General features: G+C 43.5%; 1 protein-coding gene across 3 annotated transcripts; it reads left to right on the forward strand.

The window, feature by feature from the left end:
• The first annotated feature begins 10,532 nt into the window (after positions 1-10,532).
• Positions 10,533-49,423, forward strand: ELOVL5 (ELOVL fatty acid elongase 5). 3 transcript variants are annotated; one of them, XM_030489895.1, is made up of 9 exons: positions 10,568-10,641; positions 12,461-12,466; positions 32,885-32,950; positions 34,834-35,021; positions 41,502-41,579; positions 42,208-42,379; positions 43,858-43,982; positions 45,881-46,015; positions 47,485-49,423. In XM_030489895.1, the coding sequence occupies exons 3-9, from the start codon at positions 32,893-32,895 to the stop codon at positions 47,614-47,616; spliced, it is 888 nt and encodes a 295-aa protein (XP_030345755.1). In that variant the 5' UTR covers positions 10,568-10,641; positions 12,461-12,466; positions 32,885-32,892; the 3' UTR covers positions 47,617-49,423. The 3 variants fall into 3 exon arrangements, with proteins under 3 accessions (XP_030345753.1, XP_030345755.1, XP_030345754.1); XM_030489893.1 differs by lacking the exon at positions 12,461-12,466 and having other exon boundaries at positions 10,533-10,641; XM_030489894.1 differs by lacking the exons at positions 10,568-10,641; positions 12,461-12,466 and adding an exon at positions 32,538-32,622.
• Positions 49,424-71,534: the final 22,111 nt, after the last annotated feature.

Raw genomic sequence — 71,534 nt, forward strand, 5'->3', positions numbered from 1 at the left:
ACACTTGGAACAAGCGGTTGCAGAAAGTCACTGGTGAAGTAGTGGACCAGGCCTTTGACGGCAGCCAGACTAAGCTGACTGTGGCACTATAGCCTGAAAACAGATGTCACAGGCACTGTTAAGGGCAGTAAGTGCAAGGCTTTCCAAAGAACACCCCATCTTCTCAGGGAGAAAGGGCTCAGCAAAAAGCAAAAGAGAGATCAGATAGGCCAAGATATTGCAAGGAGCAACTCCAGAGCTATAACCCTATAGTCCCTTATTCCAGTCCCTTCTTAGTCTTTCAGATACCAGGACATCCATATCAGTTGCTAGTTTTCAAGGGAAAGGGACCCATCTTACTCACCTGTGGTCTGGTAGATGCATTCTGGGGTTTACCAGGAACGAAAATTCTACACATGCAGTCCATCAGGTGAAAACTGAGTTTAAATAGCCAAGCTTCATTTTCCTAGAAGCTTCTGCCCCCAGTTCAAGTTAAAACAGGATCTAGACAATAGATGAAGGTCTTCACTGTGTCCTACCCAGACAGGTTGTTGGCACAGTTCTGTATGTGTGCTATTAGGTGTGGGATGCTCTACTGTGATCATGAATTGGGGATGCATATTTTATAAAGCTAATGTTATGCAAATATTTCATTTAGGGAGCATAAGCTTCCCCTGCTAATTCATGACAAAATACATGCTGCGTATTGTAGAGTACAACGGTGCAGTAAGGAACACTGATTAATGTACATATTAAACAGATGAACTAGTCTGTAGTGCTAAAAGACACAGAGCAGAGTTCAAAGCTTTTCAGTGCCTGTGTGGCCTGGCCTGCCACTCCTGGGGACAGTTATCCTTTAAAGTCTGGGCACTGGGAATGCTAAGCCTTCTTGTCAAAGCAGTGCTCCACATGAAATCAGTTTTTGAGTTGTCTGGCAGAGGATAGGGTTGAGGAAAGGGCAGGGGAAAGGCAAGTGCTATATCTTGAAATAAAACGCAAGACCCAAGCGTAACCAACCTATCTGTTGGAAGCAAAAGAGCAGTTAATAATCCTGACTGCAGGTCACAGCCCACAGGAGCTCTTTGCAATGGGGCAGGACCTCACTGCAGCAAGCACAGTGCATACACAGTTGAGGAAGAGAAGTGCCTTTCTACTCAGGCACTTGCAGGGCCAACATGCATAACTGCTTCAATGTCAGAAACCAGCCAGCTTTTATTAACTGAAACCCACTTTCTCACTTTCCTTTAAAGAAGACAACTCTCCACTATCAAAAGAGGGAGTTAGGCTCAGTTAGTCTGCAATTCTGATCTTAATGGGCTTCACGCTGTTCCATTATTAGACAAGCCTTAACCATGTGGGTGGAAGCAGAAAGCCTGCCAAGAGCTAGGAGATAAATAAGAAACTATGTGAAGAATGGGGATTTCTGATGAGAGCCTCTGATGATGAATCCCGTGCTACTATGATCATGAGAACAGGGCCAGAAGTCTCAGCTCTGAGCTGCCTTTCTTCTGCTGTCAGTGCTCTCACTGCAGGGCTGGAGCAAAATGTGATGGTTATAAAAAGCGACATGATCAATGATCCATACAAGGGATGTTACAAGGCAACTACCTTGTCAAAATGATATGAGGAGGAACGATTATAGCAAAAAGCAAATAGGCCTTGGTGATGCTTTTTTTTTCCTCATAAAAGTAGGTTGAAGAATCCAAGACACATCAAAGTTGACAGTTTATTCAGTTTGGCAGTGGTTCAAAGCTAAAACCTCTTGTCCGTGCTGTGTAGAGCTCGCACACGCTGTCTACAAGAGGTGAGGGATGAGGAGCACAGGTGCCTCACGCGGAACAAAGGAGTGAACTGATAATTCTCCTCGAGTTTCAGAGGATGCTCTGTGCAGCCCCCAACACACAAAATAAACATGTTCAGTGAGAAAACTGCTGAACTGAAATAAAAAAACCCTGACACTTAAGGCTGGCAGGTGGTATAAAGGAATTATTTAAAAAAATACACTCCATTGAGCCCCTGGTATAAAATAAAAAGATAAAAAGAGCTGTTTACAAAGACTATCCATGCATTTAAATCCACGCAAAAAGCTCTGTTCAAGTGAAAGGTGAGGAGGGTGTGAGGACACCGCCTATGCTGGAACTAAAGCTTCAAAGCTGTTTTTCTCAGCGACAATTGCATCCAGAATTTAGCACGTTTCAGCAGCAAGTAGGAGCTCAGACAATTTTTAACTTGTCTAATTATAGCATGTTGGTAGCGATACTATAGTTATGAGAACAGAGGCACTCTCGTATATATGCCTAGAAGAACTTCTGCTGCCAAGGAGAGGTGTTAGCAACAATAAGTGTCCCCAGTATACACCAAGCTAATTTAGCTCTTGTTAAAATATATGTAAGGGCTCAGACACCTAAGTGGTCCCTGCAGCTGAACAAGTCCCCGTGCAGGAGCTGTAGCTAAAAGCTCTCAGTCCCCAGCAGAAGCAAAGCAAGCTAGCTTCGATCTGCAAAGATTTAGGCTGATCTACTTGATTTCTCATTTCCAGCAGGAAGTAAGAGCACAAACAATTTTGTGGTTGAAGTGATGTGGTAACTCATTAAACAGCAGTAACTTGGCCTTTCTGAGTTCCAGCTGTTTTGTCCTGATACAGAGAAGCCATCCTGGAGATGAAAGGGTCCTGGGACATCCCACAGCAGCCATTCCCACACAGAGGCCGGAGGCAGCAGTGAATAAGCCACAGCGACTTTCAATTTTAGAAAAACTCAGTGCATAAAATTACTCCAACAATAAACTAAAACCAGCTCCTATTCCAACCGTACTAAATCTCTTCCTTTTAAATGAGAAAAAGACAATTACGAGAATACAGAACTCTTCAAATTTTATTAGATAAAAACTTCGTATTTAAAGTTATCAAGTAATAACAGTACAGCTATTAGACATTGATACAGCCAAACCAGAAAATAGATCGTGTTCAGAAAGACTCTTTTATCACAGAAATCACTGAAAAGATAAAACTTAAGTGCAAGAGTCAAAACTGTAACAGGATGCAAAAGGAGAAAGTTGCCTCATTTAAAATGGAGTTATGTGAGAGAAAGCCAGGGACTGGGTCTCATAACTTCAGTATTTTCACAAAAGTGGCTGCTCACAGGTGTAGATGTACTAGCCTGCTACTCAGGAAAGCAGCCAACGCAACCCACATCACCTCACCAGCACACTGCAGCTAAGTAAATGGATATTGATGTGAGAGGCTAGTACATAGTTTCTGATAATAGTGTAATCATGCCATCCTCCTACACCTTTTCAAATAAACCAATAAATGCAAGAAACCCTAATGGTTGTTAGTGAGGCTGTTCAAGTACTAAAGTGAGAATTTGTGTCAAAGGACTGGAAACAAAGATTGCAGCAGACAAATTAATAAGTTTTCGCAGACTGCAGCTTGGAAATGTTGTAAGTGCAAAAAATATAATGTAAGCAGGAAGTTGGAATTAAGGATAGAGACCAAATTCTGTAGCAGAGGCACAGGAGAAGTGGTCATCAAAATAGGTGTAAGGCTTAAAGAAAAACTGTAAAACTAAAAGACAGGACTGCAAATACAAATGCATTTGTTGATAAAAGAAGAGACTTTGGATAAATGTCACATCAGCAGCATGAAAAAAAAATATTTTTGGAAGCAAACCCAAGTATATTAAAATACTGCTTTCACACTGAAGTCATAAGCAGCCACTTGCTATTTTTAATTGTTGTTATTGTTGGTATGTCTTTGGTTAAAAGACTTCTGAGGGAGGCAATGTGTTCAAAAAGAAATTAGGGAGACTGACCAGGGCATTGTTTCTGATAAAATTCATTTTCAAAAGTGTACATCAGGCTTGTTTCTTTGAACAACAGTACTGTGCCCCCAGAGACAGCAGCCTCCGCCCAAAGTAAGAGCTCCTTTACCAGGACCTCCCCATGACCTCCTGTGGACTTTAACACAAGGCCTTGGTTGGCAGTTGCACTCTCAACCTATACACTTGGGACATGGTGACCTATGTGGCTGGGGATGTTCATTTTAGCTGCTAACCTTGCACCGCAGGAATAGTTTAGTATCTTTGGCTATGCCCAGGAAAATCTCACTGTGACTAGGGATGTGGGAATGGATTTGATCATCTTTAAGACCTTTGCTTAATTATGATGAGGCCTCTCTGGAGAGCTACCAGAACTGTACGCAGTCTTCCCTTAGAGCTCTTTGGGTCATTATCAGACTTACTCCAGGCGGGTGCAACATTTCTATACATTTCTTCCGTCTCCTAAATATTTGAGGTCCACTCAGCATGCACACAGTAGGAAAGATCCCCTGCCCTGAATTTACAATGTAAGTGGTCAAAACAAAGAGTGAGGGAGTGAGAGATGAATATCCACCATTACTTATCCCAGTGTCTACCTATATACACTATCGTTCACAGCTGGGAAAAAATGCATTCCTAAGAGAATAAAAGCCACACTACCTCTCCTTCCCAGGGAAAACCAAACAATTCTTCATCTAACAAGAAGCAAGCTTATGCTTAAATATCCCCTACACAAAAACTGACCTGGATTGGTGGCTTTTCCTCTCAAGAAGGCTGCAGAGACCACAGGGCAAAGGCAGGTTCTGCCTACCCAGTTGAGAGCTGGAGCAATCCTAGGAAATGGGAATGGATATCTGAACATTTTATATCAGGCAGTAAGTTTACTCTCACCTTAGGTCTTTGAGCAATCAAGAGACAGCACATTGGGAAGAAGATAGGCAGGGGAGGGCTCAGTGTTGTGTACGGAGGCTTTAGTATCATGCAGCCAGGAAGGGAGGCTTTGGGTGATCACAGTGATCCCGCAGTAAAACAGACTGTTAAAATCATATGCAATAGTTTTAACTCAGGACAAATATCCAGGTATAATGATTTTCTCAAAACACAGGAAAGATCTTCTGTGAACACTTAAGACTGAAAGAGGAAAGGAGCTATAGTGGGGTTTGAGTTCTCTGTAGGGGAACAGCCTCCTCAAAAACATGACTGCAGTAATGACTTAACAGCTATCCCAACTATCAGGTAAGAGTTAGTGCCATGAAGTTCAACAACAAGGCAATTTGAATAGGTTAAATACTTCAAAAATTCCAATGTGGAATGACAACCATTCAGATTAATGTACAAGTTTTCAGATAAAATTTACAGAAATACTTTCCCTCATCTCCTCTTTTGCATTGAGACAACACGATTTACTATTTTCTTTAAGCAGTGAGACAATGTTTTCTCTCAACAACAGGATTCTCAAACAGTATACACTGGCTGTGATTAAAGAGAAAGGGATAAGAAGCACGGCACATGAAGAAGGATCACAAATGCTGCCCTTAACGGCTCCTCCAAAACAGAACATCTAATATTCTTAATGGAAATACAGTGTTGTACTCCTACCAGTTCCATTATACTGAGTAACGTGAAAGGTCCAAACCCCAGTCCCATAAGTTCTGCGGTAAAGCAGAAAATTGGTGACAGGCTGATGTTTATGATGTTGTTTTGGAAGAACGAACGTTGTTTTGAAGGATTAGATGTTGTAATCCATACAGTAAGTCAACAAAAAGGCACCATAACAGGAACAAGCAAAGAGCAGGCATCCAATTGCTAATGCAAAATAATGCAGTTTATACTTTATTCACCCCTCTGTGATTACCATTAGCTCTTCTAAAATCACTCTGCAGCAGCAGAAGCTGCTTGCTAGATGAAGTGACATTACACTTCACCCCTTGAAGAGCTTCTACTCTTAACTGCAGATGTGCCCAGAGCGTGAGGGGAATACCTAAAAGCAGGCAGGGAAGGAGTGAGCGAAGCTGGCCCCCAGGAGCATTCTGGGGTGGCAGCAGAGGCGGTGGAGCAGAGGAATACCAGGGAGATCCTTGCATCCTGCTCCCTCCCTTGCACACTGCAACCGTCAGCAAAAGCCCCATATAGCCTAAGGTGGGTCATGCCTTAGCAGACACTGGGTTTGCCCCAGAGAGAGAGGTATTCTTTGAGAGCAGGGCTGTAAACAAGACACTCCTGATTGTCAGTTCTACTGTAGACCCTGGCAAAGAGGAGACAGACTGAGTGAGGAGGACACATGGGCACCACCCACATGGGTTGAGTGAATATCTCTTCCTCTGGGTTAAGCGACCACTTTCTTCATGCCCATTTTCTAACTACCTGCTCCTTTACTACTTGCTCATCAGAAATACCTTTGAATTCTCCATGTGTCTCCTATTAGCAGCCCCAGCAGCTCCAATGACAGCTGTCCAGCAGTGCCATAGGAGCCAACCAGTGAGTATATAGTGGCAAGATTCATGGGGCTTGTTATTTTCTCAACTCAGGGCAATTACAGCTTTAGCAGCCAAAACAAATAGCACATATCCTAAGTAACCGAGGTAAGCAGCACTGACAAGGGTGGGCTTAAATCAAATTTTCTCTCGGACAACGAGCAGCATGATGAGAGAGAAAAACATATTAACACCAATGGTAGAGAAAACCTCCTAATTATTTGACCTATTTGGCAAGAAACAAAATATTTTGCCCTTGGAGGACACTATTTGGGGTAAACCTCGCTCTTAAAATGTACGGCAATTTTGGTGAGTTGGTGCAGGTCTTCAGTCCTGTTTAATTATTTGCCTACAGGACTGCACAATGCAGGGAGACATAAGAAGGGGAAGAGGAAATGCAAAAAAGTAACGGCTGTTAATGTAAAAAGCATGAAATTGGATTAGAAACATAGTTAGGGAAAAAAACCTGCCTCCACTCTAGCCTGTGAGAATTTTGCCCTCAATGGCAGAGAGCAAAAAGCACCCTCAAAAGTTAACGCCAGTTTGTGCGGCAATCATACCTCAGAACGGTCAGTTAGCATGTTCACACCAGTTTTGTGCTGGAATCTCAAAATCGCAGCTTCATCCAGCCACTTGCTTCTGAGACCTGCCAAGTACAAAATTGTGAAGAAAACGTCAGCTGGAAGTCTTTTCTACGAAGATCAAGCTCTTAAAAGTTAAACAAAGTTGTACAAGCAGCATGAAGCATTTGTGGTTTGCACAACAGAAGAAAACACTGTATTCCGAAGAGATAGATGCTGAAATTTCAAGCCTGATACTTTAGTCCAGTGTCTGATTTAAAGAGAACAGTAATCGCATCCTACTTATCTCTCTGACAAAGAACGTGGAGCTGCTGCAGTCAGCCTGGAGGGAAGCCAAGGCAAACCCAGGCAGAAATGAAAATTCCTGTTAAGATGACTGAGTGGCAAACGAGGGTTATTTATTCTAATCAATTTGTTAATTTACTTCTGGAAAAACTGGACTAATTTATTTCTAATCAAAACAAGGACCTATTCATTACCGTGTCTATAATGAGTCGCTACTAAATAGGCATAGCTAGGATTTCTAATAGATTTCTGAAAAAGAAGACAGACTTGGTATCTTGCCCTCTCAAAAGAAGACCATTCAGAAGAAGACTCGTTTCCCTGCAACACACACTTCTATCACTTTATCCAGGCTAATTTCAAACACCACATTGATGGACCTTCTACTCCGAACTCTTTTGCCTTCCCAGTGCTGTAGCCCTCACTGATTCTTCACTCTATTTTCAGTTGTTCCAGCTGTTCTCTTCCTACCTGTACTCTCAAACACTAACATCTATTTAACTTCTTCCTTTTGCTTATCACTGATTTAGTGAGGATAATGGTACCTACTGAGGCCTCTTGCCACCTCTGTTACTGCTAGCTGGGCTGGGTCACGTAGGACTTGGCTTTCCACAGTGCTCAGATTCTGCCTCTTCTCTCTCTTAAAGCAGGATTACAGTAGCCATGAGACACAGGTAAAAATTACATGCAAAGTATAATTTACCTTAAATCTGCCCTAGCAATCGTTCTGTTTTAAATCCCTAATAATGTTTCATTGGTCCTTCTCTGAACTCCAGCCTCATTGATCCCACTCCTATAATGAGGTCTCTGAAGCCCATCCTGAGCAAATATACCAGCAGCAATTTCATCATGGCTTGGTGGAAAGATCAATGTCAATGTCTTCACTCCTGGCAAACTTGCAGGTGCTCCAAGAGGGCAGGTACAATGCTGAGGCTCAGTACATCTGCAGCCCAGAATGACACTGGCCAGCCCCTACCCCTTGTTAAATGCCAAACCTTTAGTGCCAGAACATCTGTCATTTTTTGCTTAGTTCTCCAAAATAGTTAATTCTGAAATTACGGTTCCCACAGTGTGGCGTTGCTCTTGTTCTCTGACTGATAGCAGCATGAGCACTTCGGAGAGGCCATGAGAGGGAAGAACTAGCAACTCAGCAGGCGGGCAGGAAGTCTCACGCTGGAGCCAGGCTGGCAAAGCCCAAGTGTCCCCCAGCTTCATCCTTTCCTCATCAGCAGCTGTGTCCCTCTTCTTCAGTGCCAGCTGCTCAACACCCTGGACGTGCAGAGCCTCATTAAAGCCCACCACCAAGCAAGAAAATCAAGTGGAGGGAGCCAAAGTGGGTGCATGCCAGCCTCTGGCAGGCTTGGGACACAGCGCGGGTACCAGGCAGCAGCACATCCTCTCCTACTCTGGATGCTGCTAGCTTCCCTGCTACCACCTGCCTCTCCACATACACTCCCTACACCCCACTCCATCCCTTTTTGCATCTTAAGTTGCAAATGGTTCTTACTTTTTATTTTTAAACCACCAGATTGAGTCTTAATTATTTAAGCGTCTTCCAGATTTAGAAAGCTGTTTTGGCTGTGAAAGTAACACTCGGTGCAATCATCTCTCATCAATAAACCATGGAAACAAATGTGTACACCCGCTGGAAAGCAACTTTATTTAAAGCACATTGAAAAGTCACGTTCGGATTTACAGATGTGAAAAAGTCTACCACTGCTCACGTTTCAATGAGCTCAGGAGATTTTAGCTCAAGTGAGAAAAAACAGGACTTGTGCCTTGTTCCACTAATTCTGCTAGGAGCAATGTTGCCTGACTCCCCTCTAACAAGAAGGGATGCCTCGGAAACATCCAAAACATAAACTTGGGCAAAGGGCCTTCAGAAAGGAGAGTTGTGCTGGCTTTTGGGGTTTTTTTCCAAAGTGTTAAAGCACATAGGCAAAGACAGCTGTGAGTGCTCATACCTTACTGAAAACTGCTACAAAGCCTCAAATCACGCACTCAAAAGTCATACAGGGGTTTGGTCCTTTGAAGAGAAAGGGAAATGGAGGCTTGGGCTTTAAAATGTAAAAACCCCACAACCCAAACCAAAAAGCATTCCTATTAACATCTTACTCCAATAAAGAAGTAATATTAAACAAAAAACCACAGCATAGCCTTGAGGTCTACTTTGGAGAAAGATTTTTTTCTTGTCCCAGTGAGAGCTTATGTGAGATCGTTTCTGACCCACTGGGCAAACACGCTGCAATATTGTGTAGCCATGTGTGGCCCAGCATTACCACTGGGGACTGTTTGCACACTGAGCTTCAACCAGGTGAGGTGAGGTTGCAACACACTGCTTCAGCTGAATGGCCATGGACATGGGACCAGCGTTTTCCTACCCAGGAGAAGCTGCCGGATGCTGAGTTGGCATGGTTAGCCTTGATGGCTTCACCTTCTATAGCTGCAGAAGAGGCTCTGGGAAACTCTTGTAACTTGAACATTCTAAAATTGCTAACTGCTTCCTGTGGAGTGAGGACACTTGATCTTTAATAAACCCCATGCAAATTGCTGCTTGACTTCTCTCCTTTGCAACGCAAAGCTGCTCTTTATTTATGTAACATTTTCATTTAATTAGCAAAGAGATGGAACAAACTCTTAGGGGGGGAAAAAAATAAAAGGTCATCTTCCATCATGAGAGAGTATGTGAGAGAGGGAAAGAAACAAACTGCTTTCTCCCCATTGGCCATACCAACACCAAAGCACCCTCACTATTGCTTCATTAGGACCTCTCAGAGGTAATGAGGGGTCTGGAGCATTCAAAGGGGACTTTTCTCCCTCTGTTGAGCATCCTGGCCATTGGAGAGGAGCCAAAGAGGATGCTTTGAGATTCCTTCTTCGGACACCTGACACTGTGGGGACAGGCTCAGCATAGGCATCTAAATCACTCAAAAAACCAGGGGGTTTATTCTATGACTGAGTTAAAATCCTGCATATTTCCTGCAACCAGAGCTTATATTCAGAATGTTACAATGTCATGAAGCCCATTACTCAAAACACAGGAGGAAACAGACCAACCACTTTTGCCTGTGACCCTTAAATTTAGTCCTGCGGCTCATCTCATTACGATAGTCTTTAATTACACGATCCCATATTGTTTTTCACCGGAGCCTCCAGCTTCCATCGCCTGGGCAGGGACGGGCAACCCCCACACAACCGACAGCCGCTCAACGGGTCCCTTCACACGTGGCTGCGGGGCTGCTCCTTCGGGATGCGACCAGGACCCCGCGACCGGAGCCCCCCGCGGGCCTGTCCCCGCTCCACGATTGGCCCTGGGCGGCCGTGACGTCACAGCGCCCCCCTCCGCCGCCGCCCGTTAGCCCCCCGCACCACTCTGACGTCACGGTCAGCCCACGGCCAGCTCGGGGGTGGAGCCCCCGCCCGCCCCCGGCCCCGCCCCGGCCCCGCGGCGCCGCAGCGTGACAGAGCCGGCCGGTGCCCGCCCGCCGCCCTCCGCCGCCGCCGCAGGTAGGGTCGCGGATCCCGAGTGGGACGGGAGTAGAGCTGGAGGAGATGGAGGGGAGGGTACCGGATGGGGGCTGCGAGGCGCGCAGTAAGCGCGGTGGCGGCGCTGCCGGCCCTCCCGCCGCCCCGGTTCTCCCTCCGTCCCCCCGACCGGACGGCCGGTCTGAGGGAGGGAGGGAAAACCGGGGCGGCGGGAGGGCCGGGAGTTTCGCCGGTAGCGTCTTTCCCCGGTGCAGTTAGTTAAAAGCATGATGCAATCCCGTATTGCCATGGCTACTGCATCCCTGCGCGGCCGCGGCTCCTTCCGCCGTGGCGGGGAACGGAGTCGGGACGAATAATACCGGCAGGAAGGGGGATAACCCGGCCTTCCCCCCCCCCCCGGCTGCGTTTGACGGCGAGGAAACGGCCGTACGCTGCCTCCCCGGGGAGGGCTCAGCGCTGCTACGGCTCCAAACCACACAGGCCTGACGCGGTTTGTCCCCCGCCGTGTGGGGATCCCGGGAATGGGGCTGGGCGGCAGCGGGAGGGCCCGGGGCGAAGGCGGCGGCGGCGGCTCCCCCGGCTCCGTCTCCCCCGGCTCCTTGCTCACCGGCCCTGACAGCGTTACCGGGTTGGAAATGGAGCCGCTGGAAGGGTTAATTCCCGGGTTGGTCTGTGGGACAGGGCGGACGCCACGTTAAACTAGTGCCGTGATGTGCAGCGCATCTGAAAGGTGCCCAGCCGTTTTAAGATCTGAATGTTTAAAAAGTACGAGCATTAGGGAAGAAGTAGAAAAGGAAGGGCATGTGGTAGAAATGTGCCACTATGTCAGATGCGTGTGCAGGGACTTTTCTTAAAAACTTTATGACTTTGCTTTTATCTCTTCCATCTCCTGGAAACTCTTGGGCATCCGCAGCATTAGAAGCTGGCAATGCTGTGCAGAGTATTGTCTCGGGCAATTTAAGTGTTTTCTCCTTCCCCGCCTGCGCTGGCCGCTTTTCTGCCCTCATCTCTCCCCTCCCGCTTCCCAGGGATGTAGCAGCTAAGGATCCGACTCTGGAGAGACCTTTCCGGCACCGATCTGTGCTCTGAACCTGCAGACAAAAGAGCAGTTTGGCAGACCTGGGGAGGAATAGTAACACCTTGGCTTGCTCAGAAAGAAGGGCTCCTGGCAGACAGCAAAGAGGCGTCTCTCCCTCCAGCAGCTGGCTGTGCTGCCTGCGCAGTGTCCCAGCCATGGTTGAACGGCAGTGCCCTGAACGGCTGATTTGTATTCTCACAGTGTTTTGGGTGATCTCGGGTGATGTGGGATTCAGTACCACAGCGAAAAATGTGAGCAAAGCACTCAGCCGGCTGCTAGCGATGGTGAGGGAAAACAAGGCAGGGGCATAGCTGCAGTTAGGATGCTTCCTTCCTGTCAGGAAGTCTCCGAAACCGCTCTGTGTAAATGGAAACACGCCCTGCAGCTGAAACCAGAGGAGGGCAAGCGTGCAGGCGTCTCCCGTGGTGGCACAGCCTTTGGCTGGAGTTTTGGGCCAGGCTGCTTCCAGGGTGAGGTTATCTCTGAGAGCAGCTCTCTGCCAGGACCTGGCATGGCCGCAGACCTGCCGTAAACGGTTGGCTGAAGTTATCACTGGTGGCCCTGGCTGGGTGGAGGGTTTTGTAGCTGTGAAGTTTTATAGATGTGGGCTAGCGGTGCGGCCTCTTCTCTGCTGTTAGAAACCACCATAGCTAGAGATAAAAACACTGGTGTGTCCTCACCACTGCTAAAGGAAGTCGAAGCTGCATCAGGGAGAGTAAGCCCGTGCACTCATGGTTATCCGATGCTGTTTAGCAACAAAAGCTGGAGGTTCTTATGAAAATATTCATGTATTTCAAGTGCAGTAGACGTAGTCTGTTTTCAGAACAGCGAGTAGCCAAGGCTTTTACTCTGCCTGGAGGGAGCTGCACTTGCATGCACAGAATGAGGCTTTCCGTTGGAAACTTGTGGTGCCTGGAGATGGCTGGGATCAGCTGAGTGGAGATCCCTTTCCAGCTTTATGTGAACTAAGGAGCAAACAAAAGGGACCACTGTGCTGAGTTTGCTGAAGCGAAGAGTGGGTTTGCCCTCGTGCCAGCTGACATGGGTCAAGGACGCTAAAAGACTTGCCAGAATTTTGCTGGATCTTACTGAATTTCTTACAAGGTACATGTTACATATGTAATGCCTGCTGGAAGTCCATAGGGACTTCTTTGTGGTTTTTATCCATAAGTAGCTAAGTGAATTTATCGTTAGTCTCCTGTATTTTAGCATTCAAATACAACCAGAGAGCGCAGCAGTGAAATTAACAGGAAACGTAGCTTTGTCTTGCAAGCTGGGAAAGGGTCTGGCTGTCAGTCTGTTTGCCTCGCTGTGCTTTCTGAAAAGCAACTGCACTTTGTGTGGTTTAGTAACCTTTTCATACCAGCAGCTGATCAAATGAAGTGGCTTTGACTAAAACTCGTGCATATTTGGTACATAAATATAGCATCATTAGGGATACTTAGTTTATTTAGACTTTTTACAAGGGAATGTAGGGATAGGACAAGGGGGAATGGCTTTAAACTGGAAGAGAGTAGATTTAGATTAGATGTCAGGAAGAAATTCTTCACTATGAGGGTGGTGAGGCCCTGGCACAGGTTGCCCAGGGAAGCTGTGGCTGCCCCATCCCTGGCAGTGTTCAAGGCCAGGTTGGATGGGTCTTTGAGCAACCTCGTCTAGTGGAAGATGTCCCTGCTCATGGCAGGGGGGTGGAACTAGATGATTTTAAGGTCCCTTCCAACCCAAACCATTTAATGATTCCATGATTCTATGATTCTGTGTACTGTCTAGCCAGTCTATGAGTATACCTATTGCAGTATTTTTAGTAAGTTGATGTTGTCTTTACTTTCTCAGCAAGTATTCCCTCTCGTTGCATTCCTTGCTTTCAGTGCACCCAGAGTTGAAATAAAATATTTTGAATTCTAAGGTCTAATCTCCTCTTTCTCTGCTGACCTTCATTTTGTGTTGTTTACAAGAGGAATTAACTTAAAGAAGATAAGATTAATGAACAAAACAAAAACCTAGATTGGAAATAATGCCCTAAATCCGTTAGGCCTCTCTGGCAGCACCTTTAATTGCTCATTCTTTCATGACTTGCTGGGAGCAGATTTTTGAAATATGTTTGAGGATTCAGATCTTTGGAATGATGGTGGAATTAGCAGTGTTACAGGATTTCAGGCTGATGTGGTGCTCAAGCCCAGCAGCCACACATGGAAAGGCCAGCAGTGAGAGCGATCCAGAGCTGCCCCTTGGGAAGAATATTCCCAAAGGGAATGTAAGTGACATTCAGTTGGTAATTGGTTAAACACTCTCAAGTACTGAGCTGACCTCATTCCTTTACCTTCCTCATTTTTGGGGCAGCAAACATTGCAACATCAAAAGCTTCTGTTCCGGCTGAGGTCAGAAAAAAAAACACCCATACAGAGCAAGGTGGTGGTGCTTACAAGGTTACAGTGCTCACCTCTGCCTGTCTTCTAGTGGTCTCAGCAGTCATCATTCCATGGCGCAGACAAAATGAGTCTCCCAATTAACACCATCTGGGACAAATATTGGAGAGAGAAACAGCAATTCCACTTGGTCCCATGTTAAAACAGCATCGTGCCTCTGTGTCCTGTTGCCTCTCTGACCCTCTTGGAGCCAGTGCTAAAAGAATGTCACCTTCAGCGTTCGTCCTTGCTCCTGCCTTCTGCTGCCCAACAAGCAGGGCAAGAGTGGTGTGGTGGAGCAAGGCAGCAGCTGGGTGAGAGGGTCTGCTCAGTGGTATTTTGGGCGTTGCCGTGCCACCAGCATGGGAGGTGGCTTAGGCAGTGTTCTGCTCACTGTCTGGCCAGGGGTTCCTGCTGTGCCGGGAAGAAGCCAGAGCTCCCATGCACAGAGTCATCTCCTGGGGTGGGTCATGCTATAGAGATTCCTTCTGACTGGGAAGGCCTTTGGGAGCAAATGCACTCTTGGAGGCATGTTTGTTGTTTGTTGTTTGTTTTATTCCAGACATGAAGGGAAGGGTTTGTTCTCTGACTTCAAAGGCAGGGCTGGGATGCCCTTTCACTGCTGAGGAGCAGAGCCACAAATACCTCTACCTATTATTTCTTGGCTTTTTTTTACTCCCATGAGTGGCATGCTGCCTTGAGATGGGTCACAAGCAAACTGTTGCCTGTTCAAAGCTACTAAAGCTCCGCTTAGATTTGGCAGCAACTCATATAGGTTGTGAAGGGATGTATAGGTGAGCTGCTGTTTGCTATAACCTCCCCTGCCTAAAACTGAGCAACTTGCTGATTTTGTGCTCTTAATCTATGTCCTCTTTCATCACCTCCTTTCATTGCCGTGTCTGAATTTAGTTGTATAGGGGTGAGATCTATAAAACTGTTTAAACATAGGAATGCTTTGGGGGCTATTGGCCTCAGCGCTTTGCAGTAATGCTTTTGTTTTCCTGTTTTTGCAACGTATGAAATTATGTTCTTCCAGGATGCAACATATGCGTTTGAAAGCTGTTTGACTATATAATAGACTTAAGAAATTGATGCTTACTGCATGCTAGTCAGGGCACACTTCTCTCTGTGCACCCAAATGCTTACAAAAGTGACGGTAATTCTTGTAATTTGTGGCTGTCTTGTTATATGCAGTATAGTTGCTAATTTGTTTTGTGATTCTTAAAAGATAGTAAAAATGCAGAAGATTCCTGTAATCCAAAGGGTTTATGTATGCTAGAATTGGAAACACTTTTTTCCTTGGATGGAAGATCACACACAAGGACAAATGATCAGTGAATTACTTAGAAGTTAGTGTGTTTAAAAACTTATCTGCAGTTCGAATTGCTTTGCTCTGGCCTTTTCTAAGGCTGCTTAAATTTGGTATTGCAGCAATACGGTTAAGAGGACATTGGTTAGGCTGACATCCCTGGGGTTCCTAAGTGCTGATTGGTAAAAGTGTTTTTTATCTGGGTTCCTGAGGGCACCATAGCCTGTTCCCTGTGTCTGGCAGGACAGCAGTTATGTTTCTGTTTGATAAAGGTATTGCAAACAACGATCTGGATTGATTTTTTTTTTTATTGACAAATCAAATAAATGTTGCTTCTAAGCCTGCAATGGAGATAACTCAGAGTTGCTGTGGACTCTGTATGCAGTGGCTTTCCCTAGATCTGTTTAATGAAATTAATCTCCTCAAATTTATTGCCTTGGTTTCTCTATTTGTGTTTTGGCATTTAGGACACATCATCCAACAGGGTAAATAAGAGCACAAGAGCAAACTTGTCCAAAGTATGTGGTCGGTAAATGCTTTCCTGGTGTGTTAGATGCGTTGGAGAATTATTTAATTTCCTTGATGAAATGGTTGACTCATGTAAAACACAAAGCATCAAGCATTTAGAAAGCACAATGGCAGTCTAATAAATTCCCTTACCAGGTGTAGAGATTTTACAGATGCATGCTGCTAACTGTAATTGTTACTTCTCCAAGAACAAATGAATCATGCTGCTTATGCTGAACATGATGCTGTGAATTAAGAGTTGGTCTCAGCATCCCTTTGCATCTGGGTATTTTGCATGTCCTTATTAAAGCATTGCCAACTGTAGAGGTTGTGCTTCATTAATGATAGCTTGTTGATGACCAACAGTATGCTGAGCAGGTAGAAATATAAACACCTTCCGTGAACATGTATATATGCTGAAGTTGTCTGTATTTAATTGATCTCCATGTCAAAGCTTCATAGTGAACATTTGCCTGCCAAGTGAGGTGCTTTGGGCGATGACTGAATACACTGAGTTGCACGAACAAAACTTGCTTGTGCAGATGTGTAACAAACGTGGAATAAACCTTTTTTCCTGCATTTTCACATTCTGCCCTACTCTTTGAGCCCCTAGTGTTTGAGACACTGGGTCAGCATTTTGGATACTGGCTGTTCCTCTTCTGTTGTCACTTGGAAGCGCTCCTCTCCCTCTGTGACCTTGAGAAAACTTTCTCCTCTTGCTGGCTGTCTCTGCTGTGACTCGAGGGTTGTTGCTTTCTTCCTATGCTGAAGTTCGGTCTCTCTGCTGTAAAACTTAGACTTGATTTCAAAAAGGCTGTGGTTTTGATTTCAGGTAATGCTCCAGCTTTTAAGGTGTATGCATGCTGATGGATGGTTCTATTGGTATTACGGTTCTTAAGGATGTTAGATGAAAACTAACACGTAATAATTTGCCAAATAATGTGGTTTAGCCTACTAAACCAAATACACCTCAAAGCATCTTATGGTTTTAGGCCATATGTTTAGCTAATTAAGTGCATAAGCACTTCTTTTTTCTTTTCCTTTTTTATTTTTCCCCCCTCCCCTTTATGCTGTTACAAACTTGCTGGGAAGCATTTCAGATTAAGGCAGCATTTCTGCTGTGCCCTTGTTGGGTAAGGAGCCCCTAGCAAATCCTAATTGCAGGAAAACACCTTCTTCCCTTAAATGCCGTATGGGTGTGGGCTTGGAGCAGATCCCAGCTTGGTGGAGGAGCTCCTCTGCCCCTGCTGAGGTAAAAACACAGCATCTGTATTCAGGTAGAGGTCTTGAAGATCTAATCCGGTCTTGAAGCTCTTAGAAATGAGCAAAAAAACCTTACTTGTGCACTTGCTACTACTTTATCAATTGTCAGCACAGTGGTCCAAATGTAGGGGTCTAGTTCTTCAGCTGGTTTGGTTTCATTCATAATGATGAAGATTTGGGAAACTATAGACCAATCTTTATAGGCTTCCCTTTAAATGTGATATTTCCATGCACGTAATTTAATCAGAAAGCTTCTGTTAACCTTTTCCTGAAGGATTCTCTCCTGCTCCTGGGTGGCTTTTAAAAATGCTGATGTTTTGAATTATTTTTAGAATTATCTCCTAGCCAAACAGTAGGGAGAACCTTTGACTTAAATATCAATAATTAAACCTTTAACCCATTAGGAGGTTGACATTCTCCAATGCTTACCATTGCCCTGCCCTTTAGAAAAAGAAACTCGAGAAACCTTTTTGCATGCTGAAGTTCAATTAGCATGTTAGTTTGGGTGCATGGCATGTGTGCTTACCAAAAAGCATCTACATGTTCAGTTCATTCACGTGGCTGCTCACATGCTTTGGAGCAAGACCTCATGTGGTAGCTGCAGGAAAATGCTGGTAGAGGCACAGGAATCTGGATTTGGCTTTGAAAGACACCATTATAGTTGTGCTTGCATTTTTATGTATATGCTTATGTGAGTTGCAGGGTAGCAGAATGTTTCCAGTTTGGTGACTCATTTCTCTTCTGCAGTACTGGCATGGAGAGGGTGCTCTTAGCTGATCACAGACCCTGTGAACTGGTGCAAGCTCTCAGCTGTTTGTCCTAAGTTAGGGTCATGTATTTATCCCTTGCATCATGTATTTGTCCCTCAGTTCACTGGTGTACAGTGGCCTTTTGGCATGTTCTTAAGCTTCACATTAGACTTGTGAACTTATTGCATGCATGAAGCCTCATTAATGGGGAAAATACCTTCGCTTGCAACGCAGTTCAGAACTGCCTTTTTTTCATTGGCATGTGATACAGTGACAGAAAATAAGCTGCTGCTCCAGCAGGCCTGGTTACTTATGGGTTTCTCTCTGCCTCCTTAACAGGCCTAAGCAGAAAAGCCTCTTGAGAAAGATTTGGGCAGGTTTTTTCATATTTTACTGAATTCTGACTTATGTGCCGCTCAGAAGGCACAGCTTACACAACAGTTGCCTCTGCAGCCTCTCATTTGCTCCAGCTACAGCAGAGGTGGCTGTGCTTGCCTGGCCCCAGCCACCCGACTAAGCTGTGGGCTGGGAAATAGCCTCTGCAAGAGGTTAAAACACAATGTAAGGGCTAGAGGAAAACACAGGTGTGAGGGAGCAATATAGGATGGCAGACCGACATTACATAGAGATGGTGGGAGACAGCACTAAGCCAGTCAGTAAGGAGTTACTGCATTTGGCAAGCCTTGTCCGCTCAATTAAAAATGGGGATTAAAAATAATAATAGTACAGGTAGTCATAGAAAGGCCATTGTATTTTAATGTAGATTGTTACCCTGCTAATGCAGGAGCTGCTGCTGCTGCCTCTACTTGCTTATAGGTAAAAATTGTGCATGGGCGTAAGCTATTTTTAGAGCCAATGGTGATGTTGGACCGCTTGTCATGAGAATTTAAATGGTTGTAGCTCTGTGTCCTGGTTGCAGCTGGGACAGAGTTAGTTTGCTTCCCATTAGCTGATACAGTGCTGTGGTTTTGATTTAGTATGAGAATAATGCTGATAACACACTGATGTTTTAGCTGTTGCTGAGCAGTGTTTACCCTGATCAAGGACTTTTCAGTCTCTCATGCTCTGCGGGTGAGGAGGAACACAAGAAGCCAGATGGGAGCATAGCCAGGACAGTTGACCCAAACTAGCCAAAGGGTACAGTGGGGATAAAAGGAAGACAAGGGAAAATGTGGGCCCCCTCTGGAAGGAAACGGGAGACCTGGCTACCAGGCACATGGAGAAGGCCAAGGTACTCAATGACTTTTTTGCCTCAGTTTTCACTGTCAAGAGCTCCAGCATCTCTGCCCCAGTTGCAGAAGGCGAAGGCAGGGACTGGGAGAGTGAAGAACCACCTACTGCAGGGGAAGATCGGGTTTGAGACCATCAAGTACACAAGTTCTTGGGACCTGACAGGATGCATCCATGGGTCCTGAGGGAACTGGTGGATGTAGCTGCCAAGCCATTATCTATCACATTTGAGAAATTGTGGCAGTCAGGTGAAGTTCCTGCTGACTGAAAAAGGGGAAATATAACCCCATTTTTAAAAGGGGGGGAAAAAAGAAGACCTGGGGAACTACAGACCAGTCAGTGTCATCTCGTTGCCTGGCAAGATCACAGAGCACATCCTTCCGGAAACTATAGTAGGGCTCATGGGTCCCCGTGGCAGGGGGCTTGAAACTAAATGATCTTTAAGGTCCCTTGAACCCAAACCATTCTGTGATTCTATGATATTTCATATCATAGAATGTCGTGCCCAGTATATAAACTGAGGGCAGTTGGCTGGGAGGGACTGATCGCTGCTCAGGTTGGGCTGGGCATCAGTCAGCAGGTAGTGAGCAATTGTGTTGTGCATCACTTGTCTCTCTTAGGTTTTATTCCTCTCTCTCTCTTTTTGTTAGCTCTCTTTATTATTATTATACTTTGTTTCCATTATTAAACTTTTCTTATCTCAATTCATGGGCTTTACCTTTTTCTGATTCTCCTCCCCATCCCATTGGGGTTGGGGCAGTGAGTGAGGGGCTGTGTGCTACTTAGTTGCCAGCTGGATTTAAACCACAATACTGTCCTCTGGTCTTGCAGCCTTCATCAGATTCCCAAGTAATTCTCCAGAGGACATATCCTGTCCTCCGCTTTTAGTTGACAGATTCCTGGAACCTCTTGACTTTCTTACCCTTTCTTCTGTCCTTTCAAAACCATCATCATCTCCCTTTGAAGCAAGCAAAAGCAGGCTGCAAGTCTGGCCATGCCTTGCAGAATGAAAATAACATCCTTTGGTACTTCTTTATATTGATTTCTTGTTCTATCACCACTAAGTGGTTGCATTAAAGTACAGGAAGGGACTGCTAATGTTTTCAGACATTTTTCTCTCATTTTTTTAAGTCTGTCTAATCGACTCGTTCTTTCTAAATTTGTTAGAGCTCGTTTAGATAAGATATTCAAATCTAAACTCTAGCTGAGCAGTTGCAGAGCTATCATGAATTTCCAGTTGTGCAGTCTTGAATACTTCTTGGTTTCACAAAATATGTCAGGCTCAAACGATGCACCAACAGGAGTGTCAGTTGCATGTAGTACAGTTCTGTTTTCTAAGTGTTTGTAGGGATTGACTTTGTGTCTTAAAATATACATTTAGGAAGCTGTTAAAATGCAGATTTGAGTCCTGAAGGACACGCTTGAGAGAACATGGGGATGTTGTCAGGTTTTAACAATCTTTTAAAGTGTACTAAAATGATCATCTCAGAGTGAATGCTTTGCATCCTTTAGTGCTGTGTTGCCTGTGAAGGAGAGATGGATGGCCTTGGGAGGAGATGACTGTCTTTCTTTGAATCTGCAGTGACAGAGACTCTTAGTTGCCAATTGCAGGCGTGAAGGAGATATTAGCAATGAAGTTAAGGGGGTTTCCACCCCTCTCCCCACTTTGTTTTTCCTTGCTGCTCCTTTTCTGACTTCCATATTTCTCTCTCTATCTATTTTAAAGGCTTTGTCTTTCAAAAGCTTATCCACCCAATGCCTTGGGAGGTTGTTTTGCAGAACAGAGGAGCAGGGCTGGAGTTTGGGCTGAATTGATGAAGAAGCGCTAATCGGCCATTGGCTCTGACACCTCCCTCCTTATAGCAGCATCACTCTGCTGAGACCCCTAGCAAATCCTCACCTAAGCTGTCAGTCATTAACGTGAGAGCAGAATGTTAACCAAATCTCTCTTTTTGTGTGTGTTTTGTGGGCTTTTGTTTTGTTTTTCCTTCCTCTTTTCCTCCACCAAGTACCAATTCCTGCATGAGACTCTGAACTTGAGCATTTAGCTTTGCTGGTCCAGAATAACGGGTCTATTTAAACCAAGAGTCCCTCCACTGCTGTTTGTTTTAGAGATGACACATCTGTGTGGGGGACTTGTATTCCAAGGAGATGAAAACTGTGAAAAATAACCTCCAACCACAGTAATTGTCTTTTGATATTTGAAAAATTGTTTTGTGAAAGAAGTTTCTTGCACAAAAGCATGTTTTGCTTTTAGCATGCAGTAAAAATAGAGCTGTGGTGGTGGCAAGATTCCAGAGGGGGGAACTTTAAGGGAGCTGCTAACATGAATAAGCAATTTCATTGCCTGAAGTATCATTCTGTATCCTGCACATTCTGTGCAAAATATATATGGAATAGGTGCACTCAGAATGTAAAAGTTTGGGTTTGTCTGCTGAGCAACTTTTAGTATATTGCTGTCCGTGTAATAGGTGTGCGCAGAGTTTTACAGTAGAGACTAAAGAGCTTGTCTTTTGTCCAGAGTTTAAAGAGTTGCTTTACAAGTGTGGCATATGAAACGCAACTTAATTCTTTCCTATCTTTCACTCCTGGCAGTATATGAGAGCTTATGAAATACACTAAAAAAAAAAAAAAGTTAGGTTTTCACTTTGCTATAAGCAGCATAGTAAAGGAGAAGGTTTAATTTTCCATTTGTAAATCACTTTCTAATTATCCAGCAATGTGTTTTTCTCATATGTTGAATTTAATTACAAGCTTTGGGCATCAAGTAAAAAATGTTTGTTATTATCAGAAAAATCAAACTGCCCATTGAAATTTAGTCTTAGGCTACTACGCTCAAGGTGTGTCTCAAATCACGGGTTGTTGGTAATCGTTTCTTACAGTATAACATGCTCTAAGGCAGAGAATTAAAAGGGATACTTCTGTTCTGTCTTCAAGGTTCTCAGCTGGCCAGCATGTAGTAAATGTTTTGTCATATTCACTGTCTATTTAGCTTTTTATTTCAACCTTTTCTGTGTATTTATTTTCATTAGCACTGTTTCTATAGGAATACTTCTGCTGTGTTTAGGTCAAATAAAACATTCAAATTGCCTTTATTTTGCAGAAATCTGTCATTGGTCTTGGTCTGTTGGGTCTCTCAATGGTTAGCATTCTCCTTGAGTCCTGCCCTCTTACGCCTGACCTGCCTTTAGACCATCATTAGTCCTGCAGTTTTCAGGACAGAACCATAGTAAAGTGTCTTAAAATTGGTCTCCATATTTTGAACAATAAAGGTGGGAAGGAGGGCTGTTGTTTGCTTTTTATAGTGTAGTAATCTGTCTGTAAGTTAGCTCCGCGTGACATATCCTGTATGGCCTTTTGTTATTTCACATTTTCTTTTTCTGCAATTTTCACTAGAACCGTTTCTCTATATGTGAAATGATGTGTGTGCCGTGCCTTTTGTTTTGGCTTTCTCTTAATAGCATTTTAGAATTCATCTTTTAAAATTCTGCATCTTTTTATCTACCTGTTTTATTTGCCTTTTTTTTTGCTATGGCTTCGTTTTCTTGCTGGGTGCAACGTGATGGTTTTTCTCAGCTGCAGTCAGGTAAGATCTCACTGTCACACGTGTGCCTGCCTTGTGCTGGTGGTACTTCTGCAGTAAATGAGGTGGTGGAGCAGACCCCTCTGAAAGCTGATCTTCTTGCTAGGTTGTTTTTTTGGTGGGGGCTTCCTCAATTTTTCCCTGCTTCCCTCCACTTAAACAGGGTGAGGCTAAGAAAGGAATGAAGGCGCCTCTTGCAGCAGTGTCAAATCTGTTCTTGGTTGCTCCTGGTCACCCCACACGCCTTGGGTATAGGTTTTATAGCTATGGACCTGGCAGAATGGAGCAGTGAGAGCAAGGATGGAGTGATGTGATGGCTGTCAGCCTGAGGGTTGCCGGTGGGCATGAGCTGGAACAGGCGTGAGCAGGAAAAATGCCTGTGTGGAGGGAGCTTATCTTTAGGAATGCAGAAGTTGCTGAAGACATTGTTTGAGAGAGACTTTGCACAAGCGGTGAGACAGAGGAGGCAAATCTGGTACCCGCTTCTCCAGGGGTCTGCTGCCATGCAGAGAATGGGATAGCTGCAGGGTCGGGGAGGATACTTACTGCCTGCTGCTTGTGTGGGTGTTGGTTTGTCCCTGTATTTACAGCAGATATACTATAGCAAATTACAATACTGACCCTGCCTTTGTTCTAGTGCTTTTGAAAGCATGAAGCAAATGCAGTAAACCTTTTGCACCTTGGCACTAGAGCTGGGGATTCAGTCTAGCTGTGTTCTTCCTTGAAACAGAGTTTAATGGCAGTGGGGTTTCCACTTCACCACGAGTTTGTTGCGTCTTACTGATAGAAGAGAGTGGTTAAATTTTGGAGGAAACTGACTTATTTTGCTGGAGTTCCCTGCCTGACTTCTGCAGGTACCTGAATTTTTTATAATATGAGCTTGTAGAAAACAGCTTGGCAGTTGCCGAATGTGTGGACAGTGTGCCTGGTTTTTCCTTCAGTAGTCTATTAAAGTTCATAGAAAGAGTCAGTGGTAACATCACACTAAGCTTTACCATTACAGTATTTCCTTTTATTTGACTAGTTGGTCTTTCTTCCCTTAAAAGAATAAAATGTAAGAAACTGTAGTGCTTGCTTCATGGAGCAGGGGCTTCTGATGAAGTAATAGTTAGGAAAGTGCTACCAACATCAAACTAAGGAAATGTAAAGGTAAACATGGTTTCTTTCCTAACTCCTCCAGGAGTTGGTCATCTTTTTTTGGGCCCTTGTTAGAGCAATGATTTTGTACCCTGAAACTTGCTGATTCTTGTCAAGGGTTGGTTTGGCACAGGTCTAGCGCAGGCAAGGATGTTCAGCTCCTCAGGACCCACCAGGCTTTTCAGCCCTGAGCTTCCCTAAGAGAACTGCCATCAGCTGCCTGCACGGTTTTGGGAACACTAAATTTACAGATATGCTAAGTGTTGTATAAGAAGGGAAAGGGGGGGAATAATCTGGCTGATGAATCTGTTAGAAATCTCCAGTGTCGTCAACTTCTGCCTCTATACTAGACATGCAGTTTTCAGTCTCAATATTCCTTGTCAGTTCTGGGCAGGAAGAAAACAAGGTCAAAATCTTGCTTTGCGTAGTGTTAACTCCTTTGTTATTTGGAGAGGAGATTAGATGTTCAAAGGCAGTTGCTTTTCTGAATGATGAGACTGTGATTTTTGTACCGTTTTGAAGGCAAAGGGTTTAACGGGGTTTTGTACTGAGCAGAACAATGCCATGGCATAAGAGTTGTACCTGGAGTAATTTTTTTTTCCTTCTTTTAATCCTCAGAATGGTAGGAAAAGGAAAATTTTTGGTACCTTCTTCTATTTAAAGCTAGACTGACTTTTTTTGTTAGTACTGTTTGCTTTGTATGGTCATACAATCTGGCATGGTGTTTAGCATCTTAAAATGAAGGCACCAAATATTGGTGCAGCTGCAGCCACACAGGATTAGCTCATGTCTCATGGGAGTACATCAGGAAAATAGAAGAGTTTTCAGATTGACTCCTCATAGTGAGCTGGTCGTATGACAAAACAGCAGCAAGGAAAGATGTGCTGTGCATTTGCAGTGTCAGGATGCATCTTTTCTTCCTTTAGGGTAAAAGTGTAGAAATTAACTTTTATTGAGGAATGTAACTAATTCAGTGTATTACATGTTTTTGTTTTTTTTTTTTTTTTTTGGTGCGTTAGGGCCCACCAGGGAATTTGGCTTCTCCCATAGCACTCCAGGTACTACCCCATGCTCATTTGAAATAAAAGTAAGCACTCGAATAAATACTTAACATACTTGCCTAAGGGTGACTTGATTGTGTGCTTTTTCATTGTGACCTAGTTTTCCAAACACAAGTGGTCCCCCAAAAGGTGTCATTTACCCATCTGAACACAGGGGTTGTAGCTACACATCTTAGCAGGACATCTCAGTTCAAGTTTTGGGTGTGTTGTTATCCCTGTACTAGTCAGATTTGCATGGTGTAGCATTGCCTTCATGACTGTCACCCTCAGCTTCCACGATCTTCCTCTTATTTCTCAGCTTTTTATTGGATCGCTGTGTCTAGTCAGCATGCGAGCCCCAGACAACCTTTTTATAGCTAAACTTGGTTTACTGGGTAGCTGCACTCAGCCATTTCTTGCTTTCACATGTGCAAGAGAATTGCAGATGCTTTTATGGGTCAGATAGCAAGCTAATAAATGCAAAGAAGATAACCATCAATTATAGATCTGTCCTGTGCTTTCAGTTTTGTTCTTGAGATGTCTCCTGGGTTCAGACCTCAGCAGGAGGTCTGAAAAAAGCAAGTTGAAGTTTAGTGTCTTGAAGCTGCACAGTACTCTTGAACTCTGCTGCTAGTGACAGTCATGCAAGAGTGGGCTTCTCTGTCCTTTGGACCTGTTGGCTGTGATCTCAGGAGCTGTTTTGTTGGAAAATACAGCCTTTTGACCAAGAAGACTCAATAAAATAGGCTTTGGGGTCTGAATCTTTATTTTCCTCTTGTGCAAGTAAATAGTTTGAGTGAAGTGCACAGAGATTATAGGAGTTCTTTTATTAAAGGGGAGGAGAGGAGTTTTTCAGACCTTCTTGCAGGTGGCACTTGAATGAGAGAAAAGAGACCAAGGATGAATGCTGAAGTCCTTGTGGCCCTCTGGACTTAGCTTTTGATTCTTTCATCTTCTCTCTCTTTAGCTTCCCAGGCTTCCTCTGGCTAACTTGCCATTGTGAGCTACAGCTAGCAATGTTTTCCCAACTGCAATACCAGCACAGCTTTTGAAAAAAGAGGGAGCTTCAGATTAATAGGCATCTGTTTATAGCTTTAATAAACATTCACATACTGCTTGGGGAGGAGAACTTTGGAGCAAAACTATACAGCAAATACTGTGCTTTGGCTTTCCTTCCAAAAAGGTCAACTTGTAGCTCTTGTGCCATGTACGTATTCTCCCTTTTTCCATCTAGTTTGCCACGGATCCTCTCTTCTGTTTCTTTCCCATTTTAAACAAACAAACCAACCAGTTCTTTACCCCCCAGCCTGGAGTTGTCTGTGCAGTGTCCTTGCACATTTATAGTTGTGTGCTATTACAACACAGCAGTTGAATAAACCTGCGCGCTTTGCCTTTTGTTCCTCCACGTTTTATTTCTGTAAATACTTTTGCAATCTGCACTTTATTACTCTAACAGTAGCGTGCTGTATGCTTACAGTGGCAAGGAAGTTTCCAGTATCACAGTGCTGAGGCATGGGCACAGAGTAACCCCTCCAACATTTTATTCCAGGGTAATGCGTGCTGTTGCAAAAAGCGTTTTACCGTAGTGCTGAGGGATGCCAGATCTGCTGCTGCTAAGGGGAGCTCTTCAGCATGAGACATCTTTATTTGTAGCTGGATGCATCCCTCTGGGATGGAGAGGTCGTGATGTACCATTTTCCTCCTGATTCATAGTACATTTGTGTGGTTGCTTCCAACTTGTTCTTCGTGCTTGGCCATACCCCTCAGTGTTTTCCCTCTGGCTGAAGTTATCCCATGGCACAGCAAGAGCTGTTGACAGTGAAGGGGATGAAATGCATGTGAATGTCTTAATCCCAGAACTCTCAGATCCTAGTTTAGGCTAGTTCTGATCTGCTGAAAATGTGAATAAAACTGCAGGGACCTATGATTTGTCTTAACTCACCTGTGTGTAGACTATTAGATTCTGGTTTAATGAGGTATTGGGTATTGAGCACATTTAGTTACTCCATTTTGCAGTATCCTTTCTTGTATTTGTTTCTGTAAAATGCTTTAATAACCACAACTGGGTTTATGTATGAAGGTAATCATTACTACAGGATTTGGAGGGAGTGGAATGACAGGAAAAGTAATGGCATGAAATCATGCCCTTGGTTAACTGGCCAAAGTCTTCCTCTACGCCCTGCATTTTCGCGTGCTTTGAAATACCATTGAAGTTAAACTGTTTGAGACTGGCTTCTCTCCTTTGTCCTGCATTTTTTACACTTCCCTGCGTTTTATACAAATCACTTCTTTCTAAACTTCCTTGCGCTGGTGCTGCTGGTGAGTGTGAAAGCTCAGCGCTGTGGGTCCTGATGAATCAGCAGCAGGCTGGAGGATTTGCCACTGATGCACGGTGGGCCAAAAATCTGCATCTCTTTGCTAGAGATACAGTCGCAAAATAAAGATTAAAAATAGTTTCCTGCATTTTAACAAAACTGAAGTGCAAAATTATGCCTCACCTGGCTTCCCATAAAATAAATGTACCTCCAATTTCAGATCAATATGGACTGTGGTTTATTCTAAACTTCTTTTATTGCTAATGCTAAGCATGCTTGGGACCTAAAAGGATATTCAAAAAGGGCAGTTAAGGGTTTAGGAATAGAAAGGAGAAACTGGGCAGCTTCGGAAAGTGGGCAGAAAATGATTGACAGCTTTGATTATTGCTGCTGTCTTCCAGTTCTCAAGCAGCTGAGCATTTTCAGTTCCAGTACTTTTATAAAAGCCAGTGCCAGCATGATCGTTGTGTTTTTGGAGAAGGGATAGTTTGTACTTTTGGAGGAGGGAAAAGAGGAGTCACCTCTGCAGTGGCAGGGACTGGGAAACATCACTTCGATGAGAAAACACAATTCAAGATTTCCGAAATCAAATGCCTAAAATTAGGCTTCGAAGTCCTAATTTAAGACCAGAGAAAGTGGCTGTTTTCCAAGAAGGCTCAGCAGCCAGGCCTGGCAGTGCATTCCTGTCAGAAGATAGCAATATTATTTAGATGCCTATTTTGGGGATTTTTTTGGAACTCGAGTTCAGGCACTTACATGTGAAAACTGGGATCTGTTGTTTCGGGGAGTACTTGAGCAGCAGGGTGAAAGCTGGAGGATCCTGCTGAAAGGGAGCAGGCTCCCCGTGCTTTGAGCTTTCAGCCTAAAATGTTTTGTTGCTGCTGTTTGGTTTGCTTAAAAAGGGTGGCGTGGGACAGGGAGCAAAACTTTGTATTTTTGTGCTTTATCTTTGCAACTGAAGTTACTCCAAGAAAAAACTCAAGAAACAACATAAAAATATGACCAAGAATTCTTAAATCACTTTTTGGCATAAACTCCCAGAATGTATTTTCTGTGGAAAGCATAGGAGAGAATTTCCTTTGAAGGGCGGGAGCTGGTAAAATACTTCAGTATTTAGTAGCCCTTTCCTCAGAGAGTAGTGCTGCACATCAGAAGAGCGGGTAATCACTGCTAGTAACCTGTAAGAAAAACCTTTATAAATAATTTCAACAAAAAAATAAATATACTGCAAGAAAAGCACATTTCTGTGTAGCCTTTGGCCTATATTTTTGGTTGCCACATCAAGGAGCACTGGGATCATCCACGCCTGGTCTGAGTGGCAGGGCAGAGCTCACTTGTTCGACCCAGACACAAGGGTGGCTATTGGAGTGTAGTGCATGTCCTGGCTCATAGTGCCAGAAGTGGACCAAGGATGCAGAATGTTCTGTGCATGTCCAAAATGACTCTGTCTGTCTAAATCCAGAGGACTTTTGAAAAAGTAGTATTTTAATGATGGGGCTCAATCTTGTTGGGGCAAGGTGCAAATTTAGCCTTCATTATATTTGTGTTGCAGAATTGGAAGTCCAGTTACTTTGTTTTGTTTAAAACATCAAATATGCCTTTTCCTGGATAAAATATTTGGACTTGAAGGAGTAAAGCATCTTTCTGGTTCTAAGCCTCAGTGCTTCCATACTCTGATCCAACTTGCCCTGGTGTTCAGAGGCCTTACTGCCCTGGTAAAATGTGGTAGCAGAAAGGATTATTTCTTTCCTGTCCAGGAAAGGCAGGTTAGGAAAAAAATAACTAGTGTATAGGGAGGTACCTGTTTTAAAAAGCAGCATGTGCCTTAATTAGGCCTTTCTGTAGGTACTGAGTAAGAGTATGGATATCATCTATCTGGACTTCTGTAAGACCTTTGGCATGGTCCCCCACAACATCCTTTCTCTAAATTGGAGAGATATGGATTTGATGAGTGGACTGTTCAGTGGATGAGGAATTGGTTGAATGGTTGCATCCAGAGGGTAGTGGTCAACAGCTCAATGTCCAGATGAAGATCAGTGACAAGTGGTGTCCCTCAGGGGTCCAATACTGTTTAATATCTTCATCAGTGAAAAAGACAGTGGGATCGAGTGCACCCTCAGCAAGTTTGCAGATAACACCAAGCTGAGTGGTGTGGTTGATACACCTGAGGGATGGGATGCCATCCAGAGGGACCTGGACAAACTCGGGAAGTAGACGATGTGAACCTCATAAGGTTCAACAAGGCCATGTGCAAAGTTCTGTACCTGGGTTGGGGCAATCCCCAGTATCAGTACAGGCTGGTGGTTGAAGGGATTGAGACGAGCCCTGCAGAGAAAGGACTTGGGGGTGCTTGTGAATGAAAAGCTGAGAGAGTTGGGGTTGTTCAGCCTGGAGAAGAGAAGGCTCTGGGGAGATGTTATTGCAGCCTTCCAGTACCTAAAGGGGCCTGATAAGAAAGATGGGGACAGACTTTTTAGTAGGGCACATAGTGACAGGACAAGGGGTGATGGTTTTAAACTAAAAGAGGGTAGATTTAGACTAGGTAGAAGGAAAAAATTTTTTACAATGAGGATGGTGGAACACTGGAACAGGTTGTCCAGAGAGGTGGTGGATGCCCTGTCCCTAGAAGCGTTCATGGTCAGGTCGCACGGGACCCTGAGAAACCTCATCTAGTTTAAGATGTCTCTGTTCATTGCAGGGGGGATTGGGCTAGGTGACCAATTAAAGGTCCCTTCCAGTCCAAAGTACTGTATGAATAATGTGCCTCACTGTGGGATGACTTCTAGGTAAAGGAGCATTGCTAGTGATCTGCTCGTGTATGTAGTCAGTTGCAGAATTTGCTTACTTTCAGTATTAGGAAACATGCTGATTACAGTGTTTCAAATGGGCACTCGTTTAATTTTTCAGGGAGTCGATGTTCCTCTGAATTGGGAAACTATTCTCATTAAAAAAGAACCCTTGTAGTTCCTGCCATTGAAGCAGTGTTTAATGTTGTGTGGCTGTTGGCAGGAGACTTGATGCATTTTCACATGACCCCTTCTGGAACAAAAGCATATTGTTTCCCTCTGTTTTTCTGTTACACAAATGAGTTCCTTTTGAAACAATTTCTTTTTCTGTAAATTCTGGAAATCGACACCAGGAGTAGTTCTTCCTTTGCTGTGCCTTTTATAATCTGCTGTCTGATAATGCTGGCACAAAAAGCTGCTTTGGGGTCACGACACGAAAAAGCTGAGACCTCTGCAGAAAGCCTCCTCCTCTTGGGGAGTGAGATTTTCTTCCAATTTTATGGAAGGGTTGAGCACGCAGTTTCATTTCTTGCTGTCTTTGCTTATAGCTATGCTGGGTTTGTTTCTGCTTTTTGAGTCGTTTCACTTACATATCTGCATGTTCAGTGTCCAGCAAACAGCAACATAGAGCAAGTCAGGTCTGAATTGAGTGTTTTTTTGATAATATTTTTGTATAAGGAACCTTTGTTTTTTGAAACAAACTCTCCCATCTGAAGTATTCCTCTGCAAAAAGGGGAGTTGAAGTCAGGCGCAGATACTGGGTGATTGGATAGTGCAGTGCTGTGTAACTAAGTCAATCAGTACTGGATCAAAGGAGCGACAGACAAATTGAGTAAGTGGGGATTTCAGGCAACAAAATGAATTATCTGCTGAGGAGTGCTTTTCCTGGCAATATTTAATAGCTGACAGATTTAAAAAAGGGGGAAGAGGGAAAACAAGCTTGCTTTGGATATCTTGCTTTCTCTTCCTTTGAAATTATATACTCATTTCTCACATTTTTCCTGATGTTCATGCTTCTGATAGCACAGCATAAGCTTCTCAGTTAAATTTCCTTATTCCTACGACACTGGTGTGCCAGGACTGTGGCCATTCATGCAAGTGCTTGCAGTCTGTGTGTGTCATAACTGGTGAGGTGATGTAATGCCAAAAATGCACCTTCTTGTCAAGTGTGTGCTTATTTGGGCTGGGCTTCTTCAGTTGGAAAATAAAAGTGGTATGAATCAGGACTGTGAAAGTCTTTTAGCACTCCTGGTTGTTTTAATCAAGCTATTTTGTTTGTGCCTGGTAACCAGATTCCAGGGAGGTTTCTGTGCTATTGTGTAGTCCAAAGCAGTACAAAGACTTTCTGCACACAGAGGGGAAAGTCCTCTTCAGCGTGTGTCCCTAAGAGCCCCCATGGGAAACAGTGAAATGGTGGGTTGGGGGTGCAGCCAGAATCCTCAGTGAGTGTGCCTGGAGCCCTGCAGTGGAAGGGATGTGGATTACATAGAAGACCGCACACTGTGAATGCGCATAGCCAAGCCTGTTGTATTTTCTTGGTTCCACGGGAAGTCAAAGCTCCCATGGGGGACAGGCAGCTTACAGTCCCGCTTTGGACCAGGACATCGTTTGCATCCTGCTTGGCTTTTCTTGCTGGCCTCGAAAGAAATGGAGGTGTCAGTTCCAGCTGACTAAAACCAGAGGACCTACTCTTCATCTTACTTGTGTAAATCGGAAATCTCCTAGAGGCAGGGTTTTCACACTTGAAGAGAGATGTCTCTGACTAGAACTGAAAAAAATAGAGATGAACTTTTCTGTTGTTAGCAACTACGTGTAAACTCATGTCATTGTTTCAGTTTGTGCTGTGGATATGTCAATAGCTTATGCGTTACTTAGGTTTTTTTCCAGTAACTAAAAATTGCTATTTTTATTAGTACTTATGGGGGGAAGGGATTTGAGGGGGTTTGTTTGGGGGTTTTCGTTGTTGTTCTTTTTCTTAATCAAGAAGAAAATTACTTCTTCTTCTCTTGAACAGCCTCATGGACAAGTGTCCCTGCTCATAGAAAATGTGGTTATTTCTTTCCTGCTTTAACCTCAGGGAGGGACAGCAACTTACGTACCACAGTACCTGTACCAGGTGCTACCAGTAATTACTGGCCATGTGAGGTGCTGACAGATGACATTTTAATCACTCTACTGTACTGATGTTGGATAAGTCTTATCTGGCGATGTCTTACTAGTAAGCAGTTTCTGGAACTGGAGATGCTCGTGCCATAAACTGCCATGTTTTCTCCCTTGCCTCTGCAGCCCTCTCTGTCATTCAGTGACTGCTGATCTCTTGGTTTTATGGGCTGTTAATCAAGAGCTGTGATCAGTCACCTCTCCATATAAGTGACAGCAGAGCCAGTTTTCACATTTTTCCCTTCCCTCCTCCTCCTCCTCGCCAGCTATTTGAGGCTCTTTGTTAAAAGAGCTTCTTAGTATTTATTTGAGAATTTCAATGTTGCTGGCTTTCTCAAGGTCCAACTGTCTTCCTCCTCCTCTTTCTCACTGCAGAGGGATCTTGCAAGATGCCATCCTGTATTTGCACTTACAAGATACAGAATTCAAAAGAACTTCAGGTTAATCTGAACTCATTATTTTAAGCTTCTGTGTATCTAGATCCATGACTAACTACTTCAGTGTGAAATACTGCTCTTTCACTAGTGGCTCTCTGAGATTAGAATAAGCTTTATGTACTTTATATGTGCTGGTAATGTCCAGTATGTCTGCTGCAATTTTTGCAGATTAGTATTTTCTTTGTTAACCCTAGCAGATGGTATTCAGATAATTATTTTTGTGAGCTGAAAAACTAACTTTCTCCTCCTCTTTTCATTTCAATAGGTTGAAAAATGGAACTTCTAGATAAAACAATCAATAGCTATCTTGATGTTTGGCTTGGACCCAGAGGTAAGATTTGACAAAAATTAAGTACATAAATAAAACTGATATTACAGTGCAGATACGAGAGCATAAGAAACAGCTTCCTTCTAACATCCTGATGTTGATAGGTGACTACTTTTTTTAGTATCTGCAGAGCAGCAAAATGTATTATTCTGTATACAGAAAAATGCCTGCTCAGTCCCTCTGGTCTTTCGACCTGAAGAACTGCTAATTTTTCAGGTATGACAATCATAGGTGCTGCTATTCTTACTGTCAGTTAAGTTCATATTGTTAGTCTTAGTGAATGACTTATCTCACTGAGATCTTTACCACCTTTTGTTAATTTAGATTTTAATAATAGCTTTATTTAAAAAAAAATCTTTTTCATTTGCATTTGATGGAATAAAAATACTCTTGCCTTAGGAAATAGAGCTGCTAAGGAATTTTTCACCAAAAAAATATGTAGATTTTTTAAAGCATTTCTTCTTTGAAACCATTCTTTCTAAAGAAACAATAGTTTCGGTAGGTTTTTCACTGGGAAGAAGTCTACAGCAGAGAAGAGAGAGGCAGTGGGGCCAGACAGGCAGTGGCCTCATGGTGGGGGCCTCCAGCTAGGGTAGGGATGGCCCTGTTCCACCTGGTCCTGGGGAATTAAATGTAAGCATCCCATATAGAGTGTGCATAGCAGTGCTGCTCAGTGGCATGTGTTTTTTTCCCCTCTGATGGCTACAGTAGCATCTTTTATACCTCTTTCTTTGTCCCATTAAAATTCTGGTGGTAGCGCCGCTTCCTCGCATGACATAGTCCACAGGAGGTGAAACAAGCCTCTGATCCTTCAAAATGTGTTTTCTGTTTGCTTTTAGTAGCTCGGTGCCCTTGTTCCCTCCCCCTTCTTCATACTAAGACTGTTTAAATTAGTTTGGATGTTCTGATATTACTTGCTGCATGTGCTGGCATATGGTCTGTATTTGCCATGTCTTAAAAATAATGAACCATAAAGGTGGCAAATCCAAACAATTCCCCAGCTTTCTTAACTACTTCCCAACCTACATTTTAAAGCCTCATTTCTTACATTCAGGATCCACATATGACTCCTTTAAAATTAAGTCAGGGCTGTGAATGCCAGCAATACTTGAATTGTTCATTTATCATTTGGTAAACTTGATTTCAGTCCTTTAGGCTGACTTTAGTGAGAGGAGTGAAATACTGTGCTGTTGCTGGGTATGGACAACACAGTTGTGGTTCAAAAGGATCGTGCACTTGTCCTCAGTGTTCCCCTGAAACCCTCTCATTTGGGGTGGTTTATGTGCTTTTCCTGAGCAGTCAACGTTGCCAAATGGACTGGTTTGTCAGACTGGACTGACTGCTCTGTGTTTCATTGCTCATACAAGGACTCCAAAACTTAATCCTTTTGAGTAGCACATACATAAATCTAATTGTGTTAGTATTGATTAGGAAATAATTGTCAGGATCATCCACTGATAAACACAAAGGTATCTGCTGCACTCTCAGCTTTGCTGGCTCCGTGAGGAAATAAGGTGTGTACTGTTGGGAAAGGTTGGTTCGAGAGAATAAGGGGGAGAGGGTTGTTAAAGCTTTTCTTTACAATCTAAGCTCGTCTGTTGTATTGAAGATGGATGACAATTCTGAATGGTAACAAGTATTTAAAAATAATAGCAGTAATAATTTAAGAATATTTTTGCTTTAGGAAGAGAATTCTGTCTGCTGTCTTTAACAACTGTATAACTAAAATCTTGTTTGTGACAGTTTGTTGTAGTTAGCAATGTAGCCCTTAAAAGGGCTTGCCGCTTTCCTTCATCTAGAAGCGTTTTGGGTACAGCTTTTTCTGGAGGCATTGAACTCTTCCCCTCTTGAAAATCTAAGTGTTCATATGTTTTTGTTTGTTTCAGACCCCAGAGTAAAAGGATGGCCTCTTCTGGAGAACTATACACCTACCTTCATCTTCTCAGTCTTGTACTTACTAATCGTATGGCTAGGACCAAAGTACATGCGGAATAAGCAACCCTTCTCGTGCAGGGGTATTCTAGTGGTCTACAACCTTGGACTTACGCTGCTTTCTCTGTATATGTTTTATGAGGTAGGAAAAAATGGGCTAGGTCGGGGTTATTTTGCAGTATCTGTTTTATTTATATTGGTTTATGTTGGAAATTATCTCTGAGGACAGTCGTCCTAAACCTGGGGAAACATCTGCAGAAATGTTGCAACTGTTCTTCAATGTCACTTCTCAGGGGAGAAAACCATAGTTTGAATGCTACCTCTAAGGATAGTATGAAACAAACCTTGGCTTAAACATCTATGCTACCCTTGGTTAGCAGTGTTTCAAATGCATTTCTCTTGCTCGATGTGCAAGTAAAGGCATCACTGATCTCTCAGCTTCAACCTGGCTATACTCCTTCAGTAACTCCTCCTTGCCTAGAAGTCATGCTCAATGTGATTGTGCTGGTGGATTGTACAAAGTACTTTGTAGCAAAAGTACAGCTTGATTTGAAGTGCGAGACATGTTTTATTTAAGTGTGTTTAATTGTGCACGCACTCCTCACATCTGTTTCTGTAGGCTTGCAATAGCTTCTTTTATGTCCTCTTAGTTTTGCTGAAACAATTGCATCAATGCCGTTGTGATTCATCTCTTAGAAGTTAAAATCTGAACATGCAAACATATTTCAAACTGAATTGGACTTTCTGTGGACTTTCTTTCTTAACAAAACAAAAATTTAGGCAATATGAAGTTTTTCACTTTTCATAGAGCACTTTAGTTGCTTTTACTCAGAATTGTATGGGTTTTATTAAAGTGAAAATGAAGAACTATAGCAGTGAAAATAAGAATGAAGTCAGAAAGTGATTGAGTGTGTGGCTTTAATGTACAGAATACTCTGGCTTGCTTTTAACCAAAAATGTTTCTCCTTGCTGTAAGGGGAGGTTTCACTTTCAACGCGTAATTACAAGCTAGAGGTAAAGCTATGAATATTTTATTATTTTTGGCATTTGCTTAGAAGTATAAGCAAGCTGTAATTTTCCTTCAAGTTTGTAGTTAATGCTATAGTGTTTTACAAGGTGACTGTTTAGATTAGTAGTGATTTAAGTTTAAAGTTAATTGTCTTGTGCATTGTTTAGTCAAAAATTACTGAGTTGGATTATTAAGCACTTTTGATATTCAATTCTTGGGGGGATGGGATTTTTGGATTCAGTAGGTACTTGGAAGAACTTGCATTCTTGATGTGCTTACTTTTCTAAGCTCCCTGTCCGGATGTTACAATCTAGAAAAATTTGTGTGTTGATCTGTTTAATTTGTCTAGAAATAGTGTTGCTGTGGACTTCATGTACAACATGTACACTATTTTATGAACATATTATTTATAATTATATAATAATCTGTTGTTTTAACCTCCAGTTACGTTATTGAGGGTTTACAAGTGTACTTCAGTTGTACTAAGTGTAGCTAAAACTCTCAGGGTAGCCAATCTTTTTCCCTTGAATACTTGGTATAGTACTCATAGTTTCCAAATGAAAATTACTGTAACATTCTGCCATGTTACAAAACCTGCTGATAAATTTAAATAATAGAAGAGATCTGATCTGTTGATCTTATAAATGCCTTTTTATTGCTAACGATGAACTGGTTGCCAAGAAGGGACTATTTATTGTATGCTGAATAAGTCCTCATACTTGTAACCTGCTGAATAACTTTGATTTTGTGAAGGAATGAGACAACTAAAATACAGTGAACATTAAGGCTCCCCCTTCCTATAGAGTAAAACACATCAAAGTGAATATCACTCTTACTGTAATGTTATCTATGTGGAAGTGTTCATCGGTATTGTAAATATACCTTCTCTTTTACAATGGGAATGCACAAAGCCACAGCATTATGAAGATTATTAAGCTCATGGTAGTTCCAACAAAATGTGTTTGACAGCACATACAAGCTAGACATGAGGGCAAGCAAAGCTCTGCAACAAGGAACTGACCCATAAAAATGCTGCCAAGCAGGGAGCCGTGCTGACAAAACACTGACATTAACACTGATGTTTGCAGGGAGAGAGCTCAAGGGCTAGGTGACAGGGAAAAAATTTGGCTTCCTGCACCTCCAGGTATATTCTCTAGCTGTAGTGCCTCCACAGTTACCTGTGCCTGTGCAAAGAGGTGGTACCCTCACTCAAATTACGTAAGTTGTGGAAATTGGGCTTTGATGGGGTAGCAATACATTAGTAGCACTCTATAGTACATGTACTCACTTTTAAGATAAAATGGTGAAGAGCAGCATTCAAAAAATAGATTTAACTCACTGTTGTCTTCCTCATTGTCACTATGAGTTTCAGCTGAATTAAACTTCTTTCAGTCCTACTCTGAGGAAAGTCATTAAACATCACCACTAATGAACTTGTTTAGTAGCCTGAATGAAAATAAGCTGGTTTAATAGCTTGTGTATGATAGACCTGAAAACCTGCTTTGGAGTTTTTCCTGAGTTACAGCTGTGGTGGTTCTGGTCATGATTCATAGCATCACAGCTCAGTTTAAGTTTTTTATGACCAAAACAAGATGTTAAAGTGAGGCATCCTCCAAACTAGGGTGAGAAAAATGACCTACTTGGTTTTCTGGCCTTTACATCTGAATGTTTGTAAGCAATAAGGGGGGGGAGGGGGGGGAGGGAGGAAATTTGCATTGTAGGATTTGTATAATTCTGGTTATTGTATACTTGCACCATTTGGTCTACTGATATAATATACTATAGCCTTATTTTAAAATCACTAGAAATCATATATGTCTTATGTGGAACTCCTGAGATAGTAGTTTCTGTTGGTACTTGCTATAAATTATTTGTGCATTTAATAACTGGCTGTGTTCTGGTACTAGCAGAACGGAGTAGTGGACTGTGCTTGTTCCAGACAATACAAAAAGCAAGGCAGACCTAAGGAACCAGGAGGACTTACATTCAAGAAAACTGCTCAGTGATGAAGGCTCACTTAGAGTGATGTCTTTCCTGTCATTTTCCTTCATCTGAAAAATTAATTCCCTCCCAAATCTGCCTGAGGAAAGTCTAAGGTTTTCCTGATGAGGGACGTGGTGTTCATGCTGTAGGAAAAGCACCCTAAGAGGCGCACCCTGTTCGGGAAGGAGGGGACTCGGTGAAGATCTGCCGTGGCATGTGAGCCCCAGGTGACAGCTCTCTGCCAAGGCTGCTCTTTCCTCTCCCTTTTCGTTCTCTACAGGTCCCAAAGCGTTTATCTCTCTCCTGAGGTGACTGTGTTCATGTAAAGATAAAGTTTCTTGTCTCTGCAGGCATTTGCCTTCTTTGATCAGAGATGTGAACTTCTGTTTCTTTTCACTCTAATCTAGTCCTGTTTTGAAGCTTGTGAACTCATCGCAGCGTGATGCAGCGCTGTGTCCCTTATCTGCCCCTCTCCAGCATGGCTCAGGCTTTGGTTTTATCGCAAGAAAACAAAATTCTCCCCAGTAACACCTCTCCCACGGCCCAGTCAGACTGGTGTTAGTGTGATGGTTTATTCTGGTACCAGAGTTGATAAGAACTGCACATGCCACAGCATTTTAAAGAATTCAGCAACGGAATTACAAAATGAGAGCAATATATTAAAAAGAAAAAAAAAAGTTAAATGCAGGGGAAGGAAGTACAAGTTGTTTGAGCACAACAGCAACTTTGAGCTGCAGGGCTTTCCTCTGAGCTGAGGAATTTAACATTGACTTTCAGCACCATTTTAATTGGCTTATGAAGGAGCTGTCTCTTCTTGTGTCGTTTAAAAATCACGTACTCTGTTGAAAGTGATTATAGTCAGCCTTTTCTGGACAGGTTAATTTCTCAAGACAAGATATGCCTGTGGTCGCACATCAGCAATGTCATTAAGCAAGCCTGGGCTCCTGCCAGCCTGGAGATGAAGGACTTCCTAGGGACAGTGGGCAGGGAAAAGTTGTCTCAAGGCTGGGGTGGCCAAGGAGCCGCCAGCCTGTTGCTGGGCAAGTTGAGACCTGCTGTACAGTAGCTATAAGGAGGAGTAAGAGACTCTGGGAGCAGACCACAATAAGCATGAGCAATGACTTAAATGAACTAACTGACAATTTATGACACCTCCATCTATTACTTTCTGGGTGGCACGTAAGCAGCTCCCTGCTGCTGTATGCTCAGCCTTGTGTGTAACAGAGCCATTTGGGAACCGTTTGTGGTCAGGTCTCAGAGTGGCCAGTTGCTTTGTTTTCTGGAGCCTTCCAGCATGTGCTGTAAGTATTGTGGGTGCAAGAAATAGTGGTGTCAGGCAAGGGAGCAGCTGGGTAACTCTGGAAAAGGATTATCTGTGTGTTGTATGTTGGACCAAGCAAGGTTGTGGGCAGCAGCAGCAGCTTGTGGACAGCAGTAGCAGCTTTTCACCATTTAGTTCCTTCTGGAAAGGGAGGGATTAAATTATTTTTGTAACTATACTAACTATTTATATGATGTTAAAAGATGTTACCATTTCCTACAAATGTTGCTTTGCTTCTATCATTTAAACCCCTGTGGCTGTGAGAATATAACAGCTTGTAGCATATTATTATATGTGCTTCTGGAAACAAAGAAGTATTCAGGTTTAGCTGAAGCTACCTGTTGCCACGCTCATGTCTTTGTCCTTCAGAGAGGTGGGATCCATCCAGACACCTTTGGTTGTGTTACACTTTATGTAGTGAACCTCTATTGCTTTCAGGGAAAGCTCTTTGTGTTTCACTATGCTAGTCTTTACTTGGGAGAGGTTTACAGACTGCAGCATCAGTGATGGATGCTGTTTGGGTTAATTACAATATGAACATTGTGATTATCCTTCTATCCTAATGCTTCCTTGAGCTATGAGAACTGTATGAAAACATCTGTAAGCTCTTAACAACATGATCACAGCACAATGTGGTCTTCTGTCTGGGGGACTGGCAGGCACTCGCAGAGCCACGCAGGCGTTCCCTCAGTGCTCCGAGAGCAGCTTGGTGCGGGGCTTGCCCCGGGATGTAGCTGGTCCATTAGCAGGGTACTGCTTTTAAACTAGTGTGCTTGGCACAGACATGCCTGCCTTAGGGCCGGGAGAGCGGTCCTCCCATGGCTGCATGCCCTTTTTGCTTGGATAAATTGCTTGGGTCAGCTGCTGATGTACACGGCTGCCCTGCTCTCACTGTGACAGGATGGTATTGACTTATCTCTAATGTACGAGGTAATTCCAGGTCTATATGTTATGATATAACTAGATGTCTTCCCCCCCCCCCCCCCCCCCCCCCCCCAAATACTGGCAATAATTCTATCTCAGAAGGTCAAAAAATAATGACCTAAGCTGACTGGGTATTTTAAAAGCTAATTTAGGGAGAAAATGAGGCATGAAAGAAATAACATTAGGAAAAAGTAGATCATTGAAGTGATAATCTTTATTGTACCTTTTAGAATCAGCTTCTCATTCACAGTTCTGAGCAGTGTTTAATTGTGCCAGTTATTGTAGTCCTTTAATCAAGTGATCATTTAAATGACTTATGGTACAAAGAGTTTTTCACCGTGGCCTTGCAAAGCTTTTATTTTTATTCTGCACAAGCTTAGATAAGGCCAAAAATGGACAACTTGATTGTGCACGCTATCTGTCTCTGCCTTTAGAATGTTTTTCTTTTCACTTGGGAATCATCTAAATTTGTTACTGCTCTCCTCATGTTATTCCCACGAGGAAAAACATCTTTACACACAACATCTAGTGGTGCATTCTGTTGCAATATTAAAGAGGGGCTTGCTCCTGTCCTTCTACCTCCTCCTGACCCACCTCAACCTGTCCATCTGTCTTCCACCTGCGAAAGGGTGGGATGCAGACATCCAGCTTGCCACCTGCTTCTCTGGAGGTTTCAGCCAGCCCTTCGGCTCCCCATCATCCTCTCATGACTAATAGCTGGTCGTTACCCTTAAAAGTAGCTCCATCATGTCTTATTTGTTATGCTAGGAAGTCAGGCAGGCAACGGCATATCCTGCGAAGGAAGTCACTTGTACTGGGAAGGATGTAATGTACTCGGGATGAGTGAATTATTTAAGAAGATCTTGAAGAATCACAGTATGGTGAAACGTCAGTTCTTAGCTGCTAAGGGTAGCAAAGCTGAAGATTTGCTCTGTTACATGGCTGAAAAAATTGTAGTCAGATCTCTTTGTATAAAACTTCCTTAAAAATGTAACTTTTTATTTCCAAAAATAATCAGAAGAAAAACGTATTCACTCTGGTCATTCACTTTCTCCAACAATGAGATCATCAGCCAAGAAGGAAAGATATTTCTTGAGAATCTGTGTGGAATATGACTGTGCAAAACACACACACTATGGGGGATAAGTAGGAATAAGAAGCTGCCTCCTATTTTTATGCTGGTATACCCCAATTGGAAGAATTTGTTAATTCACCCTCACTATGATTCAATCACTGCTTGGAGCTTGAATTCAACCTAATGCCACACACAAGTGCCCATGAATCCCTTGACACCAGATGTCTCGGCAGAGACACTGCAGAGGTTTACATGTGCTGTGGGGTGCAGCTTTCTCCCCAGATAACACTTTATTCTTTGATCTTTTCAGCTGGTGACAGGAGTATGGGAAGGAGGATACAATTTCTTCTGTCAGGATACACACAGTGGAGGAGAAGCTGATATGAAGGTAATGTAATCAAGACTTACAGTTCATAACGTTTCAAATTGTCCACTTGTGTGTAAGTGGAGAGCAGAACAGTATTGATTATGTGGATTTTGTTCAAACTGTATGTTTTTTCCTCCTTTTACATACAAAGGACAGTGCACTGTCAAACATAACAGTTAATCTACAATACATTCATGGTGGGTATTTTGATGAGTAATGTTCAAGTGTTCCCAGGTCAAAAAACAAGGACTTAGTCTTCAGACTGTATTCAACCACTCTGTGTTGTGACTCACCTTCTCTTCCTGAGATGTGATTATGATTTCTTCCAGTCACTGTTCAGAGCAGTCGTTTAGAGAACAGTGTGGGACCAACTCTGGTTAAATGTTGTCTTGTTTCTCCCCGGGCACCCCAGGTGCACAGCAACAGCCTCATAAAAAAGTCTTCGTCATCCTGTTTTCAGCTGTGGCTATGGGCTTGTACCTAGATCTGCTACAGAGGGACCTGAGGCAGAAGTATCACAGAAGACCTCAGCAGTGTCTTCAGTCCAAGTAGCACCAGACAGAATCTGGATTTTAATTACTTGGATAACAAAAGGATTGAAAGCCCCCACAATGTGCAGTGCTTCTAAAACATATTTCTTCCTTTCTAGATCATACGTGTCCTTTGGTGGTACTATTTCTCCAAACTCATTGAGTTCATGGATACCTTCTTTTTCATTTTGCGGAAAAATAATCATCAGATCACTGTTCTGCACGTCTACCACCATGCAACGATGCTGAACATTTGGTGGTTTGTTATGAACTGGGTGCCTTGTGGTCACTGTAAGTACTGGGTGATAGCGGGGAACACCTGCAACAAGGACCCTGTTGGTTTTCTTTTGTTCAAACCAAACATCTCTGGTACCTTCAGCTGCAGGATTTGTTCTGTCCCATATTAAGCTGCTTTGCTGAACTGCAACTATTGCAGACAGTTGCAGGAATTAAGCTGCCTGCAGAGCCTCCAGGAAAGGCATGCCTGTGTAGTTTGCAGAATTTGTGTGGCAGTGTGACACTGATCAGCTGCAGCAGTCCAGGTCTGATACCTGTCAACCTTGCTTTCTCTTTTTTGTGGTAGTCACAGACTCTCTAATGAAACAATACTCTTTCCCAAGTCAGGACCAGAAACCTATTTCAGCTGCAAAATGGCTAATAGTAACTCTTGCTCTTCTATCTGTGAAGTTCACTTGAGATACTACTTTCTTGATTTAATCTCATTACACCACTAGCCGTAACAGAGGATCTCAATTAAATCTTGTCTCCGGAGTGCTAATGAATTTGACCAAATGCATCTTAAGTGGAAGATTTCTATGTCTCTCTTTATCTAAATCCTGCTAACCTTTGGCAATCTTGCTTTGATTTCATTGCTTTTAGCTAGCATTTAGTTTCCAACTGCATTAGTGTGGCTTAGTTGTGGTTCAGATGTGCAGCATACAGATACTGGCTTTGTTGAATGCTAATCCAAGAGAAACCTTTTCAAGTCCAGTGGATGTGAACTATGGGCAGTGCAGACCAAGAGGCTGGGTTGCTCAGGAGTCTGCTTTCTGGGCCAAACAACATAGAAACTCATATTTGTTTCATGTTGTCGGCAGTGAGTAATGCTGAACGTATGAAAAGTGTGCTTCTGGAACCATATTCTCCTCCAGGGAAGTCAATCCCTGTTTACACAACAGTCAAAAGTGCAGATAGTCCATCTTGTGCTTGTGTGGTCTTGAAAATACTTTTGTGCTATTTCTAGCGATGGGTTTTTCTTCTTCCTTTCCAAGCTTTATGTTTTGCTTTGTCGTCACAGTTCTATGCAGTATGGTGTTAAGCTAAAAGTTTCTTTAATGGATAAAGGTACTATAAAGAAGGACAAATAAAATGGCTAACTTGCAGTTTCTGAACATATACATTGCTTTGGTTATAAATGACAAAATGGGCTCCTGCCTGGAATGAAGTGAAATAAGCCTAAAAGTCGATGGGTGAAGGTATTGATTATTGGGTCTGTTCAGTTCCCTTGAGAACCCATCATGTAGATGTGAAAAAGAATAATTTGAGGAAACAAACCCAGAAGGCTAGTATAGAGCACACAGCTGCAAAGCAGCTCAGCCACTCCATTGGGTGAGAGGAAGAGAAATCGGGGGAATAAATCTCTTGTGTTTCTTTTAAAATAAATCATATTTTAAATAGTAATGTTTTGAACTTGTTATTTTTGTAGCTTCCATGAAACAGCCTGTTCTTCATAATGCAGTGCACTTTCTTGTTCCTTTGCCCTTCTTTAGCTTACTTTGGTGCCACGCTGAATAGCTTTATCCATGTCCTCATGTACTCCTACTATGGATTGTCTGCTGTTCCAGCAATGCGTCCTTATCTGTGGTGGAAGAAGTACATCACTCAGGGGCAGCTGGTGAGTGATTTGCTCTTCAGTGCTTCAGCGGGCTCTTGTATTCATGATGAAATCATCTTGTCTTTATTGAGTTAGAAAATTTTGGCAGGGTGTAGAAGGAGGGATAACGAAGGCCGCCTACATCTTTAAGTGCCTTTGAAATCCAGCTTCTGTGCCTCCATTTGCTCTGTTTTCAGGACGATGGGGAGCTGGGGCTGATGGTGTACATGAATCAGTGCTGACATCAGTGGGATCTTTCTTCAGCTCACCATGTTGTATGGCTAGATGTATTTGGGAGTTGCAGTGCTGGCTTTATGGGACACACTAGCCAGGGAGATGGGAGAAGCTTTTCTTCCAAGTCTGCTTGAGCTGGGGTGCTCTTCTCTGCTTGGTTGCTCAGGCTGATGTTGAGATGACAGACCAGAAACTGAGTGCAACACAGTCCACAGCTAAGAAGGCCCTTCATTCTCATCCTGCAGGACAATGGCTTTTCTGTTTCACTTTTGCATGCAGTTGCAAATGGTTTATTAAAAACTGTTCAATATTTCTGGTCTGTGCACTTTAAATGGGCAGATTTTTTTTCTCTTGTAATTCTGTGTTGGACTCCTTGTATCCATTTGTGTTGTTTCCTGTGTGTACAGTGATGAAGCCAAAATGCTGTGTACTGGAGGTAAAAGAGCAGTGAAATTAAGCGATATGGCACATGTGGTAGTGATCCTGCACAAGACCCAGGTTTCAGTGTGTGTAACATGTCAGCACACCAGAAGGAAACGGGTGTTCTGTCTTCCCCATTTTACAGGGTGGGGAAATTGAAGCCTAAAGATAGACATTTTTGTTAAACACAACACCCCCACCCACCCCCTTAGTACCCTGTCAGAGCTGTGAATGGGTTTAATAACATTTGCTGGTGACGATTAACAACATTTGCTGCCAGCAGTTCAGAGTGTTGATTCTCAAGTTTATATTTTTTTAGCACTTTTCTTTCCCGAAGGGTAGCTGAGTATTGCAGCAGCGGGGATCATTGGCTGGTGGGGGGGAGGGTGGAGTTTGCTTTGTGGTTTGGTTTTTCGTTTGGGGTTTTTTGTGTGTTTTGGGGTTTTTTTCCTTCCAGATTTGGGTGCTGTTCTTCATCCTGGTTGTTTGGGTGCTACAGAGTGCGTCTGGGTGCTTCAGTTGCTCCCCCTGGCTATTGTCATGGTTGCTGTCACTTCCTTGCCTGCTCTGCATGCATAGCTGTTAGGGCAGCAAAATAGCAGAGCAGAACACAACAGACTTTCCCTTTTTAAATAAACATTCCCTAATCTGGTAGCCTTCATGTAGGGATGATTTTTGCCTAATGTTCTCAACAGCACTTAAGACCAAACTCTGTTTTTCCAGAAGAGATAATTGAAGATAATAAAGCCACCCCTCTCCTTCTGCCTCCCCAGCTTCCATGCAGCCTTCACTCCAAAAATCCTTCCACTGGAGCCATATACCAGGCAGTCCTGGTCCATGGAAAAGGATCACAGGATCTGTATGTAGACCCAGTGACCCCAAATCCTTTGCAACTGAAGCAATGAGATGCATATCTACTCTGTTAGGATGGTGGAGTCAAACCCCAGTGAGGTCTCACTAGGAAGAACATGGTCTTTGTTCCTTAGTATATTTATAAATCAATTCTACATGAGTTACTCTAATGCTCTAAAATGGAACAATAATAATCAAATAAAAACACTTAAACAAGAGAATGCCACAACCTGTGTGTCTGCTAACTGAGGTTTACACTGTTAGTGAGACAGAGAAGATAAACTTGTCAAACACACAGTAATACATATTTTAGAGTTGTTTTGGAAATAACTGATAAGATTTGGGTCACTAATGGCATTTTTCCTCCTTGTATTAATGTGCTCCATTTCTCTTTTTTGTTTTCCTCTCCCCAGACTCAGTTTGTCCTGACAATCTTCCAGACCAGCTGTGGTGTTGTTTGGCCATGTGCATTTCCTCAGGGGTGGCTGTATTTCCAGATTTCTTACATGATTTCTTTGATTATCCTCTTCACAAATTTCTATATCCAGGTAAAAGTAATATTTATTGACTCTGTAGCATTCTGCCAGCTGTATCTCATTGGAAAGCTGCTTACAGAAAGATGTGCTTGAAATAGCCTTTTGCTATCTTCCAGTAACATGCATACATTCTTAAGGTACTATGCTTGGTCTGCCCTCCAGTTTCAAGTCTTCTGATGTTTTGTATCTGTAATTCAGAATAATTAGTAATTTCGGTAAGCAGAGTGGCACAAGAAAGCATTTTACTAATGCAATCTTAACTGCAGATAAGGGAGAGGGAAGAGCTTTATGTAAGAAGCAGCTTTCCAGTCTGAAATAAAACAGGAGCCTATGAACCTGTCAAAGACCCAAAGGAATTGTTCATTACTGCTCTTACAAGGGGAAATGCTTGTTTTATATCCAGGGACACTTCCCAAACTCCCAACATGCGTAATTCTGGTTTTGGCTCACCTTTACAGATGTTTGTATTTCTTTATGGGAAATCAGGATTTTGAGTTGTTTCTACAAAATTGATTTCAAGTCTGAACAGATCCAGACTTGGATTTGTGGTTCTGAGCAGTTCATATTCATGCTCTGTGCAAAGATGTACCCATCTTCAGAAAACCAAGCCAACGCAACCTCCTGCCCCCCCAAAAGGCAAACCCCATTACGTGTTTTAAATTTCTCTTGAAAGATTTGAGCATTTTGGGTCTGGTAAAAGTGACTCATGGGGGGAAACATAGCAGGCTTCCCTATCTGATCTTGTACTTAAATCCAGTCCTGCGGTTTGTATCACTTGCTGCATATGAACTTCCTGATTAAACATGATAGTATGTTCCAAATACTACTTAACTTTCTTCATCAGTTTTACTCATATCTTAACTTCTAACTGTTTAACTTTCTTTCACACACACATTTTGGGAAACATGCTCTCGTCAGGCAACTGAGCCCCTGTGACTAAGATTAATTCATCTATGTTTTTTCCACTGACTGTAATTTTTGTTGGTGTCCCGAGCCTCCCTGATCCTGTCAGCTTTTGCTTCCTGTGTTGCCAGTGCAAATTCCTTTCACATTTCTGTCTCTGAATTTCCCTCACTGTTCTTGTTTATCCACTTCTTCTTCTGGCTTTGTTCAAGGTAGGCACCTGCAGTGCATCAAATCTCCTTCCTCACTTGTCATTTTGAGTATATTCTTGTGCCATAGTCTGCTCATAAAATCTCTTCCTTTGTTTCTATTTTACTCTTAACGTAATACTACCAATGCTGCCATCATACTACCAAGCCTTTATCTTTTCCAGTGAACTAATTCTCTTGCTGTGATGAATGAAAGGCATAGTATAGCCTCATACACAAAAAATGGTAGAGCTTGTTGGACTCTACCACAAGCACAAGGTCTTTAATAATGATGGATGCAAGTTTACTTTTGTGTTTCTAGAGTTACTGTGAGGAAGCAGTTATTTATATCTATCTAAGCAAAACCATGTGTCTTTCCATATATTCTAGACTTACAACAAGAAGGCATCCTCGAGGAGGAAAGAGTATCAGAACGGCTCTACAGCCACAGTGAACGGGTACACAAACAGCTTTTCTTCCCTTGAGAACAATGTGAAACAAAGGAAACAAAGGAAGGATTGAAGACCAAACTGAAAAACCATTTTGATAACCCCAACAACAAAATCATCTGATTGTAAGCACAATAAGAGTTGTGCACTAATACTCTAACAGCTACTGTAACTATTCCTGCCTAGAATAGTGTGATTTATGTAGGACTTAACCAGTGCAAACACCCTAGAAACTGTATACAGAACATAAAAGTAAGTTAAAGTTTAAAAGTAATTCTGGGCTGTCACTGACCCCGCTATAGACTGTGGAAGGGAGTATTATCATAGTATCCAACACTGCTGTTGCCTTACTAGTCAATATGATAGGTGCTGAATTATAATTCACAATTTGAAAACACTGTAATCTAAACCTCCATTTTTTTTACTGTAGATCATGCATGTGATTGTAGAGGTAATTTGTACGATGCTGGTTTCAGTAGATAAACACACATGCCTTAAATTAAAAAGCAGGGCCCAAAGCTTATTACTGATTTAAAAATTAGGGTATGATGTTTCAACTTTTCAGTTGACTGACTTTTTAGTAAAAAGTCATTTAGAAGAATCCATTCATCATTTTACTGTTTTGTGTGTGATACACGACGTTAAGTATCTCCTACGCGATACAGTGAAATTGGAAATGGCTCATTTAGTTTTGTATATTTGGCTTTAACTGACTAAACAGTCACAAACCAGATGGAAAAGTTATTTTACCTTTTTAATAGATCTTATTTTTTTATTTCAAGTAATGTCACTAATGTAAAATTAATTGGCGCTTACACAGTCCAGTAAGACTTCAGTATTGTCTCTGAGGTTTAGAGTGTGCACAGGGTGGACCCATCTTCTCTTTTCTCTTTTCTCTTCCTTTTTTTTTTTCCTTATTTCTGAGAATTCTTAAATGCTAAATGAAGAGTGGTTTTTAATATGGAAGCTGACAGAGTTTCAAGTGTTACTACCATGGCCATATCCACAGTTTAGGAGCTACTGTTTGAGACTGTGACATATCTGAAAGTGTATTTAAAAACGAAGACAGAAAGATGCTTTTCTGATGGAATTGTTTGTATTTAAGTTGGTGTTTGTACTGTTCTTCATGTAGCATGTGTTCATTTATAAAATGTGCCTAACACAAATATGGTGGTTTTTTTCCCAAACAAGCAAAATTAAACAGTCTGAAGTTTTTTAAATGTTACTGAAATGTGCTGGAATGTCTGTTTCTGTAATGTGAGTTGTGTATATCACTGGTAATGTTTTGGCTTGTTATCTGAGGATTTGGTTTGAGTGCTTGTTGAAGTTACTCCTTCTTGTAAAATCTTGCCTTGCACATATGAGGAGTCAGTTGCAAAGCCAATATCTGTTGCTGGTATTCTGGTATCTGCCGTGGTGGGGTTCTGCTTATGAATATTTTATTCATTAAGCTCTGAAACATTGAATTGTGCAGGATGTACTGCTGGTCATCACTCAAGTTTAACTATTTGTTTTTTGATATTTATATAAATGCCAGTTCTAACATGTTTAATTTTATTTTTTTTTTTTAATCTTTTTTAAAAATTTTGCACATCTCTTAGGGAATTACTAAGTTCTCCTACTAGCCTTGTGGGGTTTCATTCCTTGTTTTGAAGGAGACAGTATCTGTTATGTTTACATTATCAAAGCTTGTGCGTGTGTCTTCATTTCTAGGTACTGGTTTGCAGAGTCTTTACATAGCTCAGTACAGCAGCTATAATGTTCAAAATAGGCTGTCTAAATGTGCTAGAAGTAAACCCTTGGCTCATCGGAATATACCTACATTGTTAATGTTTGACATGGTTTAATCATTAAAACACTTTTGAAGATCTCTGCCTGAATTCTGGTGGGTTTGTACAGATCTAATGCATAGCCCCATTCTGTGCCAGAGAAATTCAGCGTACCAGAGATTTGGTAACAAGTTCCTTACAGAAAGCTTTGGCTGTTACTAAATGCTGTTCCCTTGCCTGGCAGCAGAAATACTTGTCCGTGTGATGGATTAAACCCCCTGCTGTGATTACTGACTTGCTGAATACAGAGCAGCCCAAACAGCTCCGAGATGATTAGTGCCAGGAGCAAAGCTTAATGTGGCCCACAGGAGCTTTCTGCCTCAGATGTCCTGTCTGTAAAATGGGAATAATACCTCCTTTCAAAATGGGAGCATTTTTGCAATTTCCTGGTATATCTCCCCTTGCTCTTAAGTGATTGTTTCTGAGCCCTCTCCAATTTGAGTGTTAAATCAGTGCGTTGCACTGTTAAAAAGTGTGAATACCCCAACTGCTGGGTCATGGACATACCAGGCACCCCTGGGCTGGGGTCACTCAGGCACTGAGATTCCTGAGTTGGCAGAGGGTAGTGGAAAAGCAGAGAACAATTCCAGAAATTCAGGAGATCTTTGATTGATTGTCTGTTTTACTTAATTCAAGACAGATATTAAGTAAGTGCTGGAGGTTCTGATAGAACTTCTGCCACCAAAACTGGGGCAAAGAAGTTCTCCAAAGCTCCAAACCTGCTCTGGAGGTTGCCTCTATCTTTGATATGTGGTGGCTGTCTTGAGGTGTAAGTCTATAGAAGCGTGTGTGTGTGCGCGCGCGCGCGCGCATTGTATGAGACTGGAATATATGTTGTTAAATGTATGCATTCAGAAAAGCACTTGAAGCAGTGCAGGGGGTGGTTAAAACACGGCTAGAGATCTTGCTTGTTGGTACAGAAGATTAACTTACTTACTTACACTGTCACTGCCACCTTCTTTCCAAGAATTACTGAGCTGACAAAGGTGATTAGTTGTAACCATCAGGATGTTGCAAGAACTGGTTTAAAAAGCAAACTTGAATTCAATTTTCAGCTTTCAATCCACTTAATTTAAATAGACGGATATACAAGACAAGATCCACATGTTTCTCAATTTCAGTAGAGCACATTTGGGTGAGCAGGGGAAGTATAGTCCCCAGGGATTTCCATAACATGACAGTAGCAGAAGCATATTTTAAGTCACAGATGCAAAAATAATCTCAAACAGAAAGGGGGGGAAACGAGTAACAAATGCCCAGTATAAAAAAGTAAATGAAAGTGTGTTCTGTTTAAGTCAGGCTGGGATGTGGAGAAGGAGGAAAAAGAATTACATGGCGTATGTTTCAAGGATATATAATGTAGATACTATAGGACTGTGGCAGGTTGACCCTGGCTGGACTTCAGGTGCCCACCAAAGCTGCTCTATCACTGCCCTCCTCAGCTGGGCAGGGGAGAGAAAATAAAACAAAAGGCTCATGGATCAAGATAAGCGCAGGGACAGGTCACCCACCAGTTACCACCATGGGCAAAATAGACCTGACTTGGGGATAGTTTAATTTATTACCAGACAGGTAATTGGCTCCTGTCAGGAGCCTGCTCCAATGCAGGCTTCACATGGGGTCACAGCCTTCTTCGCGCATCCCCCTGCTCTGGTGTGGGGCCCTCCCTGTGCTGCAGGTGGAGATCTGCTCCACCATGGACCTCCATGGGCTGCAGGGGCACAGCCTGCCTCACCATGGGCTGCACCACGGGCTGCAGAGGAATCTCTGCTCTGGCACCTGGAGCACCTCCTGCCCCTGCTTCTGCACTGACCTTGGTGTCTGCAGAGCTGTTTCTCTCACATGTTCTTACTCCTCATTCCAGCTGCAGTTGCTGCTGTGCAGTAACTTCTCCCTTCTTAAACATGTTATCTCGGAGATGTTTCCACCATCCCTGGTGGGCTCAGCCTTGACTGTGACCACAGCAGAGCAGATATCCCCACTGCAGCCATGGTGGAGCAAGTGGACATGCCCTGAAGGAACTGCAGCTTGTGGAGAGCTCACACTGGAGCAAGTTTATCCTGAGGGATTGCAGACCATGGGAAGGACCCATAGTGGAGCATAGAATCATAGAATCATAGAATCGTAAGGGTTGGAAAGGACCTTAAGATCATCTAGTTCCAACCCCCCTGCCATGGGCAGGGACACCTTGCCCTAAACCACGTGGTCCAAGGCTCTGTCCAACCTGGCCTTGAACACTGCCAGGGATGGAGCATCCACAACCTCCCTGGGCAACCCATTCCAGTGCTTCACCACCCTCACTGTAAAGAACTTCTTCCTTATATCTAATCTAAACTTCCCCTGTTTAAGTTTGAACCCATTGCCCCTTGTCCTACCACTACAGTCTGTAAGGAAGAGTCCCTCTTCAGCACCCTTGTAGACCCCCTTCAGATACTGGAAGGCTGCTATGAGGTCTCCATGCAGCCTTCTCTTCTCCAGGCTGAACAGCCCCAACTCTCTCAGCCTGTCTTCATACGGGAGGTGCTCCAGCCCTCTTATCATCCTTGTGGCCCTCCTCTGGACTCGCTCCAACAGTTCCATGTCCTTTTTATGTTGAGGACACCAGAACTGTACACAGTACTCCAAGTGAGGTCTCACAAGAGCAGAGTAGAGGGGCAGAATCACCTCCTTTGACCTGCTGGTCACGCTTCTTTTGATGCAGCCCAGGATACGGTTGGCTTTCTGGCTGCAAGTGCACACTGCTGGCTCATGTTAAGCTTTTCGTCAACCAACACCCCCAAGTCCTTTTCTGCAGGGCTGCTCTGAATCTCTTCTCTGCCCAACCTGTAGCAGTGCCTGGGATTGCCCCGACCCAGGTGTAGGACCTTACACTTGGCTTGGTTAAACTTCATAAGGTTGGCATCAGCCCACCTCACAAGCGTGTCAAGGTCCCTCTGGATGGCATCCCTTCCCTCCAGCGTATCAACTGAACACACAGCTTGGTGTCGTCGGCAAACTTGCTGAGAGCGCACTCAATCCCACTGTCCATGTCGCCGACAAAGATGTTGAACAGGACTGGTCCCAACACCGATCCCTGAGGGACACCACTCGTTACAGGTTTCCAACTGGACATCGAGCCATTTACCACAACTCTTTGTGTGCAGCCATCGAGCCAGTTTTTTATCCACTGAGTGGTCCATCTATCAAATTGATGTCTCTCCAATTTAGAGACAAGGATGTCAGGCGGGACAGTGTCGAATGCTTTGCACAAGTCCAGGTAGATGACGTCAACTGCTCTGCCCCTGTCCATCACTTCCGTGGCTCCATCATAGAAGGCCACCAAATTGGTCAGGCAGGATTTCCCCTTAGTGAAGCCATGTTGGCTGTCACCAACCACCTCGTTGTTTTTCATGTGCCTTAGCATGTTTTCCAGGAGAAACTGTTCCAAGATTTTGCCAGGCACAGAGGTGAGGCTGACTGATCTGTAGTTCCCTGGGTCTTCCACCTTCCCCTTCTTGAAAATGGGGGTTATATTACCCTTCTTGCAGTCATCGGGAACTGCACCTGACTGCCAGGATTTTTCGAATATGATGGACAGTGGTTTAGCAACTTCATTCGCCAGCTCCTTCAGGACCCGTGGATGGATTTCATCAGGTCCCATGGACTTGTGCACGTTCAGGTTCTTAAGATGGTCTCGAACCTGATCTTCTCCTACAGTGGGCCTAAGGTCTTCGTTCTCACAGTCCCTGCATTTGCTTTCCAAGATTTTCGTGGTGTGGTCAGAGCATTTGCTGGTGAAGACTGAGGCAAAGAAGTCATTAAGAACCTCAGCCTTCTCCAAATCCATGGTAGCCAGTTCTCCTGATAGCTTCTGGAGAGGGCCCGCGTTGTCCCTAGTCTGTCTTTTATTTGCTACGTATCTATAGAATCCTTTCCTGTTATCTTTTACATCCCTTGCCAAACTTCATTCTAGCTGGGCCTTAGCTTTCCTAACCTGGTCCCTAGCTTCTCGGGCAATGCTCCTATATTCTTCCCAGGCCACCTGTCCTCGCTTCCACCTTCTATAAGCTTCTTTTTTCCCTCTAAGTTTCCTCAGCAGCTCCTTGTCCATCCATGGAGGTCTCCTGGCCCTCCTGCTGCACTTTCTTCTAGTCGGGATGCAACACTCTTGAGCACGTAGCAAGTGATCCTTGAATACCGACCAGCAGTCTTGGGCCCCCCTGCCCTCTAGGACTGTATCCCATGAAACCTTACTAAGGAGGTTCCTGAAGAGGCCAAAGTCTGCTTTCTTGAAGTCCAGGGCAGTGAGCTTGCTGCATGCTCTTCTCACCGTCCTGAGGATCTCAAACTCAACCATCTCGTGATCACTAGAGCCAAGGCTGCCCTGGAGCGTCACATTTCCGACCAGTCCCTCCCTGTTGGTGAGCACAAGGTCCAGCATGGCACCTCTCCTCGTCGGCTCCTCTATTGCTTGAAAGAGGAAGTTGTCTTCCACACAGTCGAGGAACCTCCTGGATTGCTTGTGCCAGGCCGTACCGTCCCTCCAACAGATGTCAGGATGGTTGAAGTCCCCCATGAGGACAAGGGCCTGCGAGCGTGAGGCTGCTCCTATCTGTCTGTAGAGCTCTTCATCCACAGAGTCCTCTTGATCAGGCAGCCTGTAACAGATCCCCACCGTAATGTCCCCCATTGCTGTTTTCCCTTTGATCCTGACCCACAAACAAACACTCTGTTACCTCATCACCCATCCCCAGACAGAGTTCCATACTCTCTAGCCTATCACTGACATAGACAGCAACGCCCCCTCCCCGTCTGCCTGGCCTGTCTTTTCTAAACAGCCTGTAACCTTCCATTCCGACACCCCAGTCATAGGAGCCATCCCACCATGTTTCTGTGATACCAATGACATCATATTCCCGTAGCCTTGCACACATCTCTAATTCCTCTTGCTTGTTCCCCATACTACGGGCGTTTGTATAGAGGCACCTTAGCCGAGCTCCAAATGAAGCCAACTCAATGGCTGGGGCAGCTGGAACATCTCTACATCGCTCCAAGCACTTATTACAGGTGCTGGCAACTGACCAGGAGTGTTGGGATGGATCAATGCTCCCCTCCCCCAACACATCTAGTTTAAAGCTTTCTTGACCAGCCTGGCAAGCCTCCTACCAAAACAGCTCTTCCCCTTCTTTGTCAGACCAGCTCCACCAGCCTCCAGTAGATCTGGCTTCCCAAATGGAGCCCCATGTTCTAAATAGCCAAACCCCTGACTATGGCACCACCATTCTAACCATTTATTAACCTGCCAAACACGCCTAGCTTTTTTAAGGTCCTCCCCTTTGTCCTGGAGAATCGATGAAAAAACTACCTGAGCTCCAGAGCCCCTAACCACCTCTCCCAGGGCTCTGTAGTCCTTCTTAATGTTCTCCAGGCTACTGCTATCTATATCTCTAGCACCCACATGGACCACTAGAAGGGGGTAATAGTCAGCAGGACTTACTAGAGCAGGCAGCCTCTCAGCAACATCCCTGATCCGACCCCCTGGCAGGGAACACACCTCCCTCGAGACTGGATCAGGCCGCCAGACGGGTGCCTCTGTGCCTTTCAAAGTAGAGTCCCCTACTACTGTGACCCTCCGCTTTTTCCTGGAGGCACCAGGAGTGATCCTTTTTCTGGTGCATCAGCAGGATGCTCATTAGGTGTGGTGGGTGCTTTCTCATTAGCCCCCTGCAGAACCGCGAAGCGGTTCTGGGTGGGGACATCAGATTTAGGAGGAAGCCCCTTGTCGTTAATTGTCCTCTTCCTCCTTTTTTTGTTCGTTTTTCTCGTGACTAATTCCCAGCTTCCTGGGTTTCTGCCCTCCTTCTTTCCTATATGAGCAGAGCTGGACGTTTGCAGCCCCTGCACAGTTTGGGCCTGGAGCAAGCAGCCCAGCTTCCTCTCAGCTTCCCTAGCATCTTTTAGCTCTCCAACAGCCTCCCGCAGCTCAGCCACCTGCTGCAGGAGGACCTGCACCAGGGCACACCGAGAGCAGCCCTGTCCATTGTGCACCCTCGCCTCAAGAGACCAGTCGAGGCACTTTCTACACTCCGAGGTCTGCGCCGCAGCCTCCCCTCTCGTCGGCTCTGTCTGGGTGCCTACGCTGGCCACCGCCGGGGCAGAGCTCCCACAGCGGGCCCTGCTCCTGAGGCGAGTGCTCACCATCCCGCTCGCTGCCCGCTCGCCCCGCCTGCGCCAACTGCTGCGCCACGCCCTGACTGCCGTGCCACACCCTATTCGTCACGCTCCCTGGGATGGGTTTTTAGCCACTGAGGGCTGGTGCCATCACTCCTGGCGCCGCCCCCTGTGAGTCAGCTGCTCGCGTCAGCTGAGCTGCCGGCTCCTGGGCAAGTCCTGTCGAGGACTTGAGGCTCCTCGGTGGCTCTTGCCGCTCCGAACTGAGGCTCCTGGACGCTGTGCTTCCCCCCGCTCCGGTGTTAAAGGCGTCCTCTCTGGAGATACTCACCTCGGCAATTGAGCATGCGGAAGAAGGAGCAGCAGAGAGGAGATGCTATGGACTGACCACAACCCTCCACCACCACTAGGAGCAGGGAGGAAGTAGAGGATGATAAGGGGGCTGGAGCACCTCCCAGGTGAAGACAGGCTGAGAAAGTTGGGGCTGTTCAGCCTGGAGAAGAGAAGGCTGCGTGGAGACCTCATAGCAGCCTTCCAGTATCTGAAGGGGGCCTACAAGGGTGCTGGAGAGGGACTCTTCCTTACAGACTGTAGTGATAGGACAAGGGGCAATGGGTTCAAACTTAAACAGGGGAAGTTCAGGTTAGCTATAAGGAAGAAGTTCTTTACTGTGAGGGTGGTGAGGCACTGGAATGGGTTGCCCAAAGAAGTGGTAAATGCTCCACCCTTGGCAGTGTTCAAGGCCAGGTTGGACAGAGCCTTGGGCAACCTGGTCTAGTGTGAGGTGTCCCTACCCATGGCAGGGGGGGTTGGAAGTAGATGATCTTAAGGTCCTTTGCAACCTAAACCATTCTATGACTCTATGAAGGCAGCTTCCTCAATTGCAAAGAAGATCTATCAAAGCCCACGAGGTACCATGGCACCAGAAAGCGTAGCCTAAAGGAAATCAACCATCATGGTGCAGCCAGAGCTCTTGTAGTCTGGGAAAAAATGCTTCCTGGACTGAAGCAATTGTTTTGATTGAGGTTTTTTACCTTGTTTCTTGCAAGTCTAATTCATGTTAAAGCAACACTTTTTCCAGGAATCTGGCCCATAATTCTTGGAAAGTTTTTAAAGACAGAGGAGGAACCTTCTGTTCCCTGAGAGAAGGTAGCACAGTGGCACCATGTGTGGAAGAAGCCTGTGGTCAGCAGAAAGGTCCCGAATTTCCTCGTCAGGGGAGTTAGCTCACACCCTTCAGAGACAGCTGAACAGGGATGGTGTCCCAGTGTGTGACAGCAAGAAATGCAAAATCATTCTGGTTGCATTTCATTTGGGAACAGGTAAAACGCCAAGGGAACTGAATCTGTTGGCATAAAAATGCCAACAATCCTATAAGAGTTGTCTCCACCTGTGCATTTGCTGCTCCTGAGCTATATAATGGGGAATGCACAACTCCTACGGCACAATTGCTCTATTACTGCCTTAGACTTGTCTAAGTGAATATTCATGACATTCCCTCTGGGATTAGCCAGCATCAGAGGTAATGCTATGTGGTGGCAAATTATGTGGTAAAAGTACTTAAAGTGAAACCAAGTGAAATTTCTTCCACACATACTAAAGCAAGGTATCGTGCTATTTGTGTAGTTGATCAGACATATGGTGTCTCATCTCATTTAGCAAGCGGGAAGCATGTCTTCATGAACTGTTCTGTCTGCCACTAGAAGCCAAATGTTTACTAACTGCTACTAATTCAATATTACCAGCTGTTGTAGGAAATCAGAATCTCAGCTCACATAGCAGAAATAGGAGATTTTGAAAAGAAAGAAAGAAAAAGATCTGTCGCCTATGCAGCTACCTAAGTACCTTGCTTCCTTTAAAATCAATAGGAGCTCAGTGCTTCAGGGCCCTTCTAGGTCTAAGTTCCTAACACATTTCTGTACCTTCAGTAAGGATTACCTCTCCCATAGATCTTCTGTTAATTTATCGATTTACTTTTGCTTCTCACAGTGCTCAGGATTGGGAGAGAGAGTGAGAGGGGCTCTTGGTGTGCTGAGCTATTAGGGATGAGACATCTTTGATGCAAATGCACTTCTGCTCAGTAGAATAGTGATGAGTTTGCCGAAAAGACCAGGAAATACCTCCCATGCATACAGATGGCGTAACTATTATTGGCTAACTATCGCCAGCTTTGTTTCCTTTTAAAATTGTTTGTACAGATTTCTGCAAATCATCATGAAAAAGACCCTTCTGTCCTCTGAACTTTAAATAAAGAGCTAAGAAGTTGTCTTTATGTCTGACCCTGGTTTCTGCACTAAATAAATGGGAAGAATTGCTGCATATCCCCACTATTATACAGCTGTACAAGTAGATTTTGAAATGAGAGGGAACCCCTGAAACCAGACGAGGTGATTTGGTGCTGGATGCTCTGCATGGTTTGTCAACGTGTTTTCAAAATGCAGTATTTAACAAAAGTTCCTTTGCAACAGAGGAAAATCAGAATAATTAATAGTTAAATAACTAACTCTTATTTGGTCAGAAAGGAGCTAGATATGTTTTCAATATCTATTTCTATCTATCAATATTTTCAGAATTCTCCAAAAGCTACCTGGCTCCAGCTGGCCAGAGCACTTAGGAAAACTGATAGTCAGTGTGAGATTTTACTTTATGAAGTAGAAAATAAAAAATGCCCCCAAAGCAATCAAATAAATAACACACAAACCTCTCTCAACCAAAAAGCATTCATCCCGCCCTGCTGAAACAAGGCCAAAACAAACAAGCAAACAAAACTCCAAATCACAACTATATGATAAATTTTGCCTTCTGGCTTCAGAAGTGGAGAGAGCAGCTCTAAGTAGCATCTGTAGGGGTGGTTTGTGTCTTATGCAGATGATTTTAAGGAGGTTTAAGAACAACGTAAGCAAGCACTGGGGTTCTAAACCAACTCTTCCAAGGGTCAGGTCTGGTTAAGCTCAGCGCTGGTGTCGGCCTCGCTGAGCTGGCTGAGGAGGAGAAGCAGAGGAGGCGGCTGTGAGACCTGGTGAACAGGGAGAGCACTCCGAGGATTCAGAAGCGGATGGGGGGGACAACTCGGGGCCGCGCACCCCAGAGATGCGCTATGAACCGGTGCCCTCTCCTGGTGGCACCTGCAAGGTGACAGCCGGGGACAGGCTAGTGCCTGCCTGCGCGGCGGGACCAGGAGCGTTCCATAAAGAGCTGGAGCTGACGCTAGTGACAAATATCCCATCATTTAGTACCAGCGAGGATGCCATATAAATATTTACACTGTGATACAGGTTTCACAGCCAGAGGCTTTTCCCTTGTGACTGCACTGTAGTCTGTTCTTCAAAGACCATGCTTAGACCCTTTTTAAAAAAGGAGGACTGGACAAAAAGGTAAGTATTAGGCAAACAGGGCTCCTGTCCTACACTGGAAACATCTGGACCGTAGTTCCTAGTAGTATGAATGATCAGAGAGTAATTAATTTTGCATAACAGAGAGGAGAATAAAATAGCATGTTGCCCTTTATTTCACCGCTGCAAAGGCTTTGTAATCAAGAGCTTTTCCTAGTGTGGAAACAGGGGTCATAAAGGAAGAGGAGATTAAAAGCAAGTGCATCCTACGTAATGGCTTTTACGATGCATCTGACCTTGACTACACAAATAACCTTGGGAGTTCTGGCTTTCAGGGCAGAGCAGGAGCTATTTTGAATAAAATGATTAGAATGCAGATCTCTGTATCCTGGTGCCCAGGACTATCTCAGACCATTTTATAGATAGATGTGAATGAATGCATTTAAGCGGGGAAGAGAAAAAGAACAAACCCATTAAACTCAGCCCAAATCTCTAATCAAATGTATTTTTACATTAAAGCTTAACCTGTAATGGCTATTAACATAATACATCACCAGCTGTCCAGCACATACAAATGGCTGGTAATTATTTAATAGCATTCAGTATTTATCGTGCTTTATACTAGATTAAGTTGGGTAAGCAAACCCCCAAATGTCTGGCCTTGGAAGAGAACCAGGAAGCATAGTGTTAGGAGAGCAGCTCCTCTGTGTTGTAGAATAAAGAATCCTCCCTGCTCTGACACCTTGGCATTTTGTGGATCAGACCAACTCACCTGTAAGCAAACATGATAATGTACAGAATTATGGGAGTACAGAAAGAGTGAGCTTCTAAACCTGAGTGATCATTTGGTTATGCTAATTGGACAATCAATGTTAATGGTAATCAAGGTCCTGCACTTGTCTAGAGATTACAGCTGGAGCACTGGAAAGACCACCGTTGGCCCCTTCTGTCGAGCAAAGCAGGAGGCTATTTTGGAAAAAAATGATGGTACATGGTTAGTGGAAAACATTCAGAGGATGCAGAAGAGAAACTGCAGGCAAGAAAGAAGGATGCCCTGGCGGCAGTTTTGAGAAGAGGGACAGGAAGAGAAACTGGAGAATATGAACTGAATTGCTCTCATTTTCAGCAAGGCAAAGGGGATTCTGCATAGATGTGACTATGACACCAGATCAGTATTCTGATCCACTGCATTTACTGTCTGTCTCAGCATTAGGTGCTTAACGAATACCCAAAACCATCCCTGCTCTCTGCAGAGCAGCTGCAGCTCAGGCTTGGTGCAAGGGTAGGTTTCCTTCAAGCAGCACTAAGACACATGTTCTCTGTCTTTACTCCTTTCTTCCTTTGGCCTTATGTCAAATGGCTGCATTCACCATCTAGGCACAATTTTGCTTCTCGGGATGTTAGTCTGGGTGAAATGATTACAGCTGGCAACCATGCTGCCTCTTTTCCTCTTGTCTGTACAGAAACCTCATGGTATACTTCAACCTCATATACTAATGGCGCTGTTTGCTAGTAGCACCTTCTGGAGCAGATTACCTGGTAATGTTTGGCTTACTGAAAACTCTCCTGCATCTTACAACTCTCGTCTCCAGTCTTGATAGCTCTTGCTGAATAGGATTATTTAAAATGTCTATAGAGGGAGAAATAGGTTGACATTCAGAGGAGCAGCATCCCAATACTGATGTTGAAACAAGTTCACAACTCTTGGTCATCATGTTAACCCTTGACGCCTTTCAGACAGAGCAGTTTGCTGACTGTGTGTTGTGGGGAACACCTCTCTCCTTGCACCCGGCCTCCGTCCTGGGCAATGGGAGCTCAGTACGAGCTGAGACCCATCCTGGGGCAAAATTGAAATACAGTGGAGTATGGGGGCAGTGGGAGAGGAAGGAAATTGGTTGCTGGTCCTCCTCCTCTCCTCAGTGCCACCAGCCTTCCTGGGCCTCTTCTAAGCACTGTGCTTTGCCAGACCACCCTGGAGGAGTGAGGATGGCCAGTGACCGGAGAGAGCTTTCATTCTCTGCCCTCTGTGATGCTCCTGCACCAAAATACTGCCCCTGCAGATGCACTCATAGCAGGGGCCTGGCAAGTGCCCGGGAACCCTCCCAGGGGAGCACCATGTCCATTGTCTCTGAACACCAGGTACCACTGAGGCCTAAGACAACATTTCCTTTCTAATTACTTTAGACGCTATTTTTCAGTTATTTTGTTGAAAATATAATAGGTTTTTTTCCCTATGGAAAAAGTACACATCTCCATTTCTGTTGAAGCGATGTATGGAGCAACACAACACAAAAATACTCTCTTAAAAGCACTACTAAAACATAAATTGAAAGAGGACGCAGAGCCTTAGGTGTCTGGGAGTCTGCTCGATGTTTGCCATACTAAAGCAGCCACTTGTAAAGCAAGCCTTGTCCCATCAGCTGCTGAAAAATCAGTGCATCAACTTTCTCTCAGAATAATGATAACAAACATATTTGATGACTGGACCAGAAATGTGCTTTTCCTGCAGAACTGTAATAACTTTGCTGGCTGTTGAGATGCAGGTTCCTTCTGAGGGAAAGGTTATATGTTAATCATTCATGGTATAATGTGAAGAAACCAGGTCATAAGGAGACTGAACACATTCTAAAAATAATGTAATCTGGTGGGGAAATGAAGATGTCTGCAAGATGCAGACTTAGAGGACACTCCGGCTTGACTCTTTTATCCTTTGAAACTGAAGATCCCAGATCAAATCCTACCTGGGCCTTTTAGCAGCATGAGAACTGAATGAGTAAAGGCAGCATCCCATGTTTAACTTCTAATTGAGTGAGCTTGGATACCCTGCCCACTAATGGTTGGGAGGGGGTGACCTTTTTCCCTGACTCCACTGGGCTTTTAGGCAACCTGAGATACTTTGAAGTGGTTTGTCTGTACTTAAGATGGCTGAAGTCTTTCAATTGTCCTCACTTTTTGAGGATGCTGGATGGCAAAGCACCTATGTTTCCAGGTCCTCAGCCTACCAGAGAGCATCGAGATTCAGGGAGCTGCAGAATAAAGGGGGGACACCTCATCATGTCGTCAGAGTTGATACAGAGGAGGAAGAGTGGGCTCTTCTTGGAGGGGCACAGCAGAAGTTCAAGAGGTACAAGGAAAGGACAAAGGCATAAGTTGCAGCAATGGAAATTCAAATTAAATATAAGGAAAAATTCCTTTACAGTGACTGTGGCCAAAGACTGGCACAGGCTTCCCAGAGAGGCTGTGGGATCTCCATCCTTGGAGATATTAAAATTTCAACTGGTCAGGCCCTGAGCAGCGTGCTACAACTTTGAAGTCAGCCTTGCTTTGAGCTTTGATCTCCAGAGGGCCCCTCCAACCCAACTTATTCTGTGACTGTAGAAATGCAGAGAGCAAGAGGAAACAGACATTTGAGATCTTGTTTAAAGGGGAAGCAACTGTAATAGCTTCCTTCCTCTGAAAAAGTGAAGTGCCTTGAACTCAGCCCAAGCCAAGCATGCCTGCACAGGAGCTGCTGCAGTGGAAAGCCAGTGACAAGTTTATAGCATATGAATTTTTTTTGCATAGGTGAACTCTAAGAGTGACTGAAAGAAGGAAGAAAATGTCACCTTAAAGTAAACAGTTTGAAACCTGAACTTCTAAAAAGAAGAGCTTTGCAGTAATAGGGCAAACAGCACAACCTTATCCTCGTCCTACCACCACCCCCGCAACTGAGCAGTGCTGAAAAGCAAAGGCTGGCACCATAGGATTCCTCCTTCTCTTTCACCTGGAGTTAATGCTTTATGGGCTGTCCTGCTCCAGGACCCCCAACTCTCCTCCAGAGCTAGGCCTGCTCTTCCTAACTTCCTGAGTTTCAGCTGAGTGCAGTCCAGGAGGGCTAGATTACAATTTTCAAGTTACCTGAAACTTAGCTTGTTTTTCACTAGGCTAAATAGGTGTTCCATAGTTCTGGGGGTTCTATCCTGGATCTTCCCCACCAGACACAGCGTAGCTTTTACTTTTTCTCTGGAGCTCAGGAAAGATTCTATCAAGAAAATGTGATGGTCATAGCTCATGCTTTGTGCCCATACGTTTAAAGTGTTTTGTTTATGTCAGGCTCCACTGCCCAGACTTCCACATTTCTTCTACAGCCATTGCTAACTCAGTTTTCTTAACTTGGTTTTAACTCGGTTTTCTTCTGTCTTACTTAATAGTAAGTAAACAAATAAATAGAACTCAATTTCTTGGACAAGCAGACCTATATTCATTTTGAGATGGTATATGATCCATATTTGTTAATACCTGTTGTTGGAAAAATTCACTCTCACTTCTTCAATCTTTTACTTTTGTCCTGTCTCTTTTCAAATACCTTCACATTTTACCAGAGATTCAGGTTGTATTTAGTCTGTTTGCTCCTTTGATTCTTTATTCCGCACTCTGCTTCCTACAAGTGAAAAAACACTCCCCATTCAAAGCCACTTTGCCCCCCAAGGACCACATCAAAGCTCACCTGTGCTGTAATGCGTAGAAGAAAAAAGTGACAATAGCCTGGCTTATTATCAGCACTACTGAACTACCCACCGTGTTAGTACCAGAGTGCTGCTTACTTGTACCTATCATCTTCTACAAAGATTCCATCAAATAGGGAACTGAGCTTTAAAGAAAGGCAAGTTATAAAGATGAAATAGAAAACAAAGCTGGAAGAGAAATGTTTTGCACACTTGGGGGTAAGGACAAAAAATGTTACTGAGGGCTTGCAGGTCATGTTTCTGGAGTTTCTTTCACCAAAGGAAGAGCCTGCTATCTCCTATTGAGGGAAATAAGGGCATTTATCAAAGATACATTGGTTGTCTTTGTCCAAGCTCTGCTGGATCACAGCCTGGAGATGCTGCTGCCCTCTGTGAAAGAGTCACAGCTGATGGGACCTACTACTTTTTCTGTTACTGATTACACGGTGTGCCAAACTATGCGTGTCATCTACTCTTAAACCGGCACGCCTTTCAAAGTCCTGACTGTCAATATCTGCTGCCTCCAAGCTTCAAGTGGTGTGGAAGACAGCTTTGCTCCTGCCCCAGGACACTTTGTCCTCCTGCTCTGTCAGAGCCCTGTGAGAACACTGCTGACTCCTTCCTGTAATTGCCTACAAGTGGCAAAGCCAAAGACTCCCAAGTGCAGAGGGTTTTTCTGTCCATAGACTGTAAAATACACAGATCTCTATCAGTTTAGTACTGTTAGAGAAGCAAAAGAACATGAAGGAGGACAAAGAAAACAAAATGGTCAGGGCAGCAGGCAGGTTGGGTGCGGTGCATTCTCATCCATGAGCACGGGGATTTAAGTGACTCACTGATACATCAACGCTGAGGCACAGGGAGCCTCTCCAGCATTTCCAGCTAAAGAGATCATTTTTTGTACTGAAATGATTCAGTGACCTTAAGAAGCAGCCAGAGGCTCTCTCTGGAGACTGCTGGAGAGGCAGAGTAATCTAATAGATGAGGAAAGTGCACTGAATACATCTTTTCTTGGTCTTGTTAATGATCTCAGCACACACAGCTCATTTCAGCTCGCTGAAAATAGTTGGCAAGTTGTTTCTGAGATTTTCAAGTCATTTTAGAGTTGGAACTCAGTAACCACTGAAAAGTATAAAGCGTAATTTAGTTGTGTAGTGTTTACTTTCCAATGTATTTTTGAGTTCTTTCATAACATAGGTGTCCATTTCTTATTTATCGAGGTCACTACAGAGCACTTTCCCTAAGAAAAATTCCCCCCCAGGGCAAAACTGGAAAAACATTGAGCATTTGGGCACAAACTGCACACAGCTTGGGGCAGAAAGAAGCAATTCAGCCAATCAGTGGGTTATGATGACTTTCAAAGTTTGTTATTCCAACTTTTAGAATTCTGGAACATTTTTTAAATTTCATGTAGCTGTGCTAATTATGAAGACACATCACATGAAATGGGAGCTAGTAATACCTAGAACAAGCAGATAATGTCTGACCCAGAAAAACTTGAGCACCTTATAAATGTGCCTGTCAAACTTGTACTTAGGAATTGCTGTTTCCAGTTCCCATATGATTCAGAAGGGAATTTGCCCTTTGCACAGCTCAGGTGACACAGCAATTCCTGAAGTTATACTGGAGCATCTACAGCACTGTGGGGCCCTCTGTGCCATCTCTGTGGAAACTGATGATTTCTCCAGATGCTGAAAGTCAGCCCAAGTCTTCTGCTGTTTGTAGACTACAGAAAAGCTCTGGTTTGCACACTAACGAAGAGCCAGTATCAAGGAAGAAAGGGAAGCAAGAAAATTAAAATCGGCAGCTGACTGCCCCATAGCATTTTAACCAGAGGTACTTACCAGGTCTGTTTAGCCAAGGAAGAGCTCAAAGGTGGTTGAAAGTAGTTTTACCTTGTGAACTTTCTCTGAAAGTTGTCAAAGACAGTGATAGAAAATGTACCAGAGCAATGCGTAAGGACATACTGTACATCCTGCACCTGCACAAAGCCCTTTCCCATCTTGTCCTCTGCTGTACCTCCTTGTTGTATAACGTAATGGGTATGATCTTAACAGTAGATGTTTATCCCAAATCCAGCCATTTATTTGATTATTTTCCCTAAGATGATGTTTGTTCTGAACGAGATGACTGATTAGGCTTTGGTTTTGTTCTCTGATTCTTCAAAGAATCAAAAGATTCTTTGAAGAGAGGCAGCTTTCCCTGAATGAGTAACCACTTAACCTTTGCATTCCAAGTAGTTTAATGTTTCTGGGTTTATTTGTTTGGGGATTTTTTACTGTTATGTGACTAATAGATGTTGTAGGGATTGCTATAGTCATGGCCAAAAAGTCCACTTGCACAAGTCCTTTATATACAAATAAGTGAGTTTTGTGGCTTAAAAAAAAAAAAAAAAAAGGCTTTGGTGAGCTCAGCTGTTGCCTGACAGCAGCAGTCTCCACCTCCAGGATGGTTACTCACTGAAGGCCTGATAGCCAATCCCAATGACCACTTCCCACATGTCCCTCAGAAAAGCTGCAGGACCAGGTCCTAATGCCAGTAGACAGAATTGCCCCTTTTCTTGATGTTGCTTTTCTCTTTTTCTGTACAAAACCTTGTAGGGATTCATTTCGGTGATTTGGCTGCGTAAAGGGATTACACATATTAGAAATCTTGTGTGCCTCAAATACGTGCCATAGCAGCAAGATTAGAAGACCTCATCTTTATGCACAAGGCAACTTACAAAAGCATCTCTTGCTTGTACTTGTTTAAAACTTACATATTTAAAGTATTTTACATTTTAAATAAGGAGGAGGATCATGAAAATGAAATGGGTGAACAGCAGCTAAGAATGGAAGTCATCACTTGCAAAGCCGGATGATTAAACTGCAGCAAATCCAGGTGGAAAGGAGAGAAGGCTCACCTGGTGAGGAGAGGGTAGTGGGAATTTGTGTCTGACCAGGGTGCAGGCAGCGTTCTTTCAAAGAAGGTATGAAACCTGCTGCTAGTTAGAGGCACAGGAACACCTCTATATTAGCAGCACTCCTGAAGATGTAATTCTTCATATGGAGCTTTCCAGATCAATTTGCTGCCCCTGTCAAGGTGAATTGGAGTCACGCACATACTCTGGAAGGAACAGAAAAGGACATCCTGACTTTCTTTGTCTTTCTCATTTTTCAAGAACTTCTGCTTAGCAGCCTTGAAGATATTCAGGAGAGGGGAAGGAGTGTTAAAAGCAATTTTCACTTGTGTATCAGCAACAATAAGAAAGTAAATTTTGCCACAGAATTAGACTATTCCCAAAAAAGCAACTAGTTAAAATGCAGCTAGAAGAAAGGTAATTCAGAAAGCAGGAGTAAAATTATTTTGGTCTCGGTGTTTTGGAGTGAGCTTTGCAGCACCACAGGTGCATTGTTTCCATAAGGTTAAGATGTATAAATAACACTATATAGCCGGTAGGAGTTCCTGTCAAACCCAGGCTGTGGGTGTCCCTGCAGGCTTCTGCCCAAACATGCATTTGCTGTCTTCCTGCTCCTGGTGGCCTCACAGAGGGGAACCGGTGTCATGATCTGGGGTTCCAGGACAGTCAGTGACAACTCAGTTTTGTTCGGTGCATGCTGTGCCATACCTTCTGTCCTTGGTCTCTGCTTTCCGGTGTCAATCTCAACAGCAAGATTTGTGCAGCCAGGACCATGCTGCACAGTGCCCTTCCTTGCTGCTGTCACAGCTGCAAGTCCAGGAGCTTTAGCTCAGTAACTTAGTGCAGAAAAAGTTGTTGGGATTCATCTTCGTGAAGAACAAATGGACAAGTGAAATGCAGAGAAGATGAAAGACAGGCTTGTCCTTCTGTGCTGATAGGAGCACAAGGTGTAAGGAAACCCAGTAATACTTATTAAACTCCCACTGCAGTTTGTGCTACAGCATGATAGCAGATACGTAGGCAATCACTGGCACATGTCATCAGATTACCAGAAAATTGCTGCACCATGTTATTAGATATGCTGAAAACTGTACTGTATTCAGTTTCAAAGGCAGGGTCCATCTTCTGAGAAGGAGGTGGTTTGTTCAGAGCAGACTCAGAACAACCTACAATACAATGCTGCTTATGTGGATGGCTTTTATAGCAAGGCTTGTCTGACATCCATCAAACTGAGCAGCAAGGCAGAAAGAAACTCTCCTTGTCACGATGTAGTACAAGACAGAAAAGCATAGCCAGCAGAACTAAATAACCTTGGCAGAGCAACCTGGTAATACAGCTGTACAGCTTCCACTACCTAGCCAACTACATTGCCTTATAGAGACATACCCAGCTTTCAGTGAGCTTGGGGTGCAGGTTGCATGAGTGCCTGACAAGGTAGTCAGTCATTCTGCAAACATGGCTCAATTAAGGCAAAAATGGGGAGGTCAGCCTTGGAGCTAATGTACAAACCAGTCATCCTGGGCTACTAGTTTTGCTGCCTATTATTCTTTAAGGAAAAAAAAAATATTGGAAAAGCTTTAGGTATTGTAGATATTATAGATACTTACTGTATTGTGCACTCTCCAGTTAGCTGGGGAATAGATGAGTGTGAGTGGAGAAAGAGAGCAGGGCAAGGGATGTGACATGGGGAACAATACTGCTGTCATCATTTTTAGGAAATTAATCTTTTAGTACATGAGGACTTTAGCTATAGCAGAGTCCACTGGATTTTTAGAGAACAAGATATTGTCTTGCACTGTTGGCTTATTTTATCGGACCAATGTCCTAATATGAGTCCCTGTTGCCAGTGAAACAAAGTCTGCAAGGTGGCTACCACAGCTAGGACCAGGAAGGGCCAGGAGAAAATACAGGGAAGATGCACAGGCCTTTTGTAGAGAAACTGTGGGTGCCCTCCTGCCCATGGGGATATTGCAGGAGTCAGACACCAGCTTAGAAGCCTGAGAAACTCATTTGTGCACCCTGCTCCTGTTGAGGTATGATAACAAGGACAGGCAAAGCTCATAAGAAGATAGACTTTTTCAAGCCAATCCTGAGAAAGAAATAAGCTTAGAAATGCACTAATGTGGTAGGTGGACAACGAATGAGAAAAGAGCATGTTGGTCGTAATTTTGACAAAGAGTCAATAATTACCACATCATCAGCACAGGCAGGGACTGCCTATGTGGGTGGACATATCCGTCTGGGCTTAACTTGTTTCCAGTCTTCATAAGGCAGAAGTGCAGCTGGTCTTCACCAAGTTTTGCTGGGAACCTACAGAAATAGATGCTGGGGACTGCTGTGAAGGCCAAGGAGAAAATGTCTGAATAGAGGATACTGGAGCAGCTTTGGTTGGGTTGGATCAGAGAGATTCCAAAGGGTGACAGAAACCATCTCAAGAGGCTATACCAGGGTGCCAAGCCTAGGCTTATAGCTGTATTCCTATCTTCTAAGACCAACAGATATAGGACCTGGAATTAAATAGATAACCAAGTGTAATCTGGCACTCCCAAAACTGGAAAAGACCTGATCTTGTGTCACGGTTATAATTTCCACTGATCCCTTGGATGCTGACCCCAGCCCAATTGGACAACTAGCTATGCTTTCTCAGGAGTAAAGTGAGCAATGCCCTGTTGCAAAGCAAGTAACCAGAATAAAACTCATTTTCTCCCATGAAGTGTTCCATTCAGTTGCCTAGACCAAATTAGTTAAAGCTTTATAATTCTACCTTAACAGTTGAGTCTATGAGACAATGTAGTCTGTAGAAAGGGGAACATAATGTGCACAAATGGTTACCACAGCAGCTGATTATACCAGAAACAGTGACTGTTCTGAAGTTAGGGCATGATTAACTGATAGGAATTTATTTTGGGATTACCTGCAGCTGAGGATGGATTCAGCTGGTATGATATTCCACCTGACCCTGGAGAAAAGAAGAGAGTGCTTTCAGAGATTACAGAAATGAGTCAGTTCCCACAACACAAAAATTAGAATGCATATTGCAACAACAGAGAGAGAACAAGGAAAACAATAATCACAGTGACATTTCAAATTCCTGTTCTGAAGCAGATGGACATGAAAGACAACTCATTTAGCAATTAGACATTCTTTAAATCACAAAAAGAAAAGCTACAGAATTGCAAGGAAGAGAAAAGCACCACGTTCAATAAGCAAGTGTTAATCCTTGAGATGAGATTTTGCGTGCATGTGACGTTCATGCCAGGCAGAACAAAATTAAATGTTCAGATGCAAAGGCAAGATGAGAAATTGAATACCAGATCAAGAGATAATATGAGTGAATGCACTAGACTTTGAAAACTAGCAAAATAAGAAAGGCCATAAACTAATTTTTATGTTACATTATAATACTGCCACTAAGATGATGTAATTTTTAAGCATAAGACCCACAAAAAGCATTCCAACTAAAACTTTAGGTAATCCACAGAAGCTGGAGATTTCAGCTAAAGCATGGGAATTTATTATCTTAGTGAAAATAAATAAATAAATATTAGGAGAGAGAGTTTATACAGTCAGCAAGATGCACAAGCTAAACCAAAATTTTATCCAGGCCTGAGTCCACCGCAGCATTCCAACATTAATGCTGTTATGATGTTACCATGATGGTTTTGCATCTGTGGAATAGCTATCATGAATTTTACTCCAGGAAGTAGATAGAATGGCCACAACATTACATGCTTTGCAAAATGTCTGGTATGTTAAGAGAAAAAAAATATAAAGAGATCAATAAAGCATACAGAAAGCTAGACTTCACTGCTAAAGCATCAGAGCTCACAGCTTTAATAAAGAGCTACTGACAAATAAAGTGAGACATCTATTTGCATACGCTCAGGCACCCAAATAGAAGATTAAAAAGAGCTCGGGATGCAGACCTTTCAGTTGGAGCTATGTTCTTCACATGGCAGAAGTAGATAGCATTTGATGCTAAAACACTTCCCTGGGACAAATAATAACAATAATTTTTTTAAAGTCTTCATAGATTATTCATACTATTCTGTTTAATAGTAAATTATACAACTACCAGGCTACCAGCTGAGAATATTGCTTGGGAGCTAATCCACAAGTGGACAAATATCAGTTTCCTCAAGAAGAGGGACTGAGATGCTTGGCAGAGAGATTCACTATAGGTGATATAAGTGTGTGGAGATGAAGCTCATGTGGCAGAGCCTCTGGCAAATCATGTCCACAACTTCATCTATCTGCTGAAACAGCTAGGGAAGTAAATAGAAAATGAAAAATGAGAATATTGCAGCTGACTGAAATATCATTCAATTGAGACAGAGGAAAAACTGAGATGATTGCAAGCCGTTGAGTTAGAGCAGCTCAAGAAATTACCATCCCACCAGCAGGACTTTAATACACCCTTAGTAAGGTGCTACAATGGTGATGTGTGTGCATCTCTGTTCTGTGCAATATAGGCAGGCAACACACAGTACCTCCCAAGTGGCCTGACAAAGCACCCTGAGAGTCTGTGCTGAGCAGTGACTTAGCCCCATGAGGGAAAAAGTGGTGAAACTATATATTTGTAGTCTGATAAAAAAAGAGTCTAAGACATTCATCAGTGCCTGACCTCTGAGGTGAATTCCAGGCTAATCTGTCTGGTTTATAATCTACAGTGTAGACATGTCTCTTTTGCATGATGGGACCATCACAGAACCCTGCAGAATATGTCATTTCAGACATTGAAAGAAGAATGGGGATAGGAAATTAAATGTTTAAATTTAAAAAAAAAATTTAAAAACTATTCAATGAATGTGACTGAAGCAGCAAATCTAGAAGAATTACACTACCTACATACAACTGACTTCTTATACAGAGCAGTCCAGAATTCAGAAATATGGTGACTGAACAAAAACATGGGATCATCAGCTATATCATCAGCATATCATCAGTTCTGATATCCAGGGCATTACCAAGGCCATTTTCAAGAAAAGAATTAAAAGAAAACAAGGGGCAGGGGGGGAGGGGGACACCAAAAAAAAAAAAAACCAAATCAAAACAACCAAGAATTTAAAAATACTTCCATGTCAAAATACAGCAATTTTTCTTTCAAAGAGGCAGACCACAGGGGCAAAGCTTTCACTTTTGGATACTGAACAGCAAAGACAGCATAAAGCATGTCAAATAATGGTGAATATAGATGCAACCAAGTTGAGGATATGTCAGGGCCATCTGGGAACAAAAGCTTGTCTCCAGAAAATGAGCAGCATCCCCAGTGCACTTTTGCACAGGCCAAAACCGTG

The sequence above is a fragment of the Strigops habroptila genome, chromosome 6, assembly GCF_004027225.2.
Source record: "Strigops habroptila isolate Jane chromosome 6, bStrHab1.2.pri, whole genome shotgun sequence".
In the NCBI taxonomy this organism is placed as follows: domain Eukaryota; kingdom Metazoa; phylum Chordata; class Aves; order Psittaciformes; family Psittacidae; genus Strigops; species Strigops habroptila.

What these genes read in the sequence shown, in the direction of transcription:
- ELOVL5 (XM_030489893.1), top strand. Translation starts at nt 32,893, where the DNA reads ATGGAACTTCTAGATAAAACAATCAATAGCTATCTTGATGTTTGGCTT. An exon ending in ACATCACTCAGGGGCAGCTG is followed by an intron (nt 43,983 to 45,880) that starts GTGAGTGATTTG and finishes TCCTCTCCCCAG; the next exon opens with ACTCAGTTTGTCCTGACAAT. An exon ending in TCACAAATTTCTATATCCAG is followed by an intron (nt 46,016 to 47,484) that starts GTAAAAGTAATA and finishes CATATATTCTAG; the next exon opens with ACTTACAACAAGAAGGCATC.